General features: G+C 34.9%; 4 protein-coding genes across 5 annotated transcripts; 1 reads left to right on the top strand and 3 right to left on the bottom strand.

Moving 5' to 3' along the window:
* Positions 1 to 2,951: 2,951 nt before the first annotated feature.
* LOC142624913 (uncharacterized) lies at positions 2,952 to 5,176 on the bottom strand. The gene is made up of 6 exons (XM_075798639.1): positions 4,952 to 5,176; positions 4,177 to 4,843; positions 3,934 to 4,059; positions 3,608 to 3,812; positions 3,285 to 3,463; positions 2,952 to 3,100 (listed from the first exon to the last, which is right to left on the bottom strand). The coding sequence occupies exons 1-6, from the start codon at positions 5,174 to 5,176 to the stop codon at positions 2,952 to 2,954; spliced, it is 1,551 nt and encodes a 516-aa protein (XP_075654754.1).
* Positions 5,177 to 18,365: 13,189 nt separating this feature from the next.
* On the top strand, positions 18,366 to 31,563 carry LOC142624450 (flowering time control protein FCA). The gene is made up of 19 exons (XM_075798018.1): positions 18,366 to 19,004; positions 19,632 to 19,702; positions 19,816 to 19,894; positions 23,978 to 24,060; positions 24,142 to 24,193; positions 25,881 to 25,948; positions 26,131 to 26,197; positions 26,643 to 26,722; positions 26,808 to 26,872; positions 27,162 to 27,221; positions 27,353 to 27,515; positions 28,396 to 28,479; positions 28,565 to 29,134; positions 29,646 to 29,849; positions 29,932 to 30,126; positions 30,218 to 30,256; positions 30,483 to 30,548; positions 30,631 to 30,676; positions 31,169 to 31,563. Exons 1-19 carry the CDS (start codon positions 18,854 to 18,856, stop codon positions 31,174 to 31,176), a joined length of 2,151 nt encoding a protein of 716 aa, XP_075654133.1. The 5' UTR covers positions 18,366 to 18,853; the 3' UTR covers positions 31,177 to 31,563.
* Positions 31,564 to 31,960: 397 nt separating this feature from the next.
* Positions 31,961 to 33,917, bottom strand: LOC142626496 (peroxidase 40). The gene is made up of 4 exons (XM_075800327.1): positions 33,658 to 33,917; positions 33,001 to 33,192; positions 32,554 to 32,719; positions 31,961 to 32,446 (listed from the first exon to the last, which is right to left on the bottom strand). Exons 1-4 carry the CDS (start codon positions 33,895 to 33,897, stop codon positions 32,046 to 32,048), a joined length of 999 nt encoding a protein of 332 aa, XP_075656442.1. The 5' UTR covers positions 33,898 to 33,917; the 3' UTR covers positions 31,961 to 32,045.
* Positions 33,918 to 42,410: 8,493 nt separating this feature from the next.
* LOC142625929 (putative WRKY transcription factor 48) lies at positions 42,411 to 45,331 on the bottom strand. 2 transcript variants are annotated; one of them, XM_075799685.1, is made up of 4 exons: positions 44,726 to 45,331; positions 44,266 to 44,409; positions 43,610 to 44,073; positions 42,411 to 42,959 (listed from the first exon to the last, which is right to left on the bottom strand). In XM_075799685.1, the coding sequence occupies exons 1-3, from the start codon at positions 45,160 to 45,162 to the stop codon at positions 43,626 to 43,628; spliced, it is 1,029 nt and encodes a 342-aa protein (XP_075655800.1). In that variant the 5' UTR covers positions 45,163 to 45,331; the 3' UTR covers positions 42,411 to 42,959; positions 43,610 to 43,625. The 2 variants fall into 2 exon arrangements, with proteins under 2 accessions (XP_075655800.1, XP_075655799.1); XM_075799684.1 differs by lacking the exon at positions 42,411 to 42,959 and having other exon boundaries at positions 43,388 to 44,073; positions 44,726 to 45,330.
* Positions 45,332 to 56,198: the final 10,867 nt, after the last annotated feature.

Below are 56,198 nucleotides of genomic sequence, written 5' to 3'. Positions count from 1 at the left end.
GTGGGTCAAGGCCGTGTGCCGGTGACGTTGAGCTTCGGGTAGGCCGACTGCGGTGAGACAGAGAGGTGAGAGTTAAGACGGAGGTGAGATAAAAGAAATAAAAAAAAAAACAAAAAATAAAGAAACAAACAAATAATATAATAAACTGAGGTAGAATAAAAAAAAAAATAGCTTTCAGCTCACGTACACAGCCCTATACTATATTGCTGTCTGTTGTAGCAATGTAGGTAAAATTAAATACTTTTGAAATTTAAAGAATTAAATTGAATGAATATAAAATTAGAACACTAAAATAAATTCTAATTAAATAAAAATAATGAGATTTTTCATGTTATTTTAACAATTTTAGCTTTGTAGAAAAATAGGCCCAACCATTTACAACAATTTTGAAATTTGTGTTAAGCCAATAGGTGAGCAAAATTTCATATTTCAGCGCACAAAAGAAAATGTCATCTAAACTAAAAATAACTCTTAAACCAATGTCTTAGGCTATTGATTAACATTTCATTTTTTCACAATAGTTAAGTTAATAAGTTTTTATTGATTCTTATTTAGACCTATAATCACTTTTTTACTTACCACTAATAATTTGTCACATCAGTCGAGTTTGGAATTATAGTCAATTTTCTTTGTGTTTACGGACTTTCTCATAGCTTGTACCTCAACTAATTGGCACATCTTGATGTGTGGGTGTGTCCATGACATTCAAGTAATAATAAACATTCTACTGTTTAATTTGGCATGATCAATGGTTGAGTAATAAGCCATTGAGAAGCCTTGTTATAGGTCCTTTCCAAAAAGGAGAGGAATCTCTTCTTTTAAAAGATGTTATTCAACTCAGGTTTTGGACTGAGTTTTTTCTATTCTCCCTTCCACCCTAAGCCAAAAAATCAAAGCCACTCATTTTCCTTTGGCAGCAACTAGTGTGGATCATATCTCTTGGGCTTCTTCACCCAGTGGTAATTTTGATCTCAAAGAAGCTTATAATTTGGCTTGCATGGCTAATGACACTCCCTATTGTGATCTTTTTACAGGTAACTGGGTTTAGAAAATGATCACCTTGTCTAAAATCAGGTGTTTTTTTTATGGCAATGTTTTTATAAAAGCATGCTAGTAATAGAAGTTCTTATTGCTAGAGGCTTAAGCATTCCCCTCTATTGCCCTGTATGTAGTGCTACAATGGAATCAATACTCCATACTCTGAGGGACTGTCCCCAAGCTTAGGCCTTTTGGGATTTCTTCCCCCAACCCCAACCCCAACTCCAACCCCAATTTATTCTATGGTGCAAATCTCTCGAATTGGCTTCAAATTAATTGTGCCTCACACTAGGTGTCCATTTTTAGCATCAGTTGGGGTGTTGTTTTCACATTTGGAGTGTGGAGTTTATGGCTTCAGCTGAATAGGGTGATTTTTAGAGACCATACCATCCAAAGACCTCTCATGGCAGAAACGTTAGCCAAAAAGCTTTTGAGTTTGCTTACCTTGGCTTAAACGAAAGGTTGAGACACCTTGTAATTTCCATTTAGATGTGGTGGTACCCCCTTCCAAAAACTGGTCCAAGCTGAATTCTGGCAACTCCTCCTTGGGTGACCTGGGCAGAGCCAGTGGAGGTGGAGTTATCCGAAACTCCCGTGGGTCATGGGGATTGGGTGAGTGGCCATGCTAGAGCAATTGGGCACACCAAAAGTGTGGCTGCAGGATTGCAGAAGATCACTAAAGTTGAAATATTGATAGAGATTTAAGTAATAGCCTGGTCTGATTAATTAGATCCATAATTTTGCACCTCCTCCCTCCACCTCCCTTTTAAGCATGTATCTAGCCCAATATCTGATTCAATACATATTAGCCCATTAATCACCACAATTAAAAAGAATAAAAGAGTCTCTCTCATTTTTAATATGGGATTAAACATTTTACTTACTCCTTATCTTCCATATTAACTCTCATATCTTTATATTTATATTATCGTATTTATTTATTTTAATTAAATAATATTAGGGAAATGCTAACGAATGCCCTTAGGACAATGGTTAACAATTCATTCAAAGAAAGTTTTTTATAGGGAAAAAAAACAATTAATATTTTGATAGCTTTTTCCATTTCTCTTAAAAGTGGTGTCAAAACTTTCATAAAATGGATTGTTAACCATTACCATAAGGGCACCCGTTAGCATAATCCATAATATTAAAATGCTCCAACATAAAGTAACTAATTAGCTTACACTAACCAATTCTAACTAATTAGCTGTTGTAATGGTATTAACAACTTTAGCTGCATTTCACTCATCATGCTAGCCAATAAGTTTATAACACATGGACATATTGTTAAACGTGATAAGCATGTGATTACTAAAAATTGAATACTGATGAGAAGAACCATTAGCTTGTAATCTATACGACACATAACTTGGTTAATTACTACAAACCACTTGTCACACTACAAAGCACTTGTATGCCATATGTTGCTTAGTTTATCTCAAACAGTCCTTGCAACAAACATTGAGAGCCCATTTGGTCACCGATTTTAAACACTAATGTTCACTAGTGTTAAAAAACAAAAACACATGTTTGGTAGGGTATCTGTGTTTAGCATGGTTTTAAAAACCGGTACGGTGAACGAATCGAAAAAGCAGCTAATTACTTGTTTTAAGGTCGAACCGGTGACGTCATAAATAATTTAATTATTATTTATTTAAATTATATAAATAATTATATAAATAATTAATAAATTTTTTAAAGAAGTATATAACATTTTTTAAAGAATTTAACATAAAAACATTACAAAAAAATCATGCTTAACGTAATAAACTTTCAACAAAACCAAATAAATAAGTTCATTAGTCATTATATTTACATCCAAATGGCAAATAACAAATAAGTTCATTACATCCAAATAGCAAATAAGTTTTAAAGTTTCAAACAAACAACTAATAAGTTTGAAAACTCAAGCATCATTTGTTATGAAGAAAATTGAAATCAATATCATCATGTGAACCAAATGCTCCACCACTAGCATCATTATCATCATCCTCATCCTCATCTTCTTCATCTTCAATAGGAATAGGATGATTTTTATCTCTAAATCCGGGAGGAGCATCATCTTCATCACCAAATGATTCCAAATTGATGTCATCATCATCCTCAATCACTTCATTATCCATATCTATACAAATTCCAAAACCAAAGAACAAAACATGAAATAACGATTCTAATAATCATTTATCATAAATCATAAATAGTCTAATTAAAATATGCAAATAGGCAAAGAATTCTTATAAGCTAACCTCTTTGTACATGACTAGAAGACCCTTCTTCAATTGGATGAGCTTCCTCTTCATATAATGCATTCTCTATCTCCTCATGATCCAGAAATGGAGGTTCCTCATCTTCCACTACCCAAAATTCAGTTTTATCAATACTTGCATAATCAATAGGATCAAAATTGAACTTCTTCCTTTTGACTCTATATCACAAAATGAATATAATGAATAATTGATAATCAAATCACTTATATTTCACAATCACAAAGAACCCACTAGACCAAATTAGTGAATCACTCATATGTTCCCTCAACAACGTTAATTAAAAGAGATTATATAATATATACCTTTCTTTCAATCGATAGTTATAATGAACATACACAAGATCATTAAATCGTTGATGCTCCAATCTATTTCTTCTTTTGCTATGTATTTGTTCAAAAACACTCCAATTCCGCTCACATCCCGAAGAGGCAGCTGTTTGGCTAAGGATCCGAATTGCAAAATTTTGTAAGGTTGGAGCACAAGATCCAAACAACTTCCACCACTCATCTAAGTTCCATATACAACACAAAACAAAGATACAATGAATCAATAAACATACTTATCCCAAAAATATAAAAAAGAGCTATAATCTTTAAAACATAATTAGCTAAAGTAAATAATATCTTACCCGGCTGAGATGTCTTGGCTGATTCTTGAGCAAGTTGGGTTCCAAAAGTTTGTTCACGCTCTCGAAATAGCCTTAATTCCTCCACCAACTTTAATCGGCCAACTGAAACTTTTAATTCAATAACATCTGTCACAGCAGATTATGTCTCTAGCCTCTTATTAAGAGTAGATGAGTCATATTGGAATGCATGATTCAACCAATAAGCAGCAGCATGAATATCTCTATAGAATTGATTATCCCAACGATCCTTGATAATATTAACATAAGGCTCCCATAGTCTCTTCTTGTCCTTAAAAAAATTTTTGATTCCATCAATTACTCTATACATGCCATCATATACATAACCCATAGCTGGTTTTTCATCAGAATCAACAATGCGTAATAAACGAATCAATGGTGACATAATATGCACAATTACACGACAATCATTCCAAAATTGATTGTCAAGAATGATTTTCACCACTGCCTTTACTTTCTTATCTTTTGCATATCTTGATTCAACATAAAATTTGCTAGTCACCAATGCTTGTAAGTCATACTTATGTTCTTTAAGACTCCCTAAGGCAATGAAAGTAGTAACAAACCTAGTTGGCCCTTGACGCACAATTTTCGTCCAATTTTTTCTAGTCCTCAACCAAGCTTGCAAAGCCACATGATTATAGATGAACACTGTGATCTTGGATGCACGCTTTGCAAGTTTAGCTACATGATCCATCTTCTCAATCTCCTTAAAAATTAAGTTTAGGCAATGTGCTGCACAAGGTGACCAACTAATGTTCCTATATTTTCCACACAAAATTCTTCCAGCAGCTACATAATTTGCAACATTGTCAGTAACCAAATGTACTATATTTGCAGGACCAACCCAATTAACAATTTCATCAAACAAGTTACTCAAATTAATAGCATTCTTAACCAAGTCAGAAACATCAACAGAACGTATAAAAACAATTCATTTAGGACAATAGACAAGGAAATTAATCAATGTTCTATGCCTAGTATCAGTCCACCCATCAACCATTATTGTACAACCAGTGTCAACCCAATATGAACGATGAGAATCAACAATCAATTGGACTTCTCTTTTTGCTTCTCTCAACAAAGGCACTCGAAGGGCATGATAATTTGGGCCTCTATATCTAGGACCATAAGAAGCTACAGCATTGAGCATAGGTTGATAATAACTAGAATTCACAGCATTAATTGGAATGCAAGCATCATACATCCATCTTGCTACAGCCATATCAACCCTCAATTTCTTTTCTTTGCCAGCAAGAACACTTTTAATAGAAGGTTGAGCTCCCGGTGTTGTTCTAGGAGCGAAGTAATTACCAAGGTTGAGCTCCCGGTGTTATGTGTGGAGGCAGAGAAAGTGATGGTGGGCGTGGCGAGGGGCTGGGGCGTGCACGCGCGAGGGGCTGGGCGTGCGCGTGCAAGGGGCAAGGCGTGCGCGCGCGAGGGTCGCGAGGGGCTGGGGCTGGGCGTGCAGGGGGGCGAGGGGCTGGAGCGTGCGCGAGGGCCGCGAGGGGCTGGGGCTGAGGCTGGGGCGCGTGGCGCGGGGCGAGTGGGCCGGGCGTGCGAGGACGAGGGCCGGGGCGTGCGCAAGCCGGCCGGGGCGCGCGAGGGGGCGAGGGCCGAGCGCCGAGGGCGCGAGGGAGAGGTGACTCGGCGAGAGGCCGAGAGCTTGAGGAACGAGGAGGCCGGGAGGCGCGAGGGACCGAGGAGAAGTGAGAGGCAGAGCCGAAATCTGATAGGTTAGGAACTTAGGAGTTAGGGTTAATTTTTGAGGGCAAAACGGCACAATTTTGCCTGATGACCGGTTCCCGGTTCGACCGGCCGATTTTGCGGTTCTTAAGGTTGAACCAGCCGGTCAAAACTGTTCATCTTTTTTGCATTATTTTCGGTTTTATATCATAACCGGACCGAATTTAAGGCCGGTTCTCGGTTGAACCGGTCGGACCGGCCAGTCCGGTCCCGTTTTTAAAACTATGGTGTTTAGTGTTATTTGAAAAATGTTGTTGAAAATATGAGTTTTAAACAATGCTTTTTGAAATCAGCTGGGACCTATTTTTAAACAATAAACAACGCTTCCAGTGACAGCACCATAAATACTTTCAAATCCTGTGAGTCCTACTTGATGTGACAAACCTTCTCTTAACTTCCATAACACAAAATAATCAAATAGTTGGACCCACATTCTTACAAAGTATGACACCTTCACAAAGTATGCCACCTGCCAATACTACAAACTAGAAGTGCAACAATTTCAACAATAGTTGGCTGTGTAATCTGCCCATATAGCAGTAGTTATCGCATCACGATACTCAGTCATGGCTCGTTGTGCCCGAGGTTTAAAAGCTTCTTCATTGCCCCTACTGCCTACTCATGCATCTTCTACTATGCTTGCATCACTGCTATGCACATCTGTATCTTCCCACACATGGAACATTTCATCTACCCGGTTATACTTGCGTATAAAGTTGTGTAGTGCACAGCAAGCGGTCACAATCAGTCGTTGTCTATACTGTGAGAATGAGTGCATTTTATTCAGGATCGAGAACCTCGCCTTCAACACGCCAAAGCATCGTTCAATCAACATTCGCAATGACGAATGCTTATAATTGAACAACTCCTATGGGGGAAGAATGCAGTCTGCCTGTTTGCACCCTGATACTTCTAGACATGGTATCGTACAGACTTGTGTGAGGAGAAGGTATGCCTCGAATTAATGAGATAGTACAAGCCTGCAATAAGAGTGATTACTTTCTCAATTTTACTTTCTAAATGTCATGTTTGACTGGTGCAAATTAATCAATAATGCGTTGTGAGTTGCAACACAAACCTGCACTAGAAGACTTTGACTATATCTTTACAAAGTGGCAGAAAATAATTGCATTGAGACAAAAAATAAAGTTGCAGTCAATGGCCAACAAAATCAATTTTGTTTTGTTTAGTGGAAGAGAAGATAACACCATGTATTTGATAAGATAAATCCTAACAGATAACAATCCTAAACTCACTTACAAATAACCAATGACTTCTTTTTAAATAAATAATAACAAAATTACACTTTTAAATCCTTGATCTCACCTAGAGATGTATAGCTCCCACTTTTTCCATTGGGTTCATCTCTTAATTAATAAATATATAGTAGTAAATAAGAAAAGTCAGTGGGTACTTCAAAAAAACAATATAAAGTTGAGACTAGGTCTGTCCAACGATGCATTTGCTTATCATTCTTTTTCTTTTTTTTATAAACTTCAAATTTCATTCAAAAGGAAAGGAACATGAAGACAAATCCTTCATACAGGTAGAGTAAAGTACACTAGGAAGATTATCCTTACTACAGCAAAGAACCTCTTTAAAGACTAGGGAGTGTTTTGCAGCAATATGAGCTGCAACATTACACTCTCTTTTGACCCAACGGAAACAAATACTAATAAAGTAAATTTTAAGACTTAAAATGCTACTAATGATATTAAAAATAGACTAATCTAGAGGGACATCATTAGCAGAAAGCGCATCAAAGCAGCGTTTTGCATCTCCTTCAAGCTGGACATGACTCCACCATTCATGGATAGCAATTTGCAATTTGCATTTGCTTATCATTCAACTCACCATTAGTTAGGCACTTTTCTTACTCTTTATTTATTTTTCTTTTTTTTCATTGTTTGCTTTGAGCAAAACAAACAAATAAGTGAGATATAGCATTTCACTTTACTTATTTATTTTTGTTGAAATGAGTGAGATATAGCATAAAGAGATGGGAACTACAAAATAGAATTACACATTTAAACTTACAACAATGAATTAAGCAGTAATAACAAATTAGTCTCATATCACACATTCAAATCTTCATAAACTAAACGAATAAGGGTTTTTTGTTGGTGTCAAATTGAAGTAACCAGAGGAATTTCTTATTGAATATTTTCCAAATGACACTCCCAAGCCCTAAACCATTGTGAAAGAGATTAATAAATTACCTCTAGGCGGCCAAGGGAACTCATACTCGACATGTCCAATTGCGTCCTGCATAATTCTTAAATCGTTCGCACTCCATTCCCATCCAGCATGCATATACATAAACCGCATGTCAAAGTTGCATGCACATATCACGTTTTGAATGATGTCACTCCTTTTATCTCTGAATGCGATGGTTCTATTGGATGGCACAGAAGCACTGATGTGTGTTCCATCAATGGCCCCCACACATTTTTGTTAACAAAATAATAATGTTCATTATGTATAGGAATCAAAACAATAAAAGCATCGTTCATTAGCTCTAAGAATAAAGCATTGTAAGGTGTATTATGAACTGCCTATTGTAGAAGAAATATTTCATAAATCATAATGAATAAAATGAAGAACATGTTAAATTCATATTTCTAAAGAAAACATTGTTTTTTATATTTATAGCATTATACCAACATTCTGTTGGGTAATGTGAACAAATTGACCAATGTAGACAATCATTGAATTAATAATAAGATACCAGTATAATCTCATACCTTAAACCATGGATAATATTTGTTATTTTCGCGAAGTGAATGAGGAAGTTCGGCTGCATCAACGTCAGACCGAATTATGAGACATCATAGTGCATGGATAGCCCGCAATGCACGCCGAAACCACCTTTGAATGGTTTCAAAATGTTGAAAGCGGTTACAAGTTAGCCGGAAATCAGTATTGTGTCCAACGATAAATAACAATGAAGAAATATTTCATAAATCAAAATGAATAAAATGAAGAACATATTGAATTCATATTTCTAAAGAAACACATTGTTTTCTATATTTATAGCATTATACCAACATTCTGTTAGGTATTGTGAACAAATTGACCAATGTAGACAATCATTGAATTAATAATAAGATACAAGTATAATCTCATACCTCAAATCATAGATAATATTTGTTATTTCCACGAAGTGAATGAGGAAGCTCGGTTGCATCAACGTCAGGCCGAATGGTGAGACATCACAGTGCAGGGATAGCTCACAATGCACGCTGGAACCACCGTTGAATGGTTTCAAGAGAATGTTGAAAGCGGTTGCAAGTTAGCCGAAAGTCACTATTGTGTCCAACGATAAATAACATTGCCTCAACCGACTCCTCCACTGACACAATGCCAGTATCCTTCTCTAATAGGTGTAACATCTTCAATTCATTGCACAAGTACTTGAAAATGTGAACGTCCATGCGAAAGATGTCATAATAAACTTGGGGATTTCCTTCTAGTACTTATTTCACGTAAGACTTACCACTCAAGATACTACTGCACATTGGATGTTTCATGTAGTACTTTTGAACATACTCTATACAAAGTTGATTATACGTTGTGCCAATCTCAAGCTCGACATCACTATCATCATGATCTAAATCGGAGTCGGCCATGATTGAATCATACCTATGAGCAGCCAACAGGTTCACATGAGCCACTGTATATAAGTACATATATATACATATATATATATATGTACTTATATACAGTGGCTCATGTGAACCTGTTGGTTGCCCATATATATATATATATATATATATAGATATTGGTGTATGTATATATGTTATTGAATGTATGTATATAAATGTGTGTATATATATATACATTACTATATAAGGACAAACACACACACACACACACACATAATATGTGTGTGTGTGTACTAAACAAGGAGTAAAGAACACAACAGTAAAATATATGTGACCAAACAGAGAGTAAAGAAGATAACAGCAAAACACATGTGATAGATAAATAAGACTAGTCCAAAGCATTAGAATAATAAAAGAAGACAACATGCAAATATTTGTCCAAAGTATTAAAATAATACACAGTTTGGCCAAGGAAATGAAATCAAAATAGGACTAGTATGTTCAGCCACAAAATCCCATGCCACGGCTATCTAAACGAACCACACCATTAACCACCCCTACCACTACTGCAGTCCACCACCAACAAACTCAATCTAAGCCCTTCTTTTGTCTACCGTCATGACAAAGAAAACGGCTCCACTTTGGGGATTATGAAGCTCCATTACGACCTTGCAGTATGTGAAATGATCCGCATTTGTGTACTCGTTGAGCAGTGTTATTGCTTGTATAATTGACAATTGATCACCTCCTACAACAGACTCTCCTGATTGGGACAACCTGTCAGTGGACTTATTTAGCCTCCAGTTCCTCGTCTCAGTGAACTCCCAAATAGCCTCAATCATGGTTTCACTACAACAAAATGTATTTTTAATGACGAAAATTAGTGAGGAAATATTTTTCGTCACTAAAAATACAAATTTAGCAATGAAATATGGATTTCGTCGCTAATAATGAAAAAAATTATAACATTTAGCGACGAAAAGTAATTTTCGTCACTATTGATGATCTAAAATATGAGTGCTAATGGGGAAAATTGTGGCGGGAACTTAATTAATCTATAGTGACGAAATATTTCGTCACTAAAAGTTGAAATTTTTAGTGACAAAAGATTTCGTCACTGTAGGTGTTGCTATGAATAGTATAAGCGACGAAAATTATTTCATCGCTAAAAGGGAGCATTAGTGACGAAAAAGTATAGTCGCTAAAAATATTCATACAAAATAGGTTTTTCATTTCATAGTTTTGGTGACGAATCATAATTCGTCACTAAAAGTATGCCATAGCGACGAAATCTGAATTTCATCGCTAAAAATTGTAACAAAATCCAGCTAATTGTATGCTATAGCGACGAAATTATATTCGTCACTAAAAATCATAACAAAATCGGGCTAAAAGTATGTTATAGTGACGAAATTATATTCGTCACTAAAGAGTACAGCATAAATTGGTTAAATTTCAGCAAGAAGTTTTTCCTTTCCCATATAAAATTTCATTTCTCCCACCCACTCACTTAAGAAGAATTTCAACCCTCCCTCTCTCATTATCACTCACTCCCTAACACAAACACAAATACACACATCCCTCTATCTCTCTCTCTACCAAGTCTCTCCTCCCTCTTGGTCTCTTGGTTAGCTTTTACTAGATTTTTAGTCATCAAACTCTTATTCATGGTTTTGAATTCTCCTAACATGAATCTAGGGTAAAATCTCCATAACTCACCTTCTAATATCTTTGGGTTTTTATTCTATATTGTTAGGATTGCTCTTTATGTTGTGGGTTTTGTTTTAAAAGTAGTTTGTTGTGTTTGTTGGTACATTTAAAATCTTATTGGAGGTTTTTAATATAATGGAGTGAAATGAATTTTGTTGTTTGGCAACAATGTGAGTTGGGCTTTTTAATAAATCATTTGGGTTTTTGACTTATATGGGAGATTGGGTTAATTTTAGAAAAATGGTTTCCTTGCATTTTGAAATGTCTGTGGCATATGTGGTTGTGATTGTGATGTTAAATATAAATTTGTGCAAGTAATATGAACATGTGTCTTTTGCTTACCAAGTATTTGACAAATTGCCTATATGAGTTACGAAATGAATTTTGTTGTTTGGCAACCATGTGAGTTGGATTTCTTGAGAAATCATTTGGGTTTTGATTTATATGGGGGATTGGGTTAATTTTAGAAAAAATATTTCCTTACATTTTGAAATGTCTTTGGCATATGTGGTTGTGATTATGGTGTTAAATATAAATTTGTGCAAGTAATATGAGCATGTGTCTTTTGCATACCAAGTGTTTGACAAATTGCCTATATGAGTTATGAAATGGATTTTGTTGGTTGGCAATCATGTGAATGGGGTTTCTTGAGAAATCATTTTGGGATTTTGATTTATATGGGAGATTGGATTAATTTTAGAAAAAGGGTTTCCTTGCATTTTTGAAATGTCTTTGGCATATATTGTTGTGATTGTGATGTTAACTATAAATTTGTGCAAGTAATATGAGTATGTGTCTTTTGCTTACCAAGTATTTGACAAATTTTCTATATGAGTTATGAAATGGATTTTGTTGTTTTGCAACCATGTGAGTTGGGTTTCTTGAGAAATCATTTGGGTTTTTGATTTATATGGGAGATTGGATTAATTTTAGAATTGAAATGTTTTTGGCATATGTGGTTGTGATTGTGGTGTTAACTATAAATTTGTGCAAGTAATATGAGCATGTGCCTTTTGGTTACCAAATGTTTGATAAATTGTCTATATAAGTTATGAGATTGAATTTCTTGACTTGTATTGTGATGATTGTTATATGAGGTTATGAGTTGCAATCCTAGTTGTTTATATGTACTTACACGTGTAGCTTTAAGGTTTAATCAAGTCTTAAAGCTTTTGGCATAGGGTTAAAATTATAGTATTTTTCTTTTGTGACTTTATACAGATTTGAGTTAGATGCACAATAAATTATAAAGAAATTATTTTGAACTGAATTTTTGATGGTACATACTAGACATATAAGGGCTTCTCCTTATTTAATTTCAAACTTTTTGGATAAAACTAAGTGGACCAAACAAATTTTAAAAAAGCGCTAACTTGTTGTAAATTTAATCCAAAAGTATGATTAGAATGTTGAGACTATAAGGATTTTACTACAAGCTTTTGTTGTGTGGTCTATCTTGTAAGTTCATATGTGCTTTCTTTGACAAGTGTTTTATTTTGGCTAATTTTATCATGGTTTGGTAATGACATGCTTTGCATTAAGTTGATAATGACGTACTTTGTATCATGGTTTGTGATAGGAAATAAAAGGTTTTGGTTGTGTTAAAGCTTATAAGTTTCTTATATGCTTGCTTGGTTCCCGTTTGGGTAAGGGTATATGTCTTAGGATGGTAAAGCTAGGCTTTAGGGCCTTAAGTTTTGATTGATTTATATTTGTTGATTACTTTTTTTTTTCAATACTTAAAGCATTTGGAGGTCTTGGTGGTGTGGAGAGGTGAGCTTATGATAATTTGATGGTTTGGGTGCTATGAACCTGTTTTAAAACAAATGGGTAATGAAGTGTTAACCATGAAAGTTTAAGTGCTTTGAGGTTTTGCTTTTTGCACATAAAGTGTTTGGTATATTATCTCAATGAGTTATGAAGTTGGGTTTAATTGTTTGTTGTTGATTATATAGTTTGAAGTTGGACTAGGTGATATATATATGTATGTATGTATGTATGTATGTATGTATATGTATATGTATATAAAGTTTGTGAACTTTGAAATTTTGTTTAAATTATTTTACTCTAGAGGTGAGTATTGATACTTTGATGGTTTTGGGTGCTATAAACTTGTTTTAAGGGAGTCTCCTTTCTTATTTTTTCAACTTGAATGAGCCAATTTGGCAACCCGCCTTTTAGGTTGCCTCCGGCTTTGCCCTTCACCTGGTTTGGTTAGCTCCTTCACGTCGTCCACACTATCGGCGTCAACATTGACATGTACCCCCGATGATAGGAAGGCTGCATCCAGCTCTCGCTCTTTAGAATTTTTCAGAGTTGGTTGGGCAGGTGATATTTGTAGGAGGCCCGTGATTGTGTTCGCATTGAAGAGCTTGCCCAACAACTCGTAGTGTTGTAGTCCCTTTTTGTGGAACTCCTTGCATTGATAGTTGGCCTATTAACAATCGTATATATGGGGTTAAACGATTTATTTATGTAAAAACTAATACAAATGACTTTGTCAATTAATTATGTTTAGATTATGTTTAGCACTTACCGCAATTGCAGTAGCCCATATGTCATCACTTCCTACAACTGTTTTTGCAATGGGGTCCCATCCCATTCTCGTACATCTGAGGAACTGGGAGAAGACCCGGTGTCGAACTTACAATCTTTGATATATTTGCTTAAGTTGTTCTTTGTTGTAATTTTATTTGCGCGTAAGTTAAACTTGCGCACAATGGTTGTCCAAAGTCTTGTCTTGAACTGGCCTTGGGCCATATTCCCTTTAAGTTCATCCTCTACCAATACATCTATGAAATGCTTCTCCACTAGAGGAGGCCACAAATTTTCATCCTTAGTATCATTTGTAGCATTTGTCATCTAAATAAATTTTTTTATATTCACATATACTCCTCATTTGAAATTTTTCGATACAAATAATCAAACATGAACTTCCTGCTCACTAAACTACCAAGTAGCAGGCATATAAAAGTGAATCCAACTTAGACAATCTAAATTTTGTTATACTCACATATACTCCTCATTTGAAATTTTACAATACAAATAATCAAATATGAACTTCCTACTCACTAAACTACCAAGCAGAAGGCATACAAGAGTGAATCCAAGTTAGACAATCATCTTGTACTTTATAAAATTATAAGGACAAAAGGATGAAAACACTGTAACAGAGTTAAGGCAGAGGTTCATCTTCAAGAGTTAAAGGCAACAACAACAGCCCAAGAAAATGAAAAAAAAGTATAGTAAGAGTAATGATCATAATCTTGTTTTTCTCACAATACACTGAACAAATTGAAGTGGACATCATACACCAAAAATAGCTTCATGAAAGAATATCTAAAGCATAGATTGTTGATTACTCAACAAGTTTATAGTTTCACATACAAGCACAATGATGTAAACACAACAACACAAAAGCCACAAAATGAAGACAAATTATATCAGAACTATGTACAAAAATGATGAACTAGCTATGAAATTATAACAGAACAAGCAAAAAAATGACGTCAAATTAAAATCACATATATAAGAAATTGAAGGGAACACAATAAAATCACAATTTTATTACATAGATGCAGACCTACCAGTAAGGGAACACAGTCAGGGGACACGGTCAGGGGAGGAAGTACTCAAAGGTATTGATGTTCTGTATGGCATTACTGAGGTGGAGAAGGATAAGGATGCAGTGTCTGATTCCATTTGAATAAAGAAGTGAGAGTAAATAAGCAACTAACATGGGTTAATGTGATTTGAGATGAGGTAGGTTTAGATGTGAAAGAAAGCTGCTAGAAAATTTGGGGAAATTTAAAACATCTTACCTAACCAATCCCTAGGTGACTGTGTGGTAGAAGCTTAGAGCGGAGTAGCTATGGGTGGAGTGAAATCCGTACAAGACTTATGTCTTCGATTGGGTCGATGACGGTTGGGAATCTTTATGAGGGGCAATTGGGCGAAGAATTTGATTTTTGAGCAAAGATTAAATGCGTTTGACTTCTTTTGCTGATGTATTGTAAGGGAAAGAGCTTCTACAAGAAGCCGTATGGATCGGTGAGTTATGGCGTTGATGGGTTTAAGATGACTTCTAAGATTTGATCCGTTGTGAGGGAGAGAGCTTTGTGATATGGGTCGGTGAGGAGAGTTAATGGCACGGTCGGTGTGAGTTATGACACTGGGCGAGTTTATGTGAGATGGGTCGGTGAGAGGTGCTGATGGGTGAGAGTTTATTGCTATGCTGCTGATGGGTGAGAGTTGCTGATCGGTGTTAATTAGGGGTGTGCAGAAAACCCACCGACCCAACCTAATTCGCCAGGTTGGGTCAGTTTTTAGGGCTTGGTAGGTTGGGTTGGGTTACCTTTTTTTATTTTTTATTTTTTTTTATAGCGGGTCGGGTTGGGTTTGGGTCATAAAATTACAAACCCGCCAAACCCAACCCGACCCATCCATATTTTAATATATATTTAAAATATATTATATATTTAATAAATTTTTTTTTAAAAACCAGCTATAGGGAACTTCCTCTATTCCTCCTACTATCATATATATATATATATATATATATATATATATATATATATATATAATAATTTTTATTTTAAAAACCTGCTGTAGAGCACTTTCTTTGTTTCCTTCTATCATATATAAAATCCTATTCCTATTAGTTCACAATTAGTAAACCTAATGTGCCGCCTCTCTCTTCCCCTCCACTCTCAGTTTCTCACACTTTACTCACATTTGAACTCTAACATTCTCTCCCTTTGCTGAGCCACTGCCGTCCATCAGCTATCATCATCGCCTCGACGGTAGTTTTATCCTTCCGGTGGTAGCTCTCTCTTCCAGTGTTAGGTAAAGTTACTCAATGTTTTCTCTCTGTCACTTACTCTATCTATTTATCTCTCTTGTTGTGGTGGATCAATGTTTAGCTTTTGCTTTGTTGATTTCTTAGTTTTCTTTTGGCTGATTCTTAAATGTTGTTGCTTCGTCTCAACCTACAGGTGTATTTCTTACTCTACAATATTGTCCAACCTATGGGTTCAACCCATCCCAACTCGACCTACGTGGGTTGTGTTGGGTTGGGTTGGACTTATGTGATAGGTTGGGTTGGGTTGAATTTTTTTTTGACACACCATGGTGAGTTGGGTCAAAAAATCCCTTCAACCCGACCCATGCACACTCCTAGTGTTAATGCTCTGCAAATTCGGCGTGTTAAAGATGAGGGCAGAGGCAGGTCTAATGAGAAGAAGAGAAGAGACTAAGGTAATGCAACTGCATACATCGATAGATTGTGATTTATAGCAGTGAATGTAATCAACTACCATGAATTGAGGTTGCTACCCTTAACTTACTGTGTTTGAAGACTTGAAGGATGAAAATGAACATGTGGGCTTATTTAAGACATACTTTATCATACACTTTCATTATTTATATTTAGTCAAAAGTCTTGTAGCTCACTCGACAATTTTTAGTATTTATAATATATATGTTCAGGTTTCAAATCCTCATCCACTTTGTTGTAATTATCAAATTATAAAGAAAAAGTTTGTAACCATCAATATAGTTAATAATTTTGTTGCTCATAGGTACACTATTAAGGATACTGGTTTGTGACTTTGGTTTAATACTATTTATGTATATAAATACATCCACTCAATGGAGATTTGTAGAAATTTAGATGATTTTTTCCAAATTTTTTGTGTAGAAAAATGCTATGTTTACAACACTTTTTACAACAATTATTAAGTAGTTACATTATTGACCGGTGGTAGGGATATAAAAAAAGAAAGAATTTATTCTTGTACCTTCTTTATAACTTTATAAAGAATAACAAGTAAAAATAACATATAAGTAAAATATGATTCTCTATTCAATCATATCATATTAAATTGATTACCAGAGCTCAAAGAGAATTTCATAAGTTTGTATACAAACAAAGTATCTTTTCACTTTTCGGCAACTAATAGTTCCATTCCCCATTTGTCTATTAAAATAAATTAAAGATTCAATTAATAACCAATAGTAATAGAAGAGTTGTCATATCAAGATTTTTTGTAGGGATTTAATTCATTTTAGAGAACATAACTGGCAACTATACTTATAAAATAAAGTAAATATCAGAAGGAACAATTTGTTATGTATAATTTTTTGTGAAGTTATTGTCAACGAAACATTATTATTATTGTTTCTATTTTCCACCAAACTCAATTTCATCAAACTACATCTTAGAGCATTTGTATCAGTTCATACAAAATTTCCTTCTATTTTACACGAAAAAACCTACTTTTTCTATTTTACACACTCACGTTTACAAAACACTCACATCAGTTTGTTTATTATACACATTTATTCAAATAAAATATTCATTTCCTTCCCACCTTCATCTCTCTCACAGACCCAACACAACCCGGCACAGCCATGCACCGTCATCAGCCACCATCGACGCCTCTGGCCTCCAATCACACTGGAATCCAAAGAAAACCAGTAAAACAAAAAACCCAATAAAAAAAAATCCAACACAACCCACACGGCCACCGTCATCAGCTACCATCTCTCTCAAGATTGACGCCTCCGGCCTCCAATCACACAGGAATCCCAAAGAAAACCAATAATAATAATAAAAAAACTCAGTAAAAAAAAAACAAAAAAAATTCAAAGATTGATGAGATGAGAGAATATGAGAGCTGCTCCTCAGCGTCCGGCATCTAAGTCTTCGTCTTCGTCAACGCGGTGGCCTAATTTCTGCTCCTCGACGCTCAGAACAAAGCCTCAGGTTTCTCCGTCAGAAAATTCCGTTCGTGTTGTAGGCGATGGACTCGTCCGGCGACTCGGCTTGCTCGATCTTGTGGGCGATGGACTCGACTTGGTCCTCAGCGATCGGTGGAAGCTAGAGCAGGCCAGATTGATGAGATGAGAGAAAGGGAGAGCTGTTGGCTGAGTCTCTGATGAAAATGAGAAAGAGAGGAGAAAGAGAGGGAGGTGAGAGTCAGTACATAGAGGAGAAAGAAAAAACTATTAAAAAATCAAATAAACATGCTACAGTACTCGTGTAAATTTACACAGTACTGTAGCAAGATGGATTTTATAGACGAGTTTACACCCACTAATGTGGGTGTTTTTTTGCCCAAAATGTGTAAAATTAGTATTTTTTTTTTCCATTTTGCACATTTATGCATCTACTTATGTGGATACCCTACGACAGACCCAAAGAAAAAGAAAAAGAAAAAAAAAAAAAAGGAAAATTCAAACCGATTTAATATTTTTATAATAAAGACTAAAAAGTAAAAGCAGAAAAAGACTATTTAGGCCCAGTTCGCGTAAAAGCCCAGCAGAAGAAACTCCCCAAGCTCGCAACACTATTTAATAATTGTCAAAAAGGACCAACAAAACTCAAATACCACCAAGCAACAAAGAAGACGAAGACCAAGAAGAAGACCAAAGCCCCAAACCCCCCAACTACACTGCACTCTCTCTCTCTCTTTCTCTCTCACCCCTCAGGCTTTCAACCGCACCTCTCTCTCTCTCTCTCTCTCCAATTTCTAGGTGTTAATTAAAAATTCGCCAAGCTGGATAGACACAGAGGAGACCGTTACTCCAACAACAATAACAACAACGACAACGACAACAATAACCACAACAATCATTACGATTCCCAACCCTATCGTCACTCTAGAGGTCCCTCTCGCTTCTCCGATGGACCTCTAACCAACAACCACAACCGTCGTAGCCCTAATAACTTCCGCGGCGGTGCCAACCACCGCCCTTTCGAGAGTCCTCCTCGCCTCTCCCCCGGCTCCGGTAGCGCCGACACCGGGCCCGGTGGATTTCGCCCCGCTGGGTTTAGACCCATGGGCGGGGGCGGAGGCGGAGGAGGTTTCGGGTCTAATAATTATGATGATAATAGCAATAATCATCAGCAACTGGCGCCGCTGCCGGTGCCGCCACCCCTTTCCGGACAGAAGCGAGGGTTTTCTTTCCCCGGCCGCGGAGGCTCGCCAGGTTTGCCTTGTTCTTTGTAATTTTTTTTTCCTTTTTTTTTTGGGTTTAACTGTAATTCTGTAATTGTAACTGTGGGATTAACTGTAAAGTTTGAATTGAATGTTACTTATTGTGTGTACTTGGTGCTTGTTTAACTGTTTATTTGATTATTTATTTATTGCTAGGGGTTATGGTGCAGTACTGTACTAATTTAGAGTTAATTAATTGTTGATGGATATGGGGTTGGGGTTGGCTTTTTTTTTGTTTTGTTTTTACTGCTTGGAATCACATAGTTGATCTTGTGTCAGAGTTGATTTTATGTACTGTGAAAACGTATGCAAGTGGGCCATTCAATTATGATTTGTGAACCTTGGATCCAAGAGCCTTACAACTCAACAATTAAAAGACATCTAGGGATGCATTATTGGATATTTTTAGAAGGATAATTAGTATCACAAAGGCCCGAGAAAATATATGCATCTCAATTTTGTTAGTTAATAGGATCTCATAGTTGAATTAGAAGGAAGAACTATTTGCAATCTAGTGAGTTGGTTTGGTATGAGAAGTTGTAGGAAAGTGTATATACTTGCAATCTTCATTGGTTTATTTTCATTCCTGTTTGGTTTACGCTTGTATTGGATTTTTCAGAGCAATTTGATGGCGGCAGTTTTGCGAAACTTTTTGTTGGATCTGTTCCCAGGACGGCCACCGAGGAAGATGTAAGTCAATCAATTCATATACAAAAAAAAAAAAAAATGGTCGTTATACTATTTTTGCCCTGTTATCCTGTTATTGTTTTATGTTGTTGATGTCATGTTTATTTTGATGTCAGATTCGCCCTCTGTTTGAAGATCATGGAAATGTTATAGAGGTTGCTTTGATTAAAGATAAGAGAACAGGACAACAACAAGGTACGTGTAGATGCTAATTTCTATGAAATAATTGTGATCTGTACCTATCTTATTTCAGGTCATCTGAGAGGCTGATGGGAACAAGTGTAAGCTCATCTTTCGTCTCAGTTTGTTTTGCAATAAGTTTCGGGCTTGTTGGTTTTGGTTGCGACCATTTTTTGTGTCCGTCCTGTCAAACAAGGAGGAGGCAAGATGTGTAAACCTACTAAAAACCAGTTTTTGAATAGCAGTTGGGATCTTGGAAGAGAAATAGATCCTGCTTTTGCAATAGTGGCTGCAGCGGTGGCGGCATTACCCAACAATTTTTGTTTTCTGTTTTGTAATGGGAGTGTCTATTGCCATTACTGTAGCTTGTTTATGTCAGGATGTTTAGAAGTGCAGTTATTGTACAGAGAATAACACAAAATACTTGGATTATTGCTTTTGAATGGAATTAATCACATTGTAATTTCCGAGTGGTTTTTTCATATCTCGGTGAACCTGGGAGTTCCTTCTTTCAAATGGTGTGGAATGTCATACATTAGTTTTTTATATTAACTAAGTGAAATGGTTCTGAAGTTGGATTGTCTATCAGAGATGGGTGGCATTTAGAGGTAATGCCTAATGGGCTGTGACTTGTGAGTGTGTTGATAACTTGCCCAAAAGCTACATTTTGAATTACGGACCTGTTGCTTGTGTGAGGGATGTCTCGTGATTATCTATTTTTGTTGTTGTTTCTATTAAGTGAGTGGGGTCAATATCTTTATCGGCTTTGAGTATCTCAGAGCTGAATATTTGGCTCATTTTGTTCATGATCATGGGTTTGCAGTGATGTTAATGTGATAAAAAGGCAACCCATTTCATGTTTTATATGGCAGGTGTGTGATGGTGGTTTGCTATGTTTTTGCTGTCTTAATAATCAGAATATGTGGGTGTCTACTACTTACTTACAGGCCAGCCTTTTTCCTTAGTACGCTTTGATCAATGGTCAATGTTATTGAGTTGTTAAATTTATGGGCCATTTCTTGGACACCGCCATTTATGCTTGTAAATTTGTGTGGTATTTTGATACCGAAGCTAACCTGTGCGAGTATTTTGGTCTGAAACTTTGGCTTGTGGGGTTTCCTATCAATTTTATCTCTTCAGTTTTGTTTTGCTTGTAGTTTGTGCTATGAAGGATTTAATAAATTTAGCTATCATGAGTTCTGCACATGGCAGGCGTGTGGTGATGTGGAGTTGTATGTTCAATCATAGAATAAAATGCGATTAGGTGTTCCTTCGTCATTCGTTATTAGAATCTGTGGTGTTACAATTTACTTATTAGACAGCGTTTTGCATAGATCTTTAAATATTGGTCCACAATATTAATTGAGTGGTTGGACGTACGTGCCATATGTTGGAAAGTGCTTTTTTATGCTTGTAAGTTTGTGCATGATTTGATATCAGAGTTGATTGGTTATTTTAATTTGGTTTGTGGGTTTTGCTACCTATTGGATACCTGAGGGCCATTGTCAAGTTTTTGGTTGCGTTGTGGTTTAAATACTCTCTATTATGTAATGGCTGCAGTGATTTGTTGAAGCCCTTAGGTGAGTGAATGTAACTGTTGACAAAATACTTGGTGAAATTAGGGCCTCAATGAATCCCTGACACCATTGGCCGATATCTTGCAATCGATGCATTTGGATAATCTTCTGTGAAACTTTATTGTTTTTCCTTCTGTTTGTTGTCAACTTTGGGGTTCATATGATGGGTCAATGTGCGGAAATAGTTTCCGAACTTGCAAAATCCCAGTATGTGGAGTCCATATTGGTTAACGTTATGATGTTCACGTAAATTATTATGTTGGTGATTTGCACATCAGGCGCCATTGTCTCATTGGTGGATTCTTGCATTGTTGATATCTGTTGGGTCTGTTAGGACTTTAAATATGCAGAGCTCAAGTATGTCTCCCGTGATGATTTAACAAGCGCTCTATGGTACAGTGGTGGAGCTTTGGTCAATTCTTTCTGTGATTGGGGTTTTTATTTTTTAGGGTTCTGCAGTAGATATAATGTGTGTATATATTGTGGGGTTGAAGGAGCGTTTTTGGCTTAACCAAGATTTACACTGCCGATACAACTGGGGAAGTGTATTTTGTCCAAGTTTCAGATTCCATACTTGCAAGTGCAGACTTAGTTTGGTTTGAAGCTATCCTTTTGATAATGCCAATCTTAGAAGATGTTTGCCTTTGAAAGTTTTCCTGTGACCTTGGTGCCTGTGACATTATTGTATTTTTAATCATGAATTTTCTTGATCTAATGGCTGATTGTTCAGTTACTTTGTATTTCTCTGTGTGTAATGCTCCATGGTTGTTCGTTCTAAAGGATTGGTACAAAGAGATCCTTGTCGCCATGATTCCTGGATGCTTATTGACTTCTTGCCCCTAAGATTTAGTTTATGTTGTGGCCAGTCTATTTCATATCCACTCTTATTGGTTGTCTTTTCAAATGCTTTTTGGTTAATGGATGTGGGCTGTGCTATAGAGTTCAAACTTTACACAGCCTATTGACCTAAAGAAAATGAATGTGAGCACTCTAATTTATGTGTGTAGGGTGAAGATAAAGTTTTGTTGAATTTTTGAATTTTGATTAGATGTTAGCATGGTGGAGCAAAGGAAGATGTGCTGTTCTGAGAAATGCAAGTGACTATGGGTGAAAATAGTTGCAGTTCTAGTTGTCTTCAAGAGTACATTTCTGTTTTGTATGGTTCTTGTGAGTGGTTGGAATATGATCCTTCTCCATCTTGATGTGCCCAAAACCCTATGTGCTGAAGAATGGTCTGTTTGTTGATGTAAACATATTGGTTTGATGTCCAGGAGCATATGCAAAGCAACAGAGTTATGATCTGTATATGATGAGTTCTTTTGCACTTACTCTTGCTGATTCTTTTTTTTTGACTCTCAGGAGCTTATTTTTAGCTAGTTCTGTTTCTTGACAATTGGATAAGGCTTTGGAGTCGGGTTGTTTCTTGTGTGTGTGTGTTTTAACATAACTAATAGCTTTTAGATTTCTTATTATGTATCTTTGTGGACGAGTTAACAATATGTATTATTTAGATTGAGCTAAATTCTTTAAATGACTCAATGCTTGGATTGCACAAAGAAGTGTAATGCTTGGAAACCCTTAGTCCATTATAAATCATCTTCTCTGTTAGATTGTATGTATAAGCATAATGAGGCTTCACGGATTGCAGCCGCATTACGGTGTTATGATAATTGCGTATCTTGGCAACATGGATATCTGTTGTTCTTAGTGCCAATAATTACTGCATTGCCTATTTGCTTCAGCTCTGTTTGTCATTGGAAGAAATGAACAAAGAAGAATGTTGGGTGATTGCATGACCAGGTGCCCTGGGCTGAGGTTTAATTAATGTCTGCTTTTGTTCCTGAGAAGTAGTTATATTTAGCGATTGAATCTCTCTCTCTCCAAGAAAAATATTTGGCTTCTGTGTGATCAATCTCCATTGTTGCACACATAATTCCTCGTTATCTTTTTCCATCATTAGTATTAATGAATATTCCCTATAGCTTGGTTTTGAGGATTTGTGCTCAAAGGAAAGCAGTAAATCTTTGACCTGCAGTGTGGAGTTCAGGGTTTTTTTTTTTGGGGTGGTGTTGTGAGTTAGTTGTATGTGTTTGCCAGCTTAGGCTTTGTTAAGTCTTTATTTGTTGGGATGTATCTGTGCTATAATCTTTAGCTTTCTTGGTTTTGTTGTGAACAACTTGATGGATTTCTATTTAATGTTCCGCAGTCTTTTTACGGAATGCCATGCTGTGAGTGGCAAAGATCTTGATTTTTTTATCACACTTCGTCAATTCAGTATTCTTTATTGTTATTGAAACATTTGGTCTATTTTGTAGTAGTCAAACTACTTATTTATGATTTCTCCTTGTAATCTTATTCCCTCCAGCAGAAACTTATAATACAAAGCTCTGGAATTGATATTAGCCTCTATGTGTGTGTGTGTGTGTGTGTGTTTTTAAGCTCAAATTTGTTGTATTTGAGATTGTTAGAAGGGTAGAAGTAATGTTTTGAAATCAGGATTAAAAACTCTTTGCTTATGCAGGCTGTTGTTTTATAAAATATGCGACCTCAGATGAAGCTGATAGGGCAATAAGGGCATTACACAACCAACATACTCTTCCTGGGGTGAGTTTTCTTGCTGGAATAATTTCCAATCTTGTATGCAAATTAACTTGTGGTAGTTTCACACACTCATTTTTTTTCCAGGGAGTGGGTCCTATACAAGTGAGATATGCTGATGGAGAACGCGAACGCCTTGGTAAATTATCTGTAAATTTTATTATCTATTCATAGAAATTGTGCCTTTCCATTTTTTGTATGGAATTGTACTAATAAAAATCATATTGGGTTTGTTAGACCAATCAAGTTACATAAAACAAATACTGCACATTTGCACTAATTGTGGCATATGATGTTTGTGCAAAATTGGAGTGTTTCAATAACAATGTTGTTAAAAGTGCACCTAGGCATGGTAAAAGCTCAAAGCCTCAAGGTCTAATTGCTTTGCTTTGATGAAAGAAACTCATATAATAAAGCACACTTCAAGATGCTTTTCTGGTGCTTTTTGAATAAGCACAAAGCATGTTTAGGCATTTTTTAATTATTATTATTATTATTATTATTATTATTATTTTGCTATAATTTTTTTTGAATCATTAAAATTAATTGTTTGATCTTGAAGGAAATGACAGGGAGCATTGATTTATATTACAAAAACTATTCTTAAGGTTAAGATGTTTGTACTTGACAATCAATTCTTTACTTACATATCAAAGGACATGGACAAGGATAATTTATTGTTGAGTTTTGTGGTCATTGTCTTTCGACTATATTTTAATTGAACCATATGCTTTGTTTTGATCATAGCTAACACAGTTATGTGCTTCTTAAAATTATTTTTGAATATATGATTAGGTTATTATCATATTGTCCATGAAACTGAAATAACTTATGTTAAATTTAAACTTACAAATGTTGTACAATTGCACCATCCATTTGAGTTAATAGGCAAAATATGTTACTAATTTGAATTTATTAATTTATTTACTATATGTTACAAATATTTTTATTAGAGGGTATTATACATTATATTTGAAAAATGTGCGCTTTACTTAAATTAGGCATGCGCTTGCCTTTTGCACTTAAGCTCGTACTTGATCCTTTTACCAACACTGCTCTTTAATCTTTTGCTTGGATGGGCTTCAAAATTGTAACCTATGTTATAATATTTTCAATTCCTAAATAAGAAAGAAAGGGTTAACCTATTGCGTGAGGGAATCCTACAATAACAATGACCTTTATGTTCTGTTCTCCAAAGAAACACTCAAGTGTCATGTTATGGGATTGTGTTGGACAGTTAATTTTCCTTTTCCTATATGTGTGTGTGTGTATAAGATTTTAAGTAACAGGGGGGCATAACTTTCTCTTACTCAAAAAAAGAAAAAAAAAAGGTTCATTGTACTTTTTCATCTTTATTGGTTTTGCTTGTACACATGGAATGTAGATAAGGGGAGTATTATTAATTAGAAGTCTTAATATTTATTTATTTTTGTAATAAATTCTATTAGAATGTGTTACCTTCTACTAGTCAAACATGGAAAAAGCCTGGGACATAGTTCACTAACATTTTGTAGGCGTAATTAATGGGGGTTTGAACATAGATTGAGCTATGTGAGTCTATCTTCAGACATGTTAGTATGCATAATATTTTATCTCTTTCACAGCCTCTCCCCCCCCACAACCCCCCCCCCCCCCCCCCCAAAGAAAAAAGAAAAGAAAAGAAAAACCCTTGTATTGACATTAATTTTCACTATATGACTAAAGTATAAATTGGACATTCTTGGGGGAAATATTTTTCTTAAACGTTCTTTATGCGTGATTGTGAACATGCATTTGTCTAAACCATCAAAATTTTCTATTGCTGAAATAATTGCTTTATGTGGTAGGTGCGGTCGAGTACAAATTGTTTGTCGGATCAATGAACAAACAAGCCACAGAAACGGAAGTTGAGGAAGTATGTCAATTCATCAATCGAGCTGTCCTTTCCTAAGATTAATACTTCATATGCAAAAATTTTTCTCAGCTTGACATGAAGGAAACTTAAACTCTTCCCTTTCAAGTTTTACCATATGTAGTGTAAATTTAATTGGAAGTTCTGTTGTTTCATATCTAATAATTGATAATTTCTTTTATCAGATTTTTTCCAAGTATGGCAGAGTAGAAGATGTTTACCTGATGCGTGATAATATGAAGCAGAGTCGTGGTGTGTCCTCTAATCTTATCCCTTTTTTAGAAAAAAAATGGTTTGAATTGGTTGAAGGCTTTCTAATACTCAATTCTTTTGCTGTATTATAGTATCCCTTAAAATAAATTTTAATTTGATTTATATTTGGCTCAGATAATTTTTTATTTTTGATGAAAGCATGTAGGAATTAGATTAAAAACTAGAGGTATGGTGGCCATTTGATTAATTATGTTTGTAAGAAAGTATGAACTGGTTGATATTGTTTGTCTATTTTTTAAATTATAACAGTAGGTTCTTTGTTTTTTTCCCGTAATAGCACAGCACATATGTTGTTTCTTTTTAGTGTAGTGACTTTAAAAAAAGAAAAGAAAAGAATACTTCCTTTTCATAATTTTAGCGGTCTGAACAACCTGAATGCTCCTCTTTTTTGGTTACTGATATTTTTGTTTCACTTCTTTTGTAGGATGTGGTTTTGTAAAATACTCTCACAGAGACATGGCAATGGCAGCTATAAATGCTCTTAATGGAATCTATACTATGAGAGTTAGTGTTCTCTCTTTACACTAGTAATATTCTGTTTTCAGATTATCTTATTAGAGCTTATGGTTTTTTTTCTGCTTCTTCTTAGGGTTGTGAGCAACCGTTAACTGTCCGCTTTGCTGATCCTAAGAGGCCTAGACCTGGAGATTCAAGGTTTTGATATCTAAACCTTAGCTTCAGTTTTTATCTGCAATTGCTTTTTATTTATTTATTTATTTTTTTGGGGGGGGGGGGGGGTTGGATTTGGGCTTGTCTTTTTCTCTTTTGCATTTGGTCAACCTTTCTTATGTTGGACTTTGGCAATGGAGGGACCTGATATATTGTTGTTTTTAAGTTCAGCAGCTACTTCACATTAACTTTGGACTAATCCTATCCATGTTGCTCACAGATGGATTCTCTAAAACCAAATTTTGACTTTTTTTTTTCAATTTCTCTTTTTCAGGGGTGGTCCTGCACTTGGAGGTCCGGGTTTAGGTCCTCAATTTCAAACATTAGGGCCTAGGTATTTCAAACCTCAAACATCATCCCCCCAAACCTTTCTCTACATACTCTAGTGAAATTTATGCCTTATTTCTTCTTGCTTTTGGTATTGTATTTATCTCTGCTCACTTCTATTTTCATGCCCCTTGGCAGACCTTCACAAAATTTTGGTGACCCAATGGGTGATCGAATTCCACCTAATGCTTGGCATCCAATGAGTCCACCCAATGTAAGGCCACCTTCTAATACCGATTTTCGTGGCTTTGGGGGTCAGTTCCCTCCTAGGTCTCGCGACATGGCTTTGCCATTGAATCCGGTAAGAAAAAAATTTGATTAGACCGTAGTGTGATTGCTTTTTTTAGGAGTCTTGCTTCTCTGACTAGGTATACTGGGATAGATTGCCTAAATGATTTTTGTTGACTAGGTAGTTGGTTTCCAAAGAAAGTATACTGCAAACTACAGAGTTTAATTCCTCTCTGCCAAAAAATCAAAAACAAACAAACTTTAAAATGGTCTAGAAAATAATAAAAATAAAGAAATTGTACTGAAATACTATTTCATTTTTTGCCTCACTGCATTTTGGCATGAACTATTCACCCAAGTGTTGGGATAAAAAAAAACCGTGTGCTTGGCTGGTCTGGTACTGCTTCAATTTTTTTTGGGGTTTTATTTTTTTCTTTGCAATGGCTTTACATAAGTTTAAAGACTCCCAACTCCAAAACTGATATTTTATGGTTCACCTATGATGCAAGTGTTCTCTGAAGGCCGGTATGAGGGGCATTTAGCTTTCTCTCTCTTCCTATAGTTAATCTGCAGCCATTGTGGCCTTTTAATCATGAGAAATGCTATTTCCACAACATTTTCACAACACTTTCATAACAAATCCTAAGTGGCAAATTGTTATTCGCTGTTATTGGTGGACAAGAAAGTAATTTCAGTGATAAGGTCCAAATTAAAACAAGTAACAACTTGTCACTTAAGATTTGTTGTGAAAGTATTGTGGACGTAGCACTTCTCATGATAGCACAGATTCTTTGATTGAATAGTTTATTAATTGTGTTTCCATGTTCTGTGTCTGCAATGTAGTTTCTTATCCTATTTTCTTACGATGTATTGGATACATGTATCTTTTTTTTAGGTATTATTTCTGTAATACTGCAAGCTTCTTTTACTAACTATTCTTGGAAAAATTTCAGGGTGGTCCTTCAAGTGGCTTTGGTGGCCCTCCCGATGGTTCCCTTGTGGGACAGGCAGGTACATCATCTTCAACATCACAGCAGGTATATGGTGATTATTTTTATGTGTCTTCATTGTCTACCAGGTTCTTCCAAAACAATCAGTAATTTCATTCCAAAATTTTTTCAGAGTTTTAACCAGTCTAAACCTCAAGTTCCACCGGTCAGCCAGCAAATGACACCATTCCAGAAGCCTATGCAGTCACCACAGCATTTGCCACCTTCCCTTCAATCACACCCTCAAACTCCAGCATCATACTCACAAATGCAAACACCGCTTGCATCACTACAGCAGCTTGGTCAGCCACAGCTTCCTCATTCTGCTGGTCAAACACCCTTCAGTCAAGCACTACCGTCACAACATTTACTTGGTTTAGGTGGACAGTTTTCTGTTTCTCAGCCTCAGGTTCAGCAGACTGCCTCATCTGCGACAACACTACAGACTCCTTTGGATGTTAACTTACAACCTCATTCTGTGTCTACTGTCACAAATCAACAGCAGCTTCCTGCTCCTGTTCCGCAGCAACTTCAACATCTTCAGCAGCCTCCTTCTCAGTTAGCTCAGATGTTGTCACAACAGACACAAACTCTGCAGGCAAGCTTTCAGTCGTCTCAACAAGCATTCTCCCAATTGCAACAACAGTTACAGCTGATGCAACCATCAAATCAGCAACAGAGTTCTCAGCCTAATAAACAGCAGGTATTTTGGATTAGATCAAGTAATTGGTTAGGTATGCTGGAAGCATATCATAATTGTTGGAAAGCTACATTTGTGCTATCATAAGATTAGGAGTTAAGAGTACTGCTTACATGATAACTTGATTGTCTTATTACTTTGTTAACCTGTTTTAAATGAAACTTAGTATTTATTCATATTGCTTTTTTTTAATCATGGGATGTATTTTTTAAATGCAACCCACTATTGGTGTATCATGGATCTTTGACATGTCTGTCTCATGTTTATCATCTAACTGACTGCTTCTGAACTCAAGACTAATTTCTTTTTCAATTTTGACAGTTTTCATCCCTTACTCGTCTTTTCTCTGTAGAGAGATTCAACCTAGTTGTCTCTGTTTTATGAGGCATGGTGCCTAACTGATTGTGCTACCCTTTGGGGTTGTCTGTAGAAGTTTATCGTTGGAATGCTCTTTTGTAATTGTTTTTATATACTCTTAAAGATTGTATGCTGAGAATGTCATTTGGACCTGCAGTCTCAGTGGGGTGGGATTGTACAACAGGCAGTGGCCAGCACCCCTGCTACTTCATCAGCTGCTGATGCGCCTTCTGTGAAATCTGCTGCTCCCGCCATACCAGTAATGAACCAGGCTATGGCTCCTGTAAAATGTAATTGGACAGAGCACACCTCCCCCGATGGATACAACTACTATTATAATAGTGTCACTGGTGAAAGCCGGGTGAGATTTTTATCAGCCTTGCTTTCCTGTTGGGATTTTTCCACCATTTATGTGACTGACGCTTGCTTAAATGAACTTGTAGTGGGAGAAACCTGAAGAGTTGGCGCTGTTTGAACAGAAACAAAAATTGTTAGTTCAACAGCCTCAAACCCAGTCACACCCCCAAGTTCTATCTGCCCAACAAGTCACACAAACGCAGCAGGTGCAGCTTCCAGCTCATCTTCAACCACAACTCCACCACCACCAGCAGATACAGCAGCCTAATTTCTCATCATCGGTTGGTGCCTTAAACACAATTTAAAAAAAATAAAAATAAAAATCAATATTCTTAGTTTTTTCTTTGCTAACTATATAATTTGGAATCTCAGTACCAAGCTTCTGGAGTAACAGGTCACCAAAATGTCCAGGTAAATTTCACCTTTGCAGAAAGATTATACTTTATACAATGATGCCTTATTTAGAACTAGGCTTTGAAAAACTAATGGGATCCTGGAAGAATGTATTTGTTGTCTTGTACCATCTGGAGAATCAAGTGTGTATGAAATCTTTTAGTTAGAGAACTGGTCTAACTTCGGTTAAGAAGTGGTCAACAATGTTTATCAACAGTATTGTTGGGATCTTTTGGCTTTGCAGGAACTTGGTTATACACAACTACAGGCAGCACCTGGTTCAGCCAGTGATCCTGCACGTTTCCAACAGGTATCTGTCGTTCACATGTTGCCTGTGCTCAGAGTTCTCTCTGTGGCCTCAGTCTAATTCCAATTGTCTGCATCTTCTGCAGGGCTTTCAGGCTTCTCAGGAGTGGATGTGGAAGAATAAGCCAACAGGTTCTAAGAGTTTATTTTTACTTGTCTGATTATGCTTTGGAAATTCTCTTTTCAAGCCAAAATATTTTTAGGCCATTGAGATTCATGATTTCATTTTTTCCCTAATTTTGGGTTAAATTTGGAAGCAACCATATTACTAGATTTTCCCATCATGGGATTTTAGGTGCCTATGGCTTTAACGAACCCAAATTTTATGAGGTGGTTATTGAGAGAGAAAAGAAGACCCGCAAAAAGGGTGGGGGACCAATGTCCTTTGGGCCAAATGGCAAGGGTGGTTTGGGGGATGGGGGTTTGGAATTGATAATAGTTAGTTTCATAATCTTTAAGTCAAATAGCATCTCCTCTTGATAAGAGCAAAATGGTTGGGAAAATTTTACCTGCTATTCTTCACTTCTTAAGATTACAATGTATGCACTGTACTTGTCTAAACTACTGACATATTCAGCAAAAAAAGAAATCTACTGACATTGTTATGAACATTTTCATCTTCAGGAACTTGAAGTGGTGGAGCAGAAGTATAACTCAAGGGGGCACATGGGGAAGAAGTGTAGCTGCTTGGGGATACTGAGCCAAAAAACTTGTATCAACTCTCTTGAAGGCTAAGGCAGGCAACTTCTTCACCAAAGGAATGTATAATGTGATAAACAGTTTTATTGAGCCTTCAGTTATCTACTCTTTATTGTGAGGTTTTACCGTCTCACATGAAGTGGCTCAGTGATTTAAGCCCGTGTGCCATTAGTTCATAATGCAATTGATTGCCTTCACCGAGTAGTTAGAATGTTATTTTTGTCTAACGTAATATATTGCCATAATCATATTCTTAGCTTAAACTGTACTTCACATATGCTTTATGAACCTTTACCAATGTTATTAATACCTTACCAGCCGAAGCCATTAAACAAAATATAATACTGGTCTATATTGACTGTATTGGGGCTCAGGTGTAGCGGTAATTATGAAATAGTACACCCCGTATTAATCAGTATATAAGTATTTAGTTTTCTTGCCAAATTAAGTAGTATCTAGCACGACATTGATAACTTTAATCTTTGGTAGTTCTGTGGCATAATCTAAAGTTTGTGATGGCAAAGCTTAGGGTTTTATGGTTGCAATTGGTAAGTGAAAAAGGATGGATTTAAAAACGATATAATCAAGTTGTGATGGGTACTTAATTAATGTTAGCCAAATATCATGCACTAGGGGTCACCTCTTTCTTTCTGTTATTAGATTGCAAAGCGATAGCACACAACTAAATAACTAGTTATCTATTTCATAACAATTTCCATAAACTAAGATAAGCATCTGCTGTAGCACAGATTAGACATGTCATGATACCTCTGCATAATGAGGTTACTTCAATAAGCCAAATTTAATTAATAGTCCTACAGTTCCTGCGTATCTCACCACTTGACCCTGTTAGTGCCCCAATGCTTCCCATTTTTAACATAGAATCCTTGAAGTCACCAAAGAAGACAAATGAGTCCTCTGCGTAGGTTTCCACTATTTGACGAGTTTGTTCATCACCGCTAACAAGAACCTGGTCAGATTGAAGCAATCCCTCTCCAGAAATAAGGTTAACATAGTATTGGTTATCGAACGTTGCTGGAGTTACGAGGTCAAGATGTGCTAGTGTTGTGGCGCTGTCGGATCCTGAACAAAGCTGTTGCAGTGAGGCAATGAAATCCAGATTAATGTCTGGACCATTTTGGTTGATTCCTTGTAGTCGAGTACTGAATGTTGAGCATCGGGCTTTGCCTATTGTGTGTGCACCTACCAAAGGAATAATAGTAGTGTTTCTGAGCAAATAATCATTTCCTACTTTTATAAACTATGATATAATTAAGAACAAATGATTAACAAAAACAATATGTTATTACCAGAGAGGGCCACCATATCATTGAGCGAGAGGCCTACATTCTCAAACTTGGCCACAAGAGTTGCCACAGTAGAATTTGGGCCTGGGATGTTGTTGTTTGCTGCTTCTTTGCTTGCACTCAAGCTGTCCCTCCTTCCTGTTTGGACTTCCCAACTGGGTCCTCCTGACTATAAATTAAAACCCAAAATTAGCACAAACTCGTTGTGGACTTTGGCATAAGCATCAAGCCCTTGATAAAAGAGTAAGGAAAATGATAAATTTGCTACAAATTTTATTATATAAATGTTTATATAAAAGTGGTTTGTGTCACAGCAATAACATAAATTTATGAATTACTTTGTTTTTTTTTCGTGTTTAAAAATTGACATGCATTTTTTATAAGACTTATGTAGTAAAATCTGTAACATCCCTAATAATTACTGAAAAAATCACAACTTTGAGCACACACCAGAATAACAGAGTCTCTGGCAACAGTTGCAAGAATGTCAGCACAAGAAACAGTTTGAGGACAAACAACTTCTAGCTCAGACTTAATGGCGTCTATTACTTCAAACCCCCTCAAGGAATTCAAGTTTGGAGCTGCAGTTTTCTCTCCAACAAAATTGTCTGTGTCATCTAGCAACACCGAAGCATCACAACCCTGCAAAATTCACCACACACATTTTGTCCACAGGTCACTCTAAAGGCAAAACCATTCTTTTTTGTCCTTGAAATGTATTGTAGTTCTATTTTCACCCCTAAAATTTTAAAATAAATCTATTTCGATTTTAAAACAAACTCATTTTGTCCTTTCATTCACTTTCGTTAATTTTTTTGCCAGCATGTCTAACATAATACATATTTTAGGGATGAAAAAGAACCTAAACAATATTTAGGAAAAAAAGGAGATACAACTTAAGATTTTTTTTCTTCTTTGAAATATCATCTAAATTTTATTTTTATCCTTAAAACTTTAGCATGGAGTGGGCACAAAAACGAAAGGCAGAATATTTTAAAATTTCGAGGATGGAATTAGAACTTTTTGAATTTGAAGGAAAAAAATATATTTTATCCTACTTTATAAAGTAAAAACAAATGTGAATGACATAGATTAAAGATGACTTGCATTAACAAAGCAATCATGGAAGTGAAGACGTAGCAGCGAGGCTGCCATTCTTGGATCCTCTGAGACTGCCTTTGCAACCCAAGAAAAGATAATGGCCTCAGCTTCTGGGCAAATGTCGAGGTATATGCCAAAACTTAAAGACACTTCACCACATGCTTCATCTTTCAAGGAGTTTGGTGTGTTTGCAAATGCCATTGCAAGCTTAAGCATCACCAAACAGAAAGCAAAGTACTTGGACATCTTATAAACCTAGAAACTGTTAACAGTGTAGGATATAAACTGATATTTGAGGTGGGGTTTGAGTTGGGGTAGTGAAAGCTCCTTTTATAGAAGTTGCTTGGCAGTGTTTTGGTAACAATGAGACTACTGGGTCATGGGAGGTCGGTGTAGCTTAGAGGAGGGCAAGTTTTATGTACAAAAGTGGGGTTAAGCATTAGAAGACATGGTCAAGCATAAGAAGAGGTCAGTACTGTATGATGAGCTGCATATACACACCTAATGCCATGTGCTACTTCAATCTTTCCCATTTTCTGTTTTCTTGTTTTCCATAAAACTTAGAAATTGAAGCTATAAAGTTTCCTTTTGTGTGTGTGAGAAAAATATACATATCAGTAGTAGTTGGAAGTAGTGTATGTAGTACCATGGTTTTTGTTGTTGAGGACAGTTCAATCTCATTGAGGAGTTCCTGAGCGTCACATGGAAATTATACCGATTTCATTTGTTTGTTGTGTTCAGACTCTCTCTAACCTGTGACCATTAGAGTTAAACCACAAATGGTATTAGCTAATTCAGGTCCATCGTTCTTCTTGTCAACAGTTTTTAGAGATGTTTATTTTATTTATTTTTTTGGTTGAATATTTCTGATCTAAGCAATGCTAATAAAAATAGAGCAAAATCAATATATATATATATATATATTCCATTACGCATCCTTGGTGCGATTGTCATTTTACAAGTATAAATGCTTGTGGAGTGTGGAGGGTAAGGGTCGGGGTTCAAGCTTTCAGAAGGAAACTTCACACACATATACATTTAGATTAGACTAGAGTAGAAATTTTATCTAGTATATAAAAAAAAAAAAAGAATTCCATTCTTAAAAAAAATTAGGGTACACAATATGAATTTATATTGCTCAAGAAACCTAGGTACTCTTTAAGTTTTTAACCCTTACCATAGGGGTAATTGGGCCTTATGGGCTTCATTTATCCGGCCCAACCTATTAATTCTACTTAGGTGCGTATATATATATATATCAAACTTAAGTAAGGTCGCATTGGGCTTTATAGGCTCCGTTTCGATTCATTATGCTTTCGTCTATGAGGCCTCTAAATTACAGAGTAGTGTTATTTTTCATTCCGAATATGAGCATTGTCTCTAACCATTAAGATATTTTTTTAAGATAAATAATTAATTCAGTATGCAAATTGATTCTCAAAAAAAAAAATTCAATATACAAATAAATAAATAAATAAAACAGAAAACTAGTGTGAGCATAAGTTTTTATCATGTGTTGCATTGTTTCAACAATTTTTCTTTTTACCCGCCAATAACATTTTTTTATATTATTTTTATGGCCTCACCGATAATAGTTTGTCACTTAGCATTTATTATGAATATATTATGAATTTTTTTTTAGAGAGTTTCAATTTATAACGTCTGCTCCTAATGATAACACTTTACCATTAGACTAAGATACTAATCGGTTTTTGGTGTAAGTGAAGATTGAACCCCAAATCTCTTATTCAACTATCAGAGATTTTTATTAGTTGAGTTAACTAAAACCCACACAATATTGTGAACTTAATATTACTCTTTTAAGAAAGTGATGTTAGTGGTGGACCCATATTAAAACTAATAACACTTACTGTCTATTATTTGTTATGAAAATATTGCGAACATACTTCACAACAATTTTACAAAAATGCTAATGTGAAAATCTGTTATTAGTTATTATATGAGCTTACTATTGATATCACTTTTTTTTTTGTTACCATTAAGACTTAAGAGTATGCCACCAAATATTTATTGTGAAATTATTATAAAAATGTTACGTTATTCTTTACTGGACAAATTACAATAAAAAGGTAATTCACAAGATGTTTGTCAAAGTTCGGCTATTTAAAGTACATCGCCAAGTCTTAGAGGGTCTCTGTCTCCTTTGGCCATTTTGGGATGAAGTGAGAGAGTATATATAGTCGAAGAACAATATCTTGAACAAGAACTTTTCTCCAAAAGAAGCTTAAAATAATTATTCTAGTAGTAAATAGTGTTGACGGCCTTATGATCACCGTTGTGAGTAGTGACCTATATTATTGGTGTGGTGCCCCACCCTGCTAACGTAGATAAGCAAGAGAGTGAATTTGGGCTCCAAATCTATTTGTTGGTGGGATTCCTCATAGTCCTACAGGGTAGCCTCAAGCGAAGCCTAAATGACCCAACTATGAGCTCTAGTGTGGTTGCTAGCCCAATTCTTCTCTTTATTGTAGAGCTTACCTTCTATTCTGTCTCCTCCACTAGCCTTAGTTCTTTTTTTCTCCCTTATGGTGTTTTTTTTTTCTCTCCTTTTTTTTTTTTCTTCCTTTCCTTAAACACTCTCTTTTAAGTGGGATTCAAATCATTAGCCTTTCACCAAGTTTCATGCAATCCTACTTTCACCCAGAATCATAAGGAATTATTATGTCTTCTGAGAATTCTCTTGAAATTTGTTCTAGACGCCAAGTAGTGTTCAACAAGGAACTCCTAAAAGCATTCCTAGCGTTCAGTGACTATCTGAGCTTTACTCACCGAACTTCTCTGCTTTCACGTTAATATCATACTGTCTGAATGGTTAGCATTGGGTCGAAATGTGACCAAACACTTAACGAGTTCACCGAGTATTTTTCTTTGGATCCTTACATACTCATTGTTGGACCAGGCCCATCTCAACAGAATGCGGGCCGACTCGAATTCCCTTGATTTATTTTTGGCTTACAGTTTTGGGATTAAGTTTGGTGAGCCAGTGCCAATCACCTAGCCCAAGTCCCCTACAATTGGCATCTATAATTACCATCCAGCCATTCCATATCAATATGTGTTGTTCGGCCTAGGCCTGGTTCAAAACCTTGTTGCCTTCGCTTCATCTACATGGACATGGAGTGACTTACAAGGTAGGGTTAGGTGCTTAGAGCATTTACATCCGCTATTTTCAAACTATTTTACTATACCATCTTAAAAGTTACTTTCTCTATTATACTATACCATTTTATAACACATCTAGCATCCCATCTTTTATTTTCTCATATAACACATTAAAATAATATAAACAATAAAATAAAAATAATATAAAAAATATCTCACTTCTCTCTCTAATCTCTATTTCTTTTACTTTCTTTCAACCACCTACCACCACCATTGATGAGCTTCCTAGTCACATCACCCACCATTGAAAGCACCACAAAGAGCTAACCGTTGGTTATCTCAACCACCCAGTCACACCACCTACCACGACCCACAACAACCCATCAATCAACTACAACTCAACAAACCCAATCCAGCAAAACCCACTACCCATTCAAACTCAAACCTACGGCAACCCACCGATTAAACCCAAAACCCATCAAACCCATGCCACAACCAACAAACCATAACCAAATCCATCAAACTCGAAACCCAGCTAAACCCATGAACAACCTATAACCAAACCCATCAACCATCGATCAACCCATCAACAACCCGATCCCGAAACCCATCACAAGACCCACCAAATTGCGCCATGCCACACCACCACTAGATCCACGCTAGACCCACGACCCAGGCCAGAAGAAACCACCACCATGAGAGAGAGAGAGAGAGAGAGAGAGAGAGAGAGAGAGAGAGAGAGAGAGAGAGAGAGAGAGAGGCAAATATTTAAAGTAGGGAATTAAAAATAAATATGGGTTTGGAATGTTGCAACAGTACCATCACAAATTTAGGATGGTACTGTAGCATAATTGCAAATTTTCTTTAGAATTTCAAGTCCAAATAATGTGAGTTTTAAGGGGCTTGATGCTAAAATTTCCCATCATATACCATTTACAAGACCCAATGCGAATGTTTTTATGAGCATATTGAACTATCCATATAGCTAAGAGCCCTCACAGCCCCAGCACAACGATGTGAAATGGGCATTTTTGGGGACTAGTCTACTTCCCATTGCCCAATAGGGCAATTGTATAACAAATCCAAACAATCCCATCCCCTTTTGGGAAAATGCCCAGCTTATGTGGCATTTATAGACATAGAGCAAGAAGATTCAAATGTTCCAATATGAATTGTGCTAGGACTACTTGACAAAAGTCACAAAACTATCATGGCTATATGGCATTGTTTACACCACGTTGGAAACACTAACAGCCTAACAGGACCTATAATCTCGATTTTGATTATAAAATTTGTACGAACTACGAAATAGTCTAATCAACTTCAGTTGGAAGCATGATTGTCAAAATCGCGATCTAGATCGTAGGATCGCACGATTTTACGATCCCACCTCACCAAAACGTTTAGGATCGCATTAGGATCGTAAAAATGCTAGGATCGTAAAAATGCTAGGATCGTATGTAGGATCGTGTAGGATCGTATGGGATCCTACCGATCCTACCAAAAACATAAATTTTTGGTTTTTTTATCTAAATTTTTTTTTATTGAGTTTGTTTGATCATTTTACAGCTACTGTTTAGTAATAAAATATTTAGACTTCTATAATAATGAGTCTTTATATATGTTTTTTGGAAAGTTCCATACTGTTTAGAAATAGCGAGCAACAATTTTAAGTTTAATCTTTCAAGCAATTTCTCCAGCGGTTGCAAACTCTAATATGAATATATGTGGCTCCCCTTCTGCAACCAAACACTAGAGTTTTATAGAAGACCCTGTAAGGTGTGAACTATTATCCTAAATCATCAAAAGCAATAATGTTCATGGCATGAGAGTTGGGTTTTAGATATATTTACTAGGAAACTGATTCTACATTCGTTATTCATCTCCTAATAGTAATAAAATGTATGTGTGTGTGTATATATATATATATATATATATATAATTTTATCAGCTATGCTTGTATTTGTATATTGATTGATTGATTTTTTTGAGTATGCTCTTTAATTGTTACTGAGTGGTATAACTTGAATAGTTGAGTGTGACATTGTATCTTGATGTCTTTTGTAGTTCTAGTATATAAATATATAATGTCTACATAGATGATGAAATGAATAATGATGATTAGGAATTTAGGACGGTGGTTATAAGAACCTTGGAATGAGAATAATTAAATGTTCACTTCATCTTAATATTCATCTTACTTTTGGATTTTATATTGTAGTTAGCTAGTTTCCATTTGCTAACTTATTTTGGATTTCAAACTTGGAACTTAGAACTTGAAAAATATTTTCCATATATTTTGATAAATATTTTGGTATTTTGTTGCTAATTAAACATTTATTGAACTTTTAAATACATTGGGTCAAAACTTAAATATATTTATTTCGTTAGTATAGATTTAGCGATGTATGACATGCAAATTACATCATATGATGCAAATCTTAGTTTTTTTTTTTTGTGGATGAATTTATAATTTACGTGATTATTCAACATACAAAGTCATTATCAATGTGTTTTTTGCTTTAAATCTGAAAATATGTAGGATCTTACGATTCACGATCCGATCCTACGATTCACGATCCCACTTACCTTCAACGATCCCATGTAGGATCCCGATTTTGACAACCTTGGTTGGAAGAGATTAGAGAAGTTTAGAACTCATTAGAAGTGTATTGAACTAATCGTAGAAGTGCCCATTTAATATGCCTTTTTAGGGATTGCTTTTCAATGATATAACTTTATGAAAAAAAAAATTATAGAAGCATAAAGGTTGCTTGATTCTCTTGAAAAGCTTTTAAAAGCAAGAATTATCTAATGGAGTGGAGTGGTTATATACAACCTCTCCCTCATGTATAGGATCTCTACAATAAAAAGCTACATACAGTAGCTCTATAAAATACCACCTCTTTTATATGATGAAGAAACTAATAATCAGATGGCTTCTGCCTGAACATCTAAATTTGTTAATCACTCGGGCTTTGCCTGGTTGAACATGGACTTCTTATGCATGACCCTTGGGGTTAAAGCGTAGCAATAACTTTTCAAAGTGGAGTTATCATTAGTGATAATATATATACACCATCTATATGTGTAGAGTGATACATCTGTATCTCCACCTTTGGTTTTAAGACCAAGACCTCAAAATGGATATTTAGTACCCGTGTTTATTTATTTTTTGTGGTTAGGTTAAAAAATAAAAAATAAAACAAAAAGAAAAAGAAAAGATAAGGAGAAGGAGGAGATTCTAAAATAATGATGGAGGAGGCTCTCTGCAGCACACTCAGCTCACCCCACTTTTCAATTGATCATTATCCCCTTTTTACATTTTTTTTTTGTTGGTATTTAAGCTCTTTAGCTTGTTGGGATTTTTGTTAATTTTGTGGGTAGATCTTGTAATTTTTTGGCTGATCATAACCTGGCACGTTAGACTTCTCTCTGTAATTATGATCGTGATGGGTCCTTAAACTATCTCTTTTCTTTCATTTTGGCTCTCTCCCAGAAGTGAGAGATGGGTCAAGGTCTTATCCTTCTTCTTTTGGTTATAATGTATTATCTTTAATTAAAAAAAAAATTTAGTAGTAGACAAGACTAATACTCAAACCCCTATTTACTATTGAGCACCTACTAATTAGTAATTATCTCTCAAACTTTCCACCCTTAAGAATATAGCTAATGTGAGGGAAACTATTGCTGAAATGGACCAAATATTCGCGAGGATCACGAGTCACGGAGCAAGCATATGTGGCAACGAATCATAGTATATAATTTTTTTTTTTTCTATATTCCACAAATAGTTATTATTTATTTTGGTCACGGAATCATTATTATTATTATTATTATTATTATTATTATTATTATTATTATTATTATCAGTATTACAGGTGAAGAGCTGGCTTGAAATTTTTGTTGCTTTACAACAAGATCGACTTTTGACTAAATCACAAGTTAGAGGAATTTCTGCCATGGTTGTCATATTCCTACAATATATTCTTGGCAATAGCAAAATACAGCTAATGTATGGTAGGTATCCATTTCACAATATCTCTAGTAGTATATATATACCCTGAAATTCTAAAATGATCACTAACCATTATACGAGTGCTTATCGAATAACTTACTTTCTATTAATTTATTTCTTTATGTACAATTTGATATTTTCAACATTAATCAAAATATATACTACACGCTAAAAATTATTTGTAGTTTAATTAATACTTCTTGACATTTCTAATATATATATATATATGTGTGTGTATGCGCCTTGGCTCAAGTCTTTCAAGCACCTCCATATGTAGCCCTAAATTATTTTTGGAGTTTGAATTAGTTTACACTAATTAAGAACAACTCTCCAAATGACTTGAAACCCTGATTAGTTTCTCCCAAGCATCTAGTTTTTCTGGGTGGCACAGGCTAGTGTATTTTGCAATTTGAAATGTAAAAAAGCTTAATTCGTGGCTGGAAAGTTCGGAATACAAGAAGAAAATGCATGCCACCTTTTTCTGAACAAACACGAGAGATGCTTTTTCCAATTAACACCCATTATCCCTTCATCTAATCTAAAGAATATTCATCTGTAGCATGGAGAAAAAAAAAAAATATGAAAAAGCTTTAACATACTTTCTTTATTTTTTTATTTGGCTTGCTTGGCAGGCTTTTATCATGTTATCTTTGTACTTTCTGTGACATTTTTTTCTCTATGGACTAACTACGTTCATACTTGATCTTATATTCCAAATTTCGAAGCCATCATTTAATTACTACCACGGTATCTTTCCACTAAGCTGGTATTTCATGCGATCACGCGTTTATGGTTTTGTTTCCACATTGAACTCATAATTTCGTCTGTGTCTCTAATCTAGATAGTAATATATAATCTTTTTACAATGAGTTTCAAAACCTAAAAAATAGAAGGTTTGCCATAGGTTGATTGTCAATTTAAAATTAAACCACTTCTTGGTTTTGAATGAATTCACTTTATAGATACGCGTTAGGACAAAAATATATGTGATTGACCATAATTAGTCTTTTGAGAATCTATAGCCAACCACAAAATTTTACGACTACTAAAGCTTGGTGGTTGATATATATTTCTATATTCAGCCGTTCAAATTTCTCTTGTACCCCATGTAGACTTTTCTAGTTGCCATATAGGTTAAAAGTTTAATTCCTAGGCTACTTAAGGCAAAAATCATAACAAAAGCTATAATAAACTTCTTAATATGCACCAGTTCACTGTCGCTGGATATATAAAGAAAGTAAGATGTGAGACATTTTGAAATGTGAAAAATTTCCATAAGACCTTATCCTAATCTCACAAATTGTCAATATTTGTACTGCTGATCAATTCCTTCTTGTCTGATATGGGTGTTTCAAATTTAAGAAACATCTTTCAACCACAAAAGCATGTTTAAGCAATCTCTTCTCGCTGTCTTGGCCTTGTAGGGTCGTACACGTTATTTGAATATATGTTCATGGAGACCACAACTTCAGTCGTGAATGCTATATATGCTTATATGCCCGAGTATGGGTCATAAAGTTATCTGCTTGAGATTGAATAGACAGGCATCTAGATAATCAATTTTGAAAAACATCTACATTATTTTAGTAACAAGATCCTCCCTGTGTTCATTTGAAAGGGAAAGAATAATTGCACACTTGAAATTTTATTTCTTGAATCAAAATAATAATATATAAAGTGTCATATCATTAAAATTTTACATGTAAGCGCATCTTTGTGCCATTCTCATCACATTACACATATACTGATACATTTTCATGTATATCTCCTACATACTATATACGTGATCATCAAAGCTTTAGTTCATGCCACAACCTACACCTACTAGCCTAGCTAGCACAATTCAAATGGCCTTTCATTTATTGCAACTTTAAATATAGCTTAATGCTTTCCCATAACCGTAAGCAACAAGTTATGTGCCTATATGTAGCATGGTCTATCAAAGAAGTAAATCGAACATCCTTAGGTAGCAAGGACAGCGTAATATATGGACAAGGATTTCAATAACTCCACTAGGCATGAAAGCCCACATATATGTATCATCAACAATGCTTAAACCTACCATATCCAACACCACAATCTCTCATCATCCTCTGAATCAAGAACCACAACCCATTTCTCGCAAAGACGTGCACTTCATCATTCAATGACACAAGCACAACTTTGTCTATAAAGCAAAAAGAGCAATGAGGGGATTAAAAAATAAAAACGAAAAAAGAAAGAAGCATTAAATAGCAACCTTAACAATGGTCAAGTAAAATAGTTACATTTTTTGCACGTCCATGCATGTACCAAGACATTGCATTTATCTCCTTACACAAACTTTTCACAACAATCCCATCTTTAGGGTTTTCCACCCTTCACTAAAGAATAATAGGATCAAGTTCCCAAGTTCATTCTAGTTTCTCTTTTTCCCATAAAGTCCTAAAGATTTGAGACACAAAATAAAGTTTTCACACCAACTTTTGCTCAATTGAGAAAAACCCTAACCCTAAATATTCTGACCAAAATACCCCTTTATAATATTGACATTAATGCACATGCACCACCCAAGAAGAAGAAGAAGAAGAAGAGGAAGACATAAAGATGGGCAGAAAGATACAAAACCCAATTTCTTCATAACTGAAAAAACTCTTTAAGTACAAAGAATAACACAAAAAAGAAAACGAACCCAACAATTGTCCCTCTAAAGGCTAAAAGTCTAGTCATTTTACACTGATAAAAGTCCAAAAGATCTATATATATATGAAACGTACGGTGAAGTGGGTTCTTTCTCTAAAGACAAAACCCCCATGAGTCAGTCAGAGAATTACATACCATTAACAGAGTAAAATCAACCATTGTACTCTTCTTTCGGCTCCTTCCTAATCATCTGTGACGGCACAATGTCCTGAAGTAGCCCATGGTCTCTAAGCAAAGATGCCGAAGAAGATGTCCCAAAATGTCTGTCTTGAATGAAACTAGGAAATGAGGAGGAATTCAAATTAGTAGTACTAGTGCTAATATTCAGAGGCAGCTGTGAGCTATAAATATAAGGATGTTGCTGAAGATGATGATGATGTTGTTGATATTGAGGTTGTGGAATAACGAATGAGGAAGTCATGGCACCAAAGCCAGCTGCAGTGGCTTCCGGCATGAGTCCAATGCTTCCACGAGGCGTTACCGGGCTTGGATGTGTGTGTTGGCCTTCATAGGTTGTGACCACAATTGAAGGATCATCTGAGGAACGCTCAACTCGCTTCTTTACACCACATCCAGTAGTGGTGCAACGGTAATAGCTCCTATGAATTTAAGAGAAACGCATTACTTATGCCTTAAGAAAAGCAAGTTAAAACAAAATCTGATGGAATCTAGTGTATTAGTGTTAGTACGATCGCACCTAATGAAACATTGATAATAGAAATGCAGTGAAAGTGGTTAAACTATTGGAATCAAAATTATAGGGGGACCAGATCCTAATATCTATTTGATACCTGGGATAGGGGCTGTTCTTCACAGCTTTCTGGCCGTACTTTCTCCATCTGTACCCATCATCAAGATGATCAACCTCGCTCTTTGTCATGAACGCAAATCTCGGCTCTCTTTGCCTTTTTTGATTCTTCTTTTTGGGTTTCAACCTAAACACACATAAACAAACACTACTTTTCAAAACTTTTTCTTTTCTTTTTTGAAATTCATGCTTAAATTGAACAAAACAAATGGGTAAAAAGAAAAAAGAAAACCCATTTACCAATCCCCTTTTTCTCTTTAATTGGATTATCACACTCATTCTCATGTTTCATCAAAACTACTAAATCTGCTAGCTAGCTAGAACCAGTAACAGACACGACTAATAAGAAAATATCTAGATTTAAAATCTTTAACAAACAAATAAGAAAGACAAATATGAAATACCCTTTATGCTTTTTGTTATTTAAAAACTAAAAAGCTTACTGTTTCTTAGTCTTTTCTTGATCCTGGTCTTCCTCATGATCAGCCTTAATTTGTTCTTCATTTGCGGCTTCATTCGAGGAAGAAGAAATCGATGAAGAGTTTGGTGTAGCTGGAGTGTTCAAAACCTCAGATGACTCTGGAAGAGGTTGTTCTTGTGGTTGTTGTTGTGGAGGCACAGTTGTAGTAGTAGTAGTAGCAGTAGTTGTTGCTGTTGTTGTTGTTGTTGATGAAGGTGTTGGAAACCAATCCAATAAAGATTGGCCATACTCAGAGATACCCAACAAGTCCATGAAGCCCTTTTGATCACCACCGCCACCACCTTGATCACATGTTGGCATGTCAAAGAGAGCAGCAAAACTATTGCCCTGAATCTCATCGGAAAATGTTGAATTAGACATTGAATTCTCAAACTTTAGCTCTTCTTTCTTATTGTCCATGTACTTTCTTGTCAATAACACATGCTAGTATTCTTCATTTGAGTGATCAGTTTGTTCAATCTCCCTCTAGTTTTATTACAAAGCTGAGAGAGAGAGAGAGAGAGAGGGAAAGTGAGAGAGAAAGACAGTGGTTTTGGTTTGGATTTTTGAGAGTGTGAACGAGGCTATGGGGGCTTAAAGGTTTTAGCTTGGGGTTGGAATTTTGGAGAACAGGTTGGCCAAGAGAGGGTTCCCACTTCTACCTAGGAAAAAAACCGGCAGGTGCCGGTTATCTATACGTACGGAATTGTCGACGGGACGGTGTTTGCATTAAATGTAAGTCAGGACTGCTTATAGGGTCCACATTGGCATACGCGCAATTATTTGACCGGTTTAACCGGTTTTATGTGTGGACGTGCATTTTGGTGTGTACACCTTGGGTTTTATAAAAATTAAAAATTAAAAATTAAAAAGAAAAGGTCGGCTTGTTTACTCATTTGCTTTGTGATTTTTAATTTATTAATTAATTAATCCCTTTATTAATTCTTCTCCAATTTTTTTTTTCTTTTTTTGAGTTTCTTTCGCGGCTTTGTTATCTTTAACTTTTAAAAGGGAAATTTCTTGCTAAAAAATTGGTTTTCCTTTTATGTTATAAACGGACAAAGTACTTTTATTAATTGACTGATATGTCCATTCCAATACCTAATTTTGTTTTACATAATTCAAAAAGCTTGTACTATACTTTCAAACCATTTTTATGTTTCTCTTTTAAAAGGATGATATTTGCGGGAGCGGGTTGTTTTAAATCTTTTCTTTAATGGACAAAATAAGATTATGTATCTTAGAAGCCATCGATTTTAGATAAGGTTGTGTGGGTTGGAAACCACAAGTCTAAATACTTAGATTGTCTTGTAATGGGTCAAGCATATCGTGTACAATGAAAATATTATATTAAGATTAATTAAAACTTGTGGTTATGAAATCACTTAAAATGGCAAAATCAAGAATTGTTGGTTGGTTGATTCCGATTTTTAAGTCCTTTCTAGAGAAATAGTTTAAGTGTCAAGAAGATATATATTAATGACTAATGGAATAGAATGACAAGCTTAATCGGTCCAATTAGTGATTAAAATTGGAAAAATTAGAATGAAAGTTATTGGTGATGTATAACCATTAAAATCATAAGTAGTCTCACCAAAAATACAGTTATACTCTTGCTTAGCAACAAAAACAAAACAAGAATCATACTTTTATGTCCAATTGCTTCGTCTAATAAAGTTCAAAAGGTTCCCTTATCACATCAGTACGAAACTTTGGTGGCAAGTATATAACAGTTGATCTGTGCATGGATTTGGCTTTTCCATATTGAATTTTTCCTCCATTATATATTTCTTGGTAGTCATTAATATCTTATCAAATCAGTTCATAACAACAAGAAAGAGAATGAAATTCTGATTCCAATTCTTTTAGTAGTAAGTGTACCAACAATATATATAGATTGATTTGATTAGTGAGCTACTTATTTAACTTGAAAATTTTGTCTAAACCTTTCTTTTTTTTGAAAATTTTTTCTGAACCTTTCTGTATTATTGGATGCCCTTGTGATGCAATCTTTTTAAAAAAAAAAAAAAAAATTTTTTAGAGAAACTTAATAATATCGGTCATCCAAAAACATAATAACATGCCAAAACCTTTATGATAAAAGTTGAAGATATGTTAGTGTTAGTGGTATTTGGTTATTATTGAGATACATTTGGTGGAAAAGGACCAACCATTTTGCTGGCACATTAATGGGAGGAAGGATACAAGTCAAAGTTTAAAACAAAGGGAAAAAGAATGGTATGAAACCAATTATTTCCTTATATATATATATGAGAAATGCTAAAAAATATGTGCTGCATCACTGAAGCATTTTGACAGGGACTGCGGTGAATATTAAGGCAACTCCTTTAATTTTGGTGGGTAATATTAAAGGCAACCCTTTTCACCAACAAGGCCCATAGAATAATTATTGCTAATTAACATTTTGAGACTTTTCTTTCTTTCTTTTATTATTATTATTATTATTATTATTATTATTTTTTAAGCTGGAAGGTCATCTTGGTAATATTAATTGGTTTACGGGAAAGATTCCACTGTGGAAAAACAAATAAATGGCAGAGGATAAGAAATTACAAAGAGGTAAAATTTTCCAAGAAAAGAAAAGAAAAAATTAAGAGACTATAATGACTTGAGTGATAAGCGTGTGAAAGAAGCTTCGGCACGTGTAGTCCATCCCTGACAAACTGACCTGCATGTTGTGCGCATGCTGACATAAAATCCGCGTCACCGACTCTATCTTTCCATAGCTCTTCTTTCCCGACAAGCCAACACCGTCATTTAACGACAAGTTTTATCCTTTTTCTCATTTGGTTTCCACTTTTCAATTTTATTTTGATTTATATACTGCTTTTGTTAAAGTTATGCCTAATATATACTTTTGGAAAATGTTAAATCATTCAATAAAATATGTTTTTTTTTTTTTTTATACTGGATTTCATATTTCTAAAACTTTAAGGTAATAATAAATAACCAGTTTATCTACATTTATATTTAAAGTTTTATATATTAAAATTATACACAAAATATAATAGAATTTGTAACGTGCATGTTAAAAATAATAAAATCGTGTAATTCAGATAAAAGATTTATAAAAGATTAATTCAATAAAAAGTTTTAGTAGAATCTTCTCATAAAAGGTTATATTAGCTAGGTTATTAGCATTAAGTGTGTAACATGATTTTGTATTTCAAAAATATGCATAAAAATAAATTAATAAATTATATAGTAAATAATATTTGATTGATGAAAAATTCGACATGTATAGTAAAAGTATAAATAACATATAATTTAACGGAGAGATTTTTAAAACATTAATTTAATACAAATTTATTAATTGAGTGATATTATTTAAAGATATACAAAGTATAACTTGATCATGATGCATGCATAAATTTTTCTAAAAGATTTATCTCATTTTACATAACCCTACCTTCCTTTTTATGTTGGGCTTGGATTAACTCATTTAGGGTAGTTTACTAACTTATTTGTTTATATATAGTTTTTAAACCTTATTTTCAAAGAGTAATTATAATTTTACTCACTTTAAATAAATAAGAAAAATTATGATAACCATCCAAGCACACTTAATAACAAAAGCTCTCTCTCTCTCTCTCTCTCTCTCTCTCTCTCTCTCTCTCTCTCTATATATATATATATATATATATATATATGTATATCCAATGACCACTTTACAGATTGCCTAGTCTCATAAAGAGTTTTTTGATCCAAAAAGGTTGGGTGGGTTTTCACTCATGTAATAAATCTTGAGATCAAATGTCACATCATGCATGAGTTTGATAAGATTAGGATTGTGTGAGATTGTAAATCAATCTTAATCTACTTGAGCAAAAGTAATACTAGTCAATGAGCATTATATATATACTAAAATGAAAAAAATGTAACCAGCTAGTAGTGGACACTTGCAGGTTTCCAGCTATGAGCATCTTACTAATATCCACTATATATATATTAACTAGGACCCATTATGTGGTTAGTACTTACTCCCCCTTTTTTGATAAATTTGATGTAATTGGTTCCATTCCTCTAATCATTACCAAACTAATGCCTTTTTCTCAATGTCATTGTAAAGCTTATACCCAAACCAAATTATGTGAAATAACTTTCTTTGATTATTCCGTGCAACATATCTATGAGATAATAAAACCTAGAGCATTTTTTTTTAACATGATAGCTAAAGCCAGTTTCATGTGATAAATATTCCTCTCCATGTTATGATTGCACGTTAAAAGTTACAACCATCATTTCCATATCAAGGTACAAATAGGTTACTACAGAGAAAAAGCCCAAGAACTTCTATATCAATTCAATCACGAGAAAAGATTTGGTTTGTACCACAGGCAATAGACAAAGAGACAAATCTATATATATACAAGCTGTTGATGAAGAAATTATCGTATAGTTTACGTGAAACAAACTTTTGCCACGATACACGGCCCTGGTCCTCGTTGCCCAGAACTCGATGTGGGACAAGCTGGATAAGCAAAGCAGAACCAACCTAGTACTCACACGTGTAAATTTCAGACCCCCTTGATGATTTTGTTAGTCTCACGTATAAAATCGAACGGTTAGCTTTCTTCTTTAATCTATCTGGATTTCAAAGCACATGCACTTTACGCGGTTTCAGTATATTCTATTATACTAGCTTCCAATTCTTTTTTTTTTTGCTGAATTACTAGCTTCCAATTCACGCCCTCTAGATCTTTGCTTTCTTTATTTATTTATTTTTAATTTCTTTTCACTTAAAATTGTCCCTCCCTTTCTTTTCTTTCAAATAAGTTTTCACCATTTATTAATCAGATAGATGACAAGTTTTTAGATATTGACATTTGTTGCGTACTTGCATTGAGCAACCATTTACTTTTCATTTAAGGGGTCAATATATATATATATATATATATATATATATATATATATATATATATATAGAGAGAGAGAGAGAGAGAGAGAGAGAGAGAGAGAGAGAGAGAGAGCACAAAATTTGCCTTAAAAAATTCTGTAACTCCAACCTTGATTTCCCTTAAATTTGTTTGTAATCACACATGCTCGTCTATATACGTATATTGCCAAGAGCTCTTGTAGTTCAACCAGTTAGCACTTCTTGATATTTTTAATGAAGATATCTAAGATTCAAATCTCTCGTTCTCTAATTTATCGAATTAAATCAAAAATCACAAGATACTTGAAAACTCAATCATCAAAGTATTTGTATTAAATTTCCCATAGATAAGTTCAGAATTTAAAATCTACTTCAAACTTATATTAGTTTTTCATTCTCACCTTGTATTAAATCAAAATATAAGAGGAGAATACAAATACAACCTATTTAATAATAGTGTCAAAACACAACCTTAACACAATAGGTTTATTAAGTGGGTTGATATAACATGACTCACTTGACAGGTTGAATAAAAAAAATTGTGTTGGGTTAATATTTGAAACTGACATGACTCATTTCAACTTGTTAAAAAAAAATATTTTGTAAGCAGGTAATTTATTAATATTTTAAATAATTAGATTCTATACAATTTCTATTTCAGAATAACATCAACTAAAGAAATAATAACATGCCGTTTTAAAGTTCTTCTTATCCAATAAAATTCCATCGAAATTTAGAAATATACAATCTAAGGGGAAAAAACTAGAATGAAAATTCTCTCTTTGTTTTGTTTAAAAAGTTAGAGATTTTAGGATTTCAATGAAAAGTCTATCAATATAACTCCTAAACTTCTTTTAATTACTTAATTCTATACTTTAAAAATTAAATTAAATTAAAAATGAAATTTATTCACTTAATTCGAGTTGTTGGGTTGAGTCAAATACTGCACCTTTAAATTTTGGATAAGGTATTTGGTTAAATCTTATTTTAAAGTTCATCTTTTTTGTGGATTGGTTAACTCAACTGGTAAAGTCTTTAGGGTTCAATTTTCGCTTGTACAAAAAATCAATTGGTATTTTGGTCTGATAATGAAGAACTATCATCAAGAGTAAATATCATAAGTTAAAATTCTTTAAAAAAAAAAAATCACCTTCCTTATTATTTAGCTAACACTTCTTTATTACGAAGCAATCAAGAAACCACTACTACAATGCCGACTGGAAGGAAAAGATATCTGTATATTAAATTTAAAGGCCATAACTGTTTTCCTATCCCCACATTTTATCTTTTTCTTTTCTAGATTATCTTTCAAATCAATGAGGGCCATCTTCATAATAGTATATCTAATTAAAGAAGCTGCCCAATATTGTAAACCACCACTAACATTTACAATACATTTTTCAATATTTTATATGATAGTTGACTCTAATTTTTGCTTTGGGAATAAGTTTGGAAACTACATTGATGGACAAAAACATGTACACACCAGAAACAGTAGTAATTCTAAGAAGAAAAGATTAGGTATGTTCCTTTCACATGTTACTTCACATGCCAACATTAGCTCGTAGTTTGACAAATGGAATAAGAAACCACGCTCTAACATCAGCGCGTGGTTTGTGTTTTGCAACAGTACAACACCGACTCAAACAAACTTCTTCTTTTTTTAATTTTGACCGCTGTTCCTGGGGTCGCACCACTGTACCGGCCGATATGTCGTTTTATGGGGATCCGAAATCTGAAACGCAATGGTCAAAGGTTTGAATATTTTTTTTGTTCAACGACATAAAACGAGGCTTAGATGTGAAGGGATTTACAAGTGGGGGGTACTTTTAGAATTGAAATGGTCTATAGGGTATGGGTATGGGTATTGTGGGGGTGCATATTGTAGGGATGAGGGTGGTCATTGTCTCTGTTGTTTGGTCTTATTTAGTTTAATTAAGTTTTGCACATGGTGGTGCATCCAATTGTTTAATCTAAGCTATGATTAGGGCAAAAGGCTATGCTATAACTTAACCATTAGCTAGGGCAGGCTACAATTTAGTAGTCTAATTAATTATACTATGCAACATAATTTGTATAGGGTACAGCCTCATTTGTAGGTAGAATAAGTTAACATTGGCATATCAATTACGGCTTATGATTTATGAAAAATTAATATTATTTTTTGTTGTAAAAAATGATAGAGAGGAGTAGAGGAACTGGTGAAGAGAGAGATAAGATCCATTAGTTTGATAAAGAAGAGAAATAAAGGGTGAATTGGGGGGAGGAGGAGGAGGAGGAGGCAAACTCTGGAGTCCACCAAGCTAAATTTGAAATTTTTTTTTTTTTTTTTAAATCTCAAGTGGGTGAAAAATTCTCTTAAGAAAGAAGGCTTTCAATAAAAGTGCGTCAAAATTTCTCAAAGTCATACCTCAATTCATACCTTTGATGGTAATTTTTATTTTATTTACTTTTTTCCCCTCCTACCAAGCAAGCATGAGATAGGGATATTCTATTCTTGATTATCATTTTTTTTTTCTTTTCTTCCATCATTCTTATTATAGGTAGAAATTATGAAGAACTAAACTGTTTCAAGGATCCTAATGATCACGAAGGTTGGACATCCTAAGAATCATTGATGAAAATTTTGCAAAATGAGAATGACTTACTTGGCCAGAGGCCTACTAGTATAGTTAGTTGAAGCACTCTAATGTTTGAGTTAGTGAAAGAAAACTAGAGGTGGCTAAAAACAAAGTGATAGAGTTTCAGCAAGGAATAAGTACTTCTTCCTTAAGTCTTCTACAGTCCTACCTTGATTATACAATCATGTGTAGGATTTGACAACACATCACCCCTCCCGCGATTACAGGGAAAGACGGTTACGTATAGGTGGAAGTAAGGACGAAAAAAGATACTGAACTAGATTATATCAAAGTAACCTCAAGATATGCTCTCCTTGTTACATCATCGAATGTTTAATCTAGGGCTATCCAAACCTGATCATAACCCACCAACGAGTAGTAGTTCAAGTTACGGGTCTAGGAGTTTGAAACTTGACGGAGACTAATCCAACTAGTGCAAGAGCATAAAAGCTTGTAGGAAACCATCGCCTTCCCTCTCTCTCTCTTTGCCTCAAATTTGGCAATCTCAACTAGATCCATTGAAATTCGATAAGATCTCAACAAATCCATCAAGATCCGGTAATATCTAGACTAACCATGGGTCGGGTCGGTTCCAAGTTGAGTACAAACCCTCCCCGTGGACAGTCATAGTTCTATCATATGTTTTAGAATAATTGTAAAGAAAATTTTAAATAAATAAATAAATTCTCTCTCTCTCTCTCTCTCTCTCTCTCTCTCTCTCTCTCTCTCTCTCTCTCTCTCTCTCTCTCTCTCTCTCTCTATACATACATATATATATATATATATATTAGAGAGTCCCTTACGAGATTCTATTGTCAATATATCATTTACGGTACAATCCTGAGGTAGATCTCTTGAATCCTAATCCCTTTGCATCTATATAATTTACACCATTAGACTCAATCTTGGAATCCTGTGGTCATAGGTTGTTCTCCTAAATGTACGTAGTTCCATAGAAGCTTAGAGTCTGAGAAAAAAAAAATCCAACTTCCACATCTTGTTGCTTGTTTACCACCCTATCTCTTACCTTGCTTGATGACATTCCCCCAGTGACTTTAGAGGTAATCTTACCTTGTCTTGATACATTTAATACCAATGGAGGTAGGTTTACCTTTCATAAATATGAAAGGTACGAGATGATCCACTTATTATCCTTCATCCTAATGAGGGGAAACATGGGTACCTTAATTCCCTCTGGCCTATTTGGATCTAACCTAGCATGGAATTTATTGGTGTAGAGATCAAGTTGACCCAATACGTAACTTTAGCTTATTTGTTAATACATCATGATAGCTCTTTCTCTAAATAAATTTGTTTAAGAATTGCTAAGCCTTACAGGCTAGTGTGGGGTTGTAGGTTTTGGCCTAGGCTTAATTGGGTTGGGCCAACAAGTTAGGCTTGTAGGAGTAAATTTCTTAAGATAGGAACCACACCAAGGAGAAATTATAAGATTCTCATAGTTGACAAGTAATATGATCCACCATTCCACTAAAAGACTTCTATCTATTTAAGTTGTTGAGTCCAAAATTTTTTTAAAACTAAAATTGATTATTGACTCAAAAATTTAAATAAGTGGGAGTCTTTTAGTGGAATGGTGGACAAGTAACGTGGTCCATCATAAGGACTGTATAATTTCTCCACACCAAAGATACCAATTGAGTAAGGAATCAGGCAAGCTCAAGTTCACCAAATGCAAACCTACAAGAATTGAAAACCAACTTTCTATGCTTTTTGATAAACCAGTGGCGTTGACTTGATACGCTTTGAAGGTTAAATCAGTGGAAAGATTGTTAGAAAATAATTGTAAAGTAGAGAAATTCTGAAAAGAACCTAACTCTATTTTTTTTACTTAGAACGGGTTTCATGTAGTCATTTTTTTTTTCTTGAGTGAGGATGGTGATCAATTCCCTATAAAATGGTAGGACCTGGACAACAAACCATCCCCTCATGTTAGTAGAAAGAAAGGGATCTTAGGGTGTTCGCCCTTTCATTGTACACTAATGTCATGTCCCCATTGCAATTTATACAAAAAGTGTGGTGATTGGTTAAGATAATGAATGTTGACGAGTCTAACGACTTTTCTTATGCGCACCCTTAATGCGATGGTCACTTCACAAATATTAATGTTTGTGGGGTGTAGGGTGTAGGGTGTACGTGGTAAGGGTCGGAGTTCAAGTCTTTAAGAGGGGGCTTCATATATATATACACATAGATTATGTTAGAATAGAAATTCAATCTTGTATAAAAAAAAAAAAAAAAAATTTATTGGAGTTCAACTATTAAGCTCTAGGAGTTACTAGTCGAAGTCAATAACTATTTCCTTAGGGTTTTTGCCATTACCATTTTGTTTGAATGTTTTTTACTCCCTTAGGGTTTTTCCCCTTACCATTTTGTTTGAATGTTTTATCCTCAGGGTATGATCAGCATCCAAAGCATGTTGATTGCCAAGGTAAGATGTTGTCACCATTCTTTGGGTCGGATTCTATCCCAACGGTTTGTTCGGGGGTTCGTTGGGCGTGGACCTTTGAGATCCCCTTTTTCCCTTTCCAAAACTTACTTCAAATTAGACCTTTCTGGCTTAGCTCTTGGAAATTCCCCACATAAGCTTGTTCGATTTAGGACTATCCATTTTAGACTTTTGCGATTCTTACCCTCCACTGAACAAATATAATGTTTTTATTTATTTATAATATAACATTATCAAAAAACATAATATTAGATGGACTCTAAAGACAAAATTGTTGTTACTGTAATTAAACTATTTCCTGCATTTGGTCAACATGCAACAAAATCGAGTGTGATTTTGTGCAAACAATTTTTTTTTTTTTATCTTGCCGATTGTCATACGTATCACAGAATATCAAATACTAATAGGCCTTTCGGTCAAGGTATTTAGTATTCATAAACTTTGTATAGTCCACATGAATGAAGACGGTTAAGATTCTTCTATGTTGTTGACCTTAATAGGAAGAATCAATAGGGACCGCCTTCCTGCAATGTTGCTTTCTATAGGCAGCATCAAAATAATTAATGAGGTTTAACTGCCCCCATTATCTAAGCTCTTGCTACGAAACTGCCAAAGCTATATTCTATTACCAACCACTTAATTTATTTTACTTTATATACGTCCCAAGAAATAAGAAAAATGTATATTTTTATGTTTAGATGGTAAGGGAATTTTGAGAGCTGCAGAGTTAGAGGTTCGTGCATATTATTTTCCCTTTGGGGGGCATAGAATATATGTCTTAATCCTTATGCACCAAAATTTTCAAAGGAGATGATAAAATAGGGAAAGAAAAGTTGTAGTGCATTGAACACAACACCTCATGAACAAAGTTTATATTTTCTTGATCTTACCCCTAGAGTCCTTGACAAGTCGTGTTTCCTTAATTTTTTCCAAGGTTGATATCAATGGAAGTATTTTCTAGACAGAAGCAACTTATTGTGTAAACAAACCCAATGATTTTGGCACAAGTATGATTCAAAACAACAAATAAAAAATTTGGAAAGTGTTTCCCATGGAATACTTGTATTACATTTATATAGCTGACTATTATGCGGTGCTTTGAAAACATTTTTGGGCCAAATAGTTTATTATTTTAGCCTAAATTTTTATATAACTTTTCTTTGATTCTGTTTCTAGATTAATGTTGACATCATCCACTAATGGCGGTCATAAACTAACTTCTAGCTTTTGATTATGTATTATGAAAACAAATTACATTAGAATCTAGTGAACAACCACTTATTCCATCCTTCTATATATTTATGGCTTAGACGTACAGGATCCCTGCAAGATTTTCCTTCAATATATAAGATTAGTATCAATTGTTTATAATTTTCACAAACTTTTAGACTTAAAGCTTATCCTGTAGTTGTAAGGCGAATATCTTATACTATTAGGAGGCTCTCTCTCTCTCTCACCTAAAAGCTAGGAC

Source organism: Castanea sativa, chromosome 2, assembly GCF_040712315.1.
Source record: "Castanea sativa cultivar Marrone di Chiusa Pesio chromosome 2, ASM4071231v1".
NCBI lineage: Eukaryota > Viridiplantae > Streptophyta > Magnoliopsida > Fagales > Fagaceae > Castanea > Castanea sativa.
The sequence above is the reverse complement of the archived record's forward strand: the minus strand, read 5'-3'. Positions and strand labels throughout refer to the sequence as shown.

Coding starts and splice junctions, on each gene's coding strand:
- LOC142624913 (XM_075798639.1), bottom strand. CDS start 5,176: ATGGCTGTAGCAAGATGGATGTATGATGCTTGCATTCCAATTAATGCT. Junction 4,060..4,176: donor TGTTAATATTATCAAGGATC/GTTGGGATAATC, acceptor CTGCTGTGACAG/ATGTTATTGAATTAAAAGTT. Junction 3,101..3,284: donor TTCTAGTCATGTACAAAGAG/GTTAGCTTATAA, acceptor TTGGTGATGAAG/ATGATGCTCCTCCCGGATTT.
- LOC142624450 (XM_075798018.1), top strand. CDS start 18,854: ATGGGCGGGGGCGGAGGCGGAGGAGGTTTCGGGTCTAATAATTATGAT. Junction 26,873..27,161: donor CCTAGACCTGGAGATTCAAG/GTTTTGATATCT, acceptor TCTCTTTTTCAG/GGGTGGTCCTGCACTTGGAG. Junction 30,257..30,482: donor CAGGTCACCAAAATGTCCAG/GTAAATTTCACC, acceptor TTGGCTTTGCAG/GAACTTGGTTATACACAACT.
- LOC142626496 (XM_075800327.1), bottom strand. CDS start 33,897: ATGTCCAAGTACTTTGCTTTCTGTTTGGTGATGCTTAAGCTTGCAATG. Junction 32,720..33,000: donor CCAGAGACTCTGTTATTCTG/GTGTGTGCTCAA, acceptor TTTAATTTATAG/TCAGGAGGACCCAGTTGGGA. Junction 32,447..32,553: donor TGATATGGTGGCCCTCTCTG/GTAATAACATAT, acceptor TTCCTTTGGTAG/GTGCACACACAATAGGCAAA.
- LOC142625929 (XM_075799685.1), bottom strand. CDS start 45,162: ATGGACAATAAGAAAGAAGAGCTAAAGTTTGAGAATTCAATGTCTAAT. Junction 44,410..44,725: donor CAAGAAAAGACTAAGAAACA/GTAAGCTTTTTA, acceptor ATGTGTGTTTAG/GTTGAAACCCAAAAAGAAGA. Junction 44,074..44,265: donor AAGAACAGCCCCTATCCCAG/GTATCAAATAGA, acceptor TTAAATTCATAG/GAGCTATTACCGTTGCACCA.